A 72,089-nucleotide genomic window follows, 5' to 3' on the forward strand; every position below is an offset into this window, starting at 1 on the left:
CGGCCATGTAAAAAGTGGGGATGATCGCCCAAAAAGTAGGGCATGTATATAAAGTTCAAAAGTGAATGAGAAGATCATTCTTGTGTGTGGCCAAAGCTTCTTCTTCTTCTTCTCTTGTTTCTTGCCTTCTTGCTTGTGCTTGAGTGAGGGATTGAGGGAGTGTGAGGGAGTGAGTGTGGCAGTGTGGAAACGGCCCCAGTAGTTGTAGGCAAGGGCAAGTCCCTGTTGCACCCCCTGCATTCCTCCTTTGTGCCAGTACCAACTGACACCACAACCACAACCACTCCGTAACCCACGCCCTCTCTAGACACGGCACAATTGATGAACATGATGTAGCTACTTGTCAGTAAAGTGGCTGAAATTATACCAGAAGCCGGAGCAAAAAGGCCTACTGCCGCGCAAATGCCAAGTCTAGGCAAGATCCAAAATGACAGAAGCTAGAGGCATCAACCACTATAGCCCCTACTCCCGTGCCATCTAGTGCCAACTATGACGCTTATGTGGCTGAGCTTCTAGCACAATTGGACAAGGCAAAAGAAGAAAAGAAGATAGCCTTGGTGGAGTTAGAGAAAGAAAAGGAAACTTCGGCAGCCTTAAGGCTGGAAGTTTCAAAGCAAGGAGCCGACCGAAGAAGGGAAGTGAAAACTCTACAAGATCAGCTGGAAGCAAAGGCCAAGGAAGCCCAGGACAAGGAGAGCCGTCTAAGACAAAGGCTGGAAGATAAAGAGCAAAACCTGGTGGTAGAACATCGAAGCTTGAAATTACTAGCATAGCAGTATGCTAACTTGCAACAGAGAACTGCTGAACTGGAAAGGTACATACAGATAGAAGCTTAGGAGGGCAAGCCAAGTGAGCAACAAGAAGATGCCATAGCTTTCTGGCTATGGTATGAACTTGAAGGACAAGATAGATTGGAGAGGGAAATAGAGTTCCTAGAATAGGAAAGGCCTGGAGTTCTCACAACAGAAGCACAAAGGCTGCAAAATGAGGCACAACGATTGCAAGATGCATTGGAGATTACCAAGGGAGACATAGAGGCCCTCATGGCCATAGCCTTCACCCAAAGAAGATTGCACTTTGCAGAGATCCAAAGTCACGCGCAGCTTGTGCAAGAAAAGTCAGAGCTATTTGCTGAGGCAGAAAAAAGATTCAACATTGCAAATCAGGCAAAAGAAATTGTTGAAGAACAACTAGCTCGAAAATCTAGGGAAAGGAACCAACTCTGGTTCTTAACAAATGAGCAGCAGCAGGTTGTGACAACCTTGGCAAGTGAGCTAGAGGAAGAAAGAAGATGGACAAGAGAGCCAGTGAGTGGGAAAGAAACAATTTTGAAAGAGTTAGGGATTTAACACAAACGCTTGGCAATGGCTTGCGGAGTCCAGGGCAGAAGCTACTAATGTATGTGCTAACACACAAAGGCAAGCCTTCCTTAGCATAGTACTACATGTCACCTAGGCGGAGGGCAATGATTCAGTGGGGAAGGTAAGAAGGAAGCTAGAACTGTCCACTCGAGCCCTAAAGTATGGCCTTCAAGAACGGGAGCTTACAGGCACAGGAATCACAAAAGAGCAGCAATTTCACTACCCACGCCGTGCCGGTCTCTCCACCGTTGAGCTTAAGGAACTTGGGTTTGAAGAGCATGAGCAGCCACCACCACCACCACAAGCGGTTCCATCAGTTGTCGAGCAGAATGTCGAAGAGGGTCCGGAGTTTGAGTAGGATGCTGAAGAAGAGCAACAAAGAATGCCCAGTCCACCTCTACCAAATGACCTCCCACTTGAAGAGCCCGAAGATGCCCATATGCTCGAGCGCATTGTGGCAGCCAGAAGAAGAAGACAAGAACTAGCAAAGGAAGCCCAACATAGAGCACGATCACTACAATTCCCTAAAGAGCCTGTGCCACTACGGGGGGATCCCCATCCTATCGATTGGCCTCATGAATTGGTCATATGGCATCAACAGGAGTTCCAGACGAGGCCGTTTGAACTTTCATTTGCTTATCCACTCTCTCTGGACCGTGCTTTGCCTCTAGGTATTCTAGCCAAGATCAAGGATCTGGCTAATGATCTTGCAAATAGGTGGATAGAGGAAAGAAGCCTCATAATAACTAGATGGAGGCAAGAGCCTGAAGACTACTAGCAAGACAAGGTAAACACGGTTCCCAAAACCGTCCAAGGCCACGAGGCACAGCCAAAGTGGCAGAGGAGGATTTGGGATACCAATTTCAATGCCTGGACCACCTTCTGGAGCTCGTTCCCTGAAGAATGCAATGACCCCATCTACATGCCCTAACCCCGTAGGGATGGAGTTGACTATGATCGAAATATTCATGGGGATTTTGACTTTCCTAATATATATAATGTTAATTCCTGGAGCCCCTAGGAATGCCTAGTCTTTAGGTTAGAGGATCTCATCCCATCTATCAACAGCTTCCTCGCGGATTTTTCTTCTTGCCCAAATCTAGCCTTCTTAACTACTTGTAATTATCTTAGGCTTATCAAGTTCCTACTAATGCAGAGACCCACAGCCAAGGAAGCCCACCTCCCTCCACTCTTTTTTGACATCAACCTAGGAATAGATAGTAGAGCCATGACTAGACTAATGATGAGGGCAATGTTGCTTCCCTCCTTTTGCCTAGAAATCTTAGAGGATATGATTGATACCCACTTCACGAGGTGCGATCATCATTTCTTGTCATCTACACCTCTGAAGGCCCGGGCCGGTATTAAAGAATATCTACAAAGTCATGCATTCATATCCCAAAGCTTGCGACCGCCTCGTAATCCAGCTGAAGGTGATAGGCATTAGCCAGGACATCTTCCTTGTATGCAATTCTTCAAAAAAAAAGAGAAGAAAAAGAGAAAGAGAAAAGAAAAAAGCATGAGGGCTCACTTCACTCACTACACCTAGGGTTTACACCTAGCCCCGCCCCCACTTCACGCTTAGGGCACATCAAGGGCAGGACTTCCAGACGTGTCACCCTAAGTTTTGCACTGCACCTCCAACAACACATGAACTAGGTCCTCAAGTGTGGGACATTACCAAGGGCTTACCCAAGGTTAGACCCATCTCCCAGTTCCACTACACATGCACTTACACCACACCATGAGATAGACACACCCCTTAGGGAGTGCACAACTTTCTCTTGCAAGCTATGATCGTGACTCAGTGAATGGCTACCCAGCTAAAGAAGATCATCCACAACATCCACTAATGACCAGGAATTTTTCCCTGAGTCGGCCAAGACACCACTACAGTAGCTTCAGGAGCTTTTGCATACTTCGATGGTTGGATGGACCAACATGCTTGATGTAGCTGACCATCTGCCTATTGATGGTGGCTACCATGACTAAACCAAATCAAGCAAAAGGAAAACTTAGTCATGGACCCACCATTGGCATAGATTTTGGAACCTCATATTCTCCAAATGTATGTTCAAACCCCTAGACATGTGGATGTCTTATTGATTAAGTGCTTTCGGATCAGCATGGGATGCACGGCTACATGGTTCTCAACAGTCAGCTGGCAATGAACAGGATTAGAGATGCCCATGCAAAACCTTTATCAGTTGTTGCAGAATGGGAGCTACAACTGTGTGAGAAATGCTGAGCATTTTCATGAAGTCTAAAGCATGCCGGAATCTCTCCCGGTCATCGTTAATGAAACTCCATCACCTCTCATTCACAACAACACCTTTTGATTGTGGTCATCTACCCACCAGTTTCACTTAGCAACAACCCCAACTACCCCACTACTCCCCACCACAGCGCCATGGCACTCAGCTAGGAGGGGGATAATGTTTACCGCAACACAGAGGAGTGGAAAAATGGAGCAAAGGAGTGAGAAAATGGAAAAAGGAGATAACCAAAAGGGCACAGAATAAAGGAAGGAAAAGGCACCCCGGATGGAAGTCAGACCCTGAAAAATTTGAATGACGACCTCTCCAAAAGGCCTCAATGTCGCCTCGAGAAAAGGAAAGACTAAAAACGCACCATTAATTGTGAAAGCACTCCCAAATCCTTGTAAAAGAGTGCCATGCTCACTCCTGTACAAATTGTATGCACTAGTTGGGAATGGGATAAGTTAGAATGGTGGGAAATAGGGGGCCTAGGCTAATGGGGTCAATGGCCGGCCATGTAAAAAGTGGGGATGACCGCCCAAAAAGTAGGGCATGTATATAAAGTTCAAAAGTGAATGAGAAGATCATTCTTGTGTGTGGCCAAAGCTTCTTCTTCTTCTTCTCTTGTTTCTTGCCTTCTTGCTTGTGCTTGAGTGAGGGATTGAGGGAGTGTGAGGGAGTGAGTGTGTGAGAGTGAGGGATCGTGGAGAAGAAGCTCCCCATCTTCTCTCTTCATCTTCTCTTCTTCTCTTCTCTTCTCTTTTCTCGCGCGGCTATGCAGGATGGAGCTTGACGGAGAGGGCTTGAGGTTTCTTGCTTGCCGCAAGGATCGTGGAGCTATCGGAGTGCAAGAGAGAGGAGGGAACTCGATCGAGCATCAAGGTAAGCTCACTATACCCGTAAGGTAGGCATTGCACGTCGGCTATGTGAGAGGTATCCATGGCCGCTCGGCTTGAAACGCTTGATCAATAAGCGGTCCGTAGGTCTCGGGGTAGAGCTTCGTAGCTCCCCTTCACTCTCTCTCTCATCTCCTTTCCCTCTTCTCTCTCTCTGTGTCTCTTTCTTAGTTGGTTAGTTAGTTAGTAGGTTGGTTAGTTTAGTTAGTATTATGTTAGTTGGTCAGGTAGTTACGGAGAGAAATCTTCATATTCTCTCTCTTTTTCTTTTTTCTTTTTCTTCTTCTTTCTCTCTCTCTCTCTCTCTCCCTCCTTCTCCTTCTCTCTCTATCTCCTTCTCTCTTCTTCTTCTTCTCTTTGTCTCTGTCTCTCTCTCTCATCTCCTTCTCCCTCTTCTCTCGCCTCTCCTTCTTCTTTGTCTTCTTCTTCTTCATCCCCGTGCTCTCTTTCTCTCTCTCTATGTCTCTTCCTTGGTTAGTTAGTTAGTAGGTTGCTTTTTCTCGCTTCTTTTTGTTCTTCTTCTTTTTTCTCCCTCTCCCCTCTCCTTCTTCCTCCTGTGTCTCTCATTCTTCTTCTTCTTTGTCATTTTTTTCTTCATCCCCCTATTCTCTCTCAAGGTCTCTCTTTCTTAGTTTAGTTAATTTAGTTGGTAGGTTACTTTAGTTTAGGGTTAGTTGGTTAGTTTAGTTATTTACTTTATTATTGTCTATTAATAATTGGTTATTTAGTTTGGTGGAGAGAGAGAGAGAGAGAGTAGGTTGGTTGTGTTGGTTATGTTAGTTAGGTAGTGCCATGGTTGGTTGGTTAGGTGTAGAGAGAGGGAGAGGGAGAAGCAGAGAAAGAGGGTTAGTTGAACTTTGGCAGTATTAGATATGGGAGTTTTTGCTGTTCTTAAATTTTGAGAATATTTTATATATCCCTCAAGGCTAATGCGTGCTTTTTGCCCAATATGGAGGCTTCTACAGCAAACAAGAATATGTATGTAGAAGATATTATACAATGCACTCCTAGAGTGAAAATGAATGTATGCAAAATAAAGGAGGTCACAAGGAAGAAGGGAGTTTGTCATGCACTTAAATAGGTTGGAGGGCATGATAGTTCCATTGGTTCCTTGAGGTTTATTCATCGCTTGGATGGGATTGAAAAGCAAGTGAAGACACTATTTCAACGTTAAAAAGCTTCGATTTCTATTTCTGAGAACATTGCTGACCGTCTACAGAGGATTGAGAGAATGTTGGAAGAGAAATATGAAGGGCACCTTACTAATGGAGTAACGATACAGGGCGAGTTAGAAGAGATTAGGGGTTATATCGATGACATTTATGAACATATACAAAAAAATTGGCAGCCGCGTGCTGGATCTTTGGATGATCAAGAAGAGAAGTTGAAAGATCTTCTTAATAGTGTAGATCGTATAGAGGATGGAGTATGTGAGTTGATTGCTCACAAGAACAAGAGCTTGGCTGCACTAGAGAACATCGCTCTTGATGTGCAACTTACTTCTTTGAAAGTTTATCTTAATAGATTTTTAGCAATGCTAACATAGATGAACCGCTGTGCGGGCTCATCTTCTGGTGCCCTGGAGAACATTGCCCTTGATATGCACTAGAGAACGTTGCTTCTTTGAAGAGTGGTTCACAATAGGTTTTTGGCAATGTTAACCAATGCTTCTTTTCCATGGATTGCTTGGTATATTTAATCCCTGCAAGACTTCTTAAATGAATTGTTTGATGAAAATCTCCATTTTGAAACATGTTGTTTGTGTCTTGCAAATTATAAAACTACTTTTATATCATTTTAATAGTCCCTCTTCCTCTCTGTTTCTCTATGTTCCTCTCTCGATTACTAAACAATTTTGCCAATGTACTTTTGTAACTTAGATTGGATTAGATACATAGAATGATTGAAGCTTTGATATGTTGGGACGTTTTGTATAGTTTGGTTTTGCAATTAGGGTACATATGCCTCCCTCCCTCTCTCTCTCTCTCTCTCTCTCTCTCTCTCTCTCTCTCTCTCTCTCTCTCATATTTAGGTGGCTTATGTGTGGCTCCCTCACTATGTCTCACTCTCTCTCTCATTCTTCTCTCACACGCATACAAATACACTCTCTCATCTCATTCTTCTTTGTGTCTTTTATCCTCCTCTTCTTTGTGATGTTGGGACACTTTGTATAGTTTGGTTTCAGCAATCAGGGTACATATGCTTCTCTCTCTTAGTGGGTTGGTACATATGCCTCTCTCTCTTCATTATTGTGAGTTTGTAAGTTATTGTAATCCATCTCAAAATATAGTCCTATGGGATTGGCACCAATAAGTATTTCGAGACTGGGGACACCTTTCTATATAGGGCCTATTCTTTTCTCTCAAGATTGTCCAGATGTACATGAATGAAAATCCATTGGCAAGGCCTTTAGGCAATGCATGGTTGGTACTTGAGTGCCATGTGTGCAAGATAGCACTCATGTGTAGCGTACATATATTCTTTCATGCATTTAGGGTTTGTGGTTGCGAATGTGTCTATCACTTATGTCTTGAAGTTTGATGTGCGAATAGCTTTGAGATTTATTTGTTGTGCAACTCTTATGTTCTCTTTAAAGTTTGGTGTAGCCATAGAACAAAGCGAAGCCATGGGAGATATTCCCAACGTAGTGCTTTCGACTCCCTTGAATGTAGTGGATTTAGTTGAATTAAACAAAATGACAAAGACATCATCTCTTTGACCTTGCCAGCTTGAAGCCATTCGCATGGGTATAGAAGATAGTTTCTTTAATTGTGATTGCATCAAAGTGCTACTACATATATTTTTGGAGATGATTGCTTATATGTTTCATTGCAGTCAACTATGGGCTCTAATAGAATGAATGTGCAAAAAATGAAAGATGTGGCAAGGGGACAAGAGACACGTGTTGCTAAATGTACAAGAGCTACAAATATTCAAAGAAACACAAGGGCTACTTCAGGTGCTTTGAACTTTAAAAAACTTGAGGCCAAGATGAATGAGTTGATGGAAATGCATACGAGTTTATGTGTGCGTGTTGATCGTGCACTTGCCATGCACTCAATGGAGTTACATGAATAAGCTAAAGGTCTGTATGGTGTTGTGTGTGAGACAAAGTACACACAGGGTGTTCTCCAACAAGTGTCGCAACTGATCTGGGTAGTGAAGTAAGGGCACTTTCAACAATTATTTCTGAGACAAGTAGATTAATGAATCTATTGGTGAATGATATGTGGGCTTCGGTCTGGGGGCTTGGAGATGACCATGAACCTATGATCTACCAGAGGGGTTGTCAATTTCCGTTCTTGCATTTTCAAATGAATGTTAGTAGGTTTAATGCTTTGCTGCAACAATTGATCAATCAGATGAACAGTCGCATCTAAGGAGAAAGAATTTCTTAGGCTGGAACTTATAGGTTCAGATTGTCTTGCATATTTTAAAGTGCATGGGCTAGCACTTTTTATGATAATATATGCTTCCTTTTTGTAAAGCCTACGTGGAATGTGCTAAGATGTGTAACACTTTTGATATAACAAAGCGTATTTGAGTAAAATGTATTGAGTGTGTATAACGTGATGTCTCTTTCTTGAGATTTACATGGAGCATCTTTGATAGTTCAATGATGGTTAGTATATTTACAGTCAATGTATTGCGTACATCGAATGTATGCAATACATTTAGTTTTGAAATCAAACCATGCCTTTGATAAAGTGTGTTGATAACCGTTTCTGTGGTTGCATGTTTACTTTATTTTGTTAGTTAATTGAAATGGATCAATTATGCATGTGTTTATATCTAAATTCTCTATCTCAGCAACAAGGCTCTCTCTCTCTCTCTCTCTCTCTCTCTCTCTCTCTCTCTCTCTCTCTCTCTCTCTCTCTCTCTCTCATGGGCGGGCGCAACATCTTTGTAGACAGATACATTGACAGGGTTGTAGGCATTAACTCAAATACGGTGGATGTGGTTTTGTGTCTTGATATTTAATATTAATATTTAAATATTAAATGTGCCTATATGTTGATAACAGGTTTTGTGGCCATCTGATCAATATGGGGTGTTCGCAACAAGCAAATGGTGGGGGCAAACGATAACGGGCCAATGCAGATTGTTAGTGCCTCTATTGGCAAGAGGATAGTTTTATCGTCATCATTCATGGGTGGGCCAAGGCACATGTATCAATTATATCAAGATGCCATGGCTATAGTGCGATGCAATGGAAAACCTGACCTTTTTATAACAATGACATGCAATCCAAAGTGGTTGGAGATAACTAATGCTTTATTTCCAGGGCAAAGTGCTTATGACCGTCTGGATTTGATTGCTCGCATGTTTCATAAAAAGCATGCTGATTTAATGTACACGTTGTTGTGGAAGGATCTCTTTGGAAAGGTTGCAGGCTATGTTACTGTGATTGAATTCCAAAAGAGGGGGCTACCACATTATCATACTTTGCTAATTTTAGAGCCATCTTTCAAACCTTCTGAAGCATGTCACTATGATAGACTGGTTTGTGCTGAGTTGCCCGATAGAATGAAGTTTCCAGCCTTATTTGAGACAATTTCAAAGTGCAACATTCATGGCCCTTGCAGAGGATTGAACCCCAAGAGTCCCTGTATGGATAAGGGTAGATGTACTAAAGATTACCCGCGAAAATTAGAGGACATGACAACGGTTGATAGTTTTGGCTATCCCATTTATCGCGCAGACGAGATGATGGAAACTCTGTGATCATAAATGGTAATGTTATTGATCATCAATGGATTATTCCATATAATTCATTCTTGAGTAAGGAATACAATGCACACATAAATGTGGAGGTGTGCTCCACAATTGCGGTTGTTAAGTATTTGTATAAGTATGTGTACAAGGGGCATGACCGCGCAACCATCAAATTTTATGTTGGGGTTGATTCAGTCTGGAATGGTGGCAATGTTCACGAGGTGGACGGGATACAAAGTTATTTGGATGCAAGATATGTTTCTACCTCCGAGGCATGTTGGCAGATCTATGACTATGCATTACACAATGAAGAGCCTGATATACAACATTTGTAGGTACACTTACCTAGTGAGAACTATGTGGTGTTTCAAGATACATATAGTATACTAGATGTTGTGCAGAATGAAGACCTCCAAAAAACTACTCTTACTGAATGGTTTATGTGCAACCGCATTCATCCAAAGGCTAGGACTATTTGCTATCAGGACTTTTCAGTGTATTGGGTGTGGAACGACATAAGATGTGGACTAGGAGCAAGTATGGGAATACATGTGGTTGGATGTATTTTGTGGCCCTACCTGTGGTGAGCTCTACTATTTGCGAATGCTTTTAATAGAGTGTCGGGGATGTACTTCTTTTGAAGATTTGCGTAATGTTGATAATGTGATCTATGATACTTTTAGGGATGCTTGCATTGCAAGAAGGGGCATGTTGGAGAGTGATGATGAATATGTTGTGTGCTTAGAAGAAGCTGCCTCTGTGCAAACTGATGCTCAACTCCGTACTTTGTTTGTTGCAATTTTGGTATTTTGTGAGCCAGCTCGGCTTGGCCATCTATGGGAAAGATTTTTTGGTGCCAATGGTAGAGGATATCATGTATAGATTGCAACTATAGCATGTGCACGCCTCTCTTGGTGTTTTCCAGCATGAGGCATCTAAATTGGCTTTGTTACATCTGCAAGACCTTTTGCATCATGTAGGATGAAGACTTTCCGATTTTGATGGGTTGCCTGAACCTCATCAACCAAAACTCACAACTGCATATGCTAATCCTCTTTTGCAAGATGAATATGCATACAACATATCAGAACAACATAGGGTTTCTAAATCCATGGAGGGAATGTTGAACAAGGGACAAAGAATTGCCTTTAGTGCAGTTATGGATGCTGTTGACATTGATACTGGGGATATATTCTTTTTGGATGGTCCTGGTGGGTCTAGGAAGACTTTCCTATATAAATGTTTACTTGCAAAGGTGCGCAGTGCCGGTCGTATAGCGCTGGCAACAACATCATGTGGCATTATTGCCTTGCTTTTACCAGGTGGTCGTACAGCTCACTCACGGTTTAAAATCCCAGTAGAATTAAATAATCAATCCACTTGTAATATTCCTATTCAAAGTGACCTTGCTCGGTTATTGAGACAATTGAGCCTTATTTTGTGGGATAAGGCTCCTATGACCCATCGATATGCCTTTGAAGTGGTTGATAGAACTCTAAGAAATGTTATGAGTTGTGATAAGCCATTTGGTGGAAAAGTTGTTTTGTTTGGAGGGGATTTTAGGCAAGGCTTGCCAATTGTGGTGAAGGGAATACATGAGGATATTGTTAATGCTGCATTGTGTTACTCTGATTTGTGGCATTACATAAGGGTGCTAAGGCTATCTAGCAATATGCGAGTGTCAAGGAATAGGGGATGGAATGGGTATTACCGAAAGTTGTGATAAGTTGTGTGTTCCACGTAGTAAGGTATTAAAAGGGCAGTCTATCGAAACCTTGATTGATATGTCTACAATGACGTGTCCAATGTGGGTGACTACACATCATATTTTAGTGAGCGGGCTATACTTGCCTCGCGGAATACAAAGGTGGCTACTTTGAATGATCATGCATTGCAACTGATGCTAAGGGAGTTCAGGCAATATTATAGTGCAGATTCGATTACAGAGACCAACGACTCATTTTTTGTACTCTGTTGAGTATTTAAATACATTGGACCTTGGAGGTGGATTTCCTCCTCATTTATTGTTGCTGAAGATAAATGCACCTATTATTCTTCTTAGAAACCTAAACCCATGAAGGGGTATGTGTAATGGTACGCAATATGTAGAGCTTTCAATAGGAATGTGATAGATGCTCAGATAATAACAGGGGCAAATGTGGCGAACGAGTTTTTATTCCCCACATTACTTTTGTTTTGAATGCTACACAATTGCCATTTACTATGAAGCGGAGATAGTTTCCCATCCAGTTGACATTTGCTATCACAATCAACAAGTCATAAGGGCAAACTTTGTTCATTGTTGGGCTTTATCTAAAGGCACCAGTATTTACACATGGTCAGTTGTATGTTACATTTTCAAGGGTAAAATCTTCGCATGGTGTGAAAGTGCTATTAGGTGAAAAGGATGGGGATATGACCACAAACATTGTATACAAGGATGTTCTTCGAAAGGTGTAGTAATGTGCATTGCTTTCTTTGTGGAGATGTAGTTATTGACGACCATGTAGGGACATTGGTTTTGCATATATGTGAATTGCTCTCTGTGCCCTGTTTGATTGGCATATACTCTCTTGGAAGTTTTCTTTCTTTCATATTTTGCTATTTATTTAACTTTTGCATATGCCTACCCTAGAGTGGCACTATTACCCAGCTTCTGACCATCAAAAGGAGCTACAGTGCACGTTGCTCACAGTAGCTCCTAATGATATCATAAGAAGGACACTTGCAAGGGTCATTGAGCGTTTATATGATGATGTTAATATTGACATCAAGCTCCCAATTTTTATTGAAGTTGTACATTGTGGATACACGCAATGTTTTTGGGTGCATATGTACAAGGTTGACCATAAGAAGAGATTTTAGCGCTCTCATATTGATAAGATACTGAGGCATTGGTTCAAGGATTTGGGTTGTTTTGTGACGCTGCATCAACGTTTGTTAGTACCTACTGAATGGTTCACAAATGTTCGACCAGGTATTATTATTGTTGGGATGAAATGATCTTTGTTGTTCCACGCATTTATATCCTAATTTTTGTTCCAATGTAGGTGGTAAAGAGAGAGGTAGGACTATTGCATCGCCCATGCGATTATCAATGGAAACTGTGGGATCGTTCCCTGCTTTGCCTTCACATGTTTTGCTCAAGGAGGAAGATTTTGTTAATGATTCCTCAAAGAAGAGGAAGCTTTCTTTCTATTAGGCATCTTGGAGACATTGTCTTTTTTTTGTTGGCATCGACCATTTGCCTATGGTACTTGGAAAAACTCTGAAGCCTTATACTTGGCCTTTGTGGCTTCATTTTGACTAGGTCTCTTATAGAAATTCTTTTTGTGATACTTAGTCTTTGTCTCGATTATGACCCGTTTCAATGTAACATTGTTGTTCCACGTACTTATATTGTGATTTTTGTTCCAATGCAGGTGGTAAAGAGAGAGGTAGGAATATTGCATAACCCATGCGATTACCAATGGAAACTATGGGATCATTCCCTACTTCGCCTTCCCATGTTTTTCTCAACGAGGAAGATTTTGTTAATGATTACTCAAAGAAGAGGAAGCTTTCTTTCTATTAGGCATCTTGGAGACATTGACTTTTTTTGTTGGCATCGGCCATTTGCCTATGGTGCTTGGAAACACTCGCGTGCCTTATACTTGGCCTTTGTGGCTTTATTTTGACTAGGTCTCTTATAGAAATTATTTTTGTGGTACTTGGTCTTTGTCTCGATTATGACCCATTTCAGTATAACATTGTTGTTTCTAAGTATCATGCAAAGCAAGCATGTGATTGCTTACATTGATGTGGAGAGGAAAGTTTGTAAGTATGGTACATGGAAGAGATTGTTTCTATCCCTGGCATTCTGTGTTACAAATTTTATAAACTACTTTAAGTTTTAAGTTTGGTGTGTGTGAGAGAGAGAGAGACTGAGAGAGAGGGTGTTTAGAGAGAATGGGGGAGAGAGAGAGAGAGAGAACGAGAGAGAAAGAGGAGGGAGAAAGAGGAGAAATGGATTATTGAGCGAAGTTGTCGTGCGATAGCATAGCAACTTTGCATGCCGCGCGTGCGAAGCACGCACGAAACACTTGTATACAACAGTTCACAATTTGAAAATACTATGCGGAACCTTTATTATTTTTTTGACATTGGGCTATACGAATGTCAAGTTGGATTTATGATAAAGCTTAGGCTTGAGGGTCAGGCAGTCATGATGGCACTAAACCTTTGGAAAGTGAGGTGGCCTATTTTCAAATGGATTTGGGCTATGACCTAGAGATTAACAACCTTCAAAGCATTGACATGAACAAAAAATATGACTGGCCATCTCGATGCTCCAACATTGCTAGATAGAAGAATGTCTGTATTCTAAAAGTCCAACTGATTTTTGCCAGCCACAGCAGTCCCCCATACTCTCTCGCAGTATGGCATCTCTCTCTCTCTCTCTCTCTCTCTCTCTCTCTCTCTCTCTCTCTCCCCCTCTCTCTCCCCTCTCTCTCTCTCTCTCTCTGCCCCCTCTCTCTCCCCCTCTCTCTCTCTCTCTCTCTCTCTCTCTCTCTCTCTCTCTCTCTCTCTCAAACTACAATACCCTAGCCTCCCCTCCCCTTGATGCATAGCACATTCAACGTCTTCTTGTCATAATCATCTACATCTCACCATAAGACAGGTTGTCCTGCAACACAAGAGGGGACCTCTCAGCCTCTATCTCGACGTGCTCCTAGTCACCCATCACATGGTGAGGACCGTGAGGCTTATCATCCTAGAACAGGCACATCCTATCCCTTGGCCCGTAGAAGCAGGGCACACTTCACATCATAGTTCATCCATGAGTCCTCTAATCAAAGCTTAGCACACTTCACATTGTCTCAAAGTTACAATATGCCATTTTCACATCATTTGAAGCATACTTACTTGCTTATCATACCTCAAGCATTATCGTGCCACCATCCTTAAGATGTCATCCATCCACTTACATTGAGCCCTCTAGCAACATCCATCAAGTACCAAATAAGGAAGGTGCTACCACATGTTATAGAGACATTATAAACAAGTGGTTGGGGGGCCACATACTAGAGAGAGAGAGAGAGAGAGAGAGAGAGAGAGAGAGAGAGAGAGAGAGAGAGAGAGAGAGAGAGAGAGAGAGAGAGAGAGAGAGAGAGAGAGAGAGAGAGAGAGAGAGAGAGAGAGAGAGATTTCAACTTGAATGGATTTGTAAAATTTAATTATGCATACAAGTTAAACAATTTAATTATAAATGCTATCACATGCATTGAAAATTAGATTGACTCTATGAAGACTTGTTACTTATGGATTTGTCATTTGTGAAGAGTAACTCAAGGGTAGCAAGTGATTGTGATTATAGGTTGTTGACAGGTGGAGATGTTGTCATTTGCTAACGACATTGTTATGGTTGTTGAAGAAGGAAGATAAATGGAATTCTTGTTTCATGGAGGCATGCTGCTATTTTTGTAAGTGCTATTCCTTTCTACCATACTTGTATTGATGTGTTACTTCACCTTAATGACCACTTTTTGTGTTTTTTGTAGTAATTCCCTTGATGATGCCATTTTTCCACCAAAGTTCGTTACGATTATTCTCATTTAGCTTGGAAGATATCCTCTCTTTTTTAATCTCTCATTGATATGGCCTTCCCACTTGATTCCTTGTAAGGACAATTTCTTTGAAGCTTTATCATCAAGATAGTCATTGGTCCAGTCAACACATAATTGAGCATGGATCTGATGTAATCTTGTCTATGAAATTGTAAACTTTCAATGGAAATATAGTGGATACTTTTATTATGACTACACACAATGAACCATCTACTATTAAAAATTTGAGTGAGGTGAGGTACATGTGAATATTTATTTTCAATTCATTATTTGTTGATTGAAATTTATTAAATCTCAATCTATGTGATTGGTGCTTAAGTACAACTTTATAAAAATTTTATTTATAGTATTCATTTTGTGATTCCAATTTCTAAATGCTAAAAACCTTCTATGCAAGCTAATTTTTTACATTGTTAAAAGAAAAAATTTAGAACAAAATTGTAGTAAAGATTGCCAATACCTTTTTTGTTTTGATGCACAGCCATCCATGAAAGTACAATTGATGCCACCAGGGCCCATCTCTACTTCATCCTTGCAATGGGAGAAGCTACTTAATGCCTCTTCCAAGTATGAAATCATGAGCAGAGCTCATATCCCTATGGACCACATTGCCGATTTTATAGGAAGAAAATGGGAGTTCTGATGCCCCAAGAAACTTTCATGTCCAATGGACCAAAAGACAAAATGAAGGATCTTGGAAAAACCAAAGCATGATAGTTTCAAGGAACTAAAAAAGTGGGTAAATTTACTTTCATATGACATCATGTACAGACTCAAAGGATCGATCCCTCCTTCCCCATGGGTTTCTTCGACAGATCTATGAGTGGCCTCTGCCAACTCAGCAAGTTCGTTCATTCTTAGTTCTTCGGCTTCCTCCTCTGCCCTTCTTTGCCTCTCTTCTTTTGCCCTCTTTGATTCTTCTCTAATTTTTTCGAGTTCTTCCTCTTCTTTTTTCCTTCGTTCCTCCTCCACCCTTCTTGACTCTCTTTGAGCCCTCTTCATCTCGGCTCGCTCTTCTTTGCTTAGTCTTTCTTTCTTCTCCTTCTGGCTCTCTTTGAGCCCTCTTCATCTCGGATTGCTCTTCTTTGCTTAGCCTTTCTTTCTTCTCCTTCTGGCTCTTGTCGCTCTTCTTTTTCTCCCATGGTTTAGCTGCTTGAGTAGATGGTACCTCCGGCTCTCCTTTGTTGCTTATTGTCCTTTCCCTCGAGCCTTCTTCCTCGCGGTGAGGTGAGCTTTGATGCACAACTTGCTCTTCACCTACATCAGCATCCTTGATAGCCTCATGGATGATTGCCGTCAGGACATCACCATATCTGATTGTGGAGGCTTTCGAGGTAGGCTTTTTCCTTACGGATCGTTAAGTAGAAGCATGAGACTCCCCACTAGCTAGTACTGCGGGCTGGAGCCAGGAGTGTGGCTGACCTCTTGATAGTTTTTTGCACAAAACTGTTCCAATCCACCTCCTCTGGAACTCTTGTAGCAATACTCTCTGGTAATGGCACCCCGATTCTGTTCATTAAAGCATTGTATCTCTGTCTTGAGAAAAGGGCGTGGACCATTTTAGCTTGCATCTTTGTTGCGGGGTCTGGAATATTAGCCAAACTGATTCCATCCATTGTGTGCACGTCATCTTTTTTGACTCCCATCATGGTATATACATCTCTTCTTGGGTGCCTCTCCTTCTTGGACACAAGCCCTAGGGCTTTCTTGACGATAGCTGCATTAAGGGGCACTTGTACCCTTCTTTCATGGTCACTAGTCCTTATTGTGACTGTGCCACAGCTCCTATCTTCATCAAAGCTCTTTAAAAAGTCGGCGCACATGCTGTAATCTACAGCCTGTCTGACCTTTTCCACATACTTTCGGAGGTTGCATTTATCCACCAACTCCTTCACTACCGGCTCTTCCATGATGGCATCGTCTAAATTCAGGGTATGTTTGAACGTGAACTGGCTAAATCCACGTGTCTCAACACTGATCCCATACTTTGTCAGCTCCTCTTCAGTGAATGGAAGTTTACCCCTCTTTTCTTGTCCTACCATGGTAGGTGGCTATCATTACGCCATGCCAATATTAGCGTTATGAATTGACTCATCACTAACAAAAACCCAAGAAAGAATGCGTGTGAAAATTTTCCGTGATGCTTCAGAGGTATGAAACTTGGAAATAATTCAAAAGCAACATCTATTTCCTCCTTGCATTCTTTCCTATTTAAATTCAGTTGATCATTTTCATCCATCACTACACCTTGCTACATCACTTGGCTCTCACTTCGCTTTGCCCCCCCCCTTCCTTAAGTTTTAAAGGAATCCTTCCTAAGATTAGCAAGGGAAGAAGGAGGACTCACATGGACTTTGTGGGGTGAGTTACTTGGCCAACAACCAAGTATAGAGGTTAGGGTTATATTCAAGCTGGGCATGACGATCAAGTTCACATGGTCGTATGGAAGCTTGGGTGATATAGGTCAAGACATCATGAAAGATGTCCCCAGAGTTGAGGTAGCTAGCAACGTGTAGTTCCTCTTCTGTAAGGAATTGGTCAATGCAAGGGTGGGCTAACACATGGTCATCTAAGTGTATGTTGTGTGTAATAGCCAAAACCATAAACGAAAGAGGTGCCACATAAGTAGGGTCGTGTTCAATTGTTTTGGTTGCCCTTCTTTGCATTGGTCATGATGCAGCAGCCTTTTTTCTCTCATTGGAGTCGCAAGGCATACCATAGTTGTAAGAACGAAGAATCAGAGCTGGCAAGTTGCATGAGCTCCTCCAGTTCTTGTTCGCGTGCAGAGCGAGCAGGCTTGTGCTCCTTTGAGATTTCTCCATTAGCAATTAATTCGGTGTCAATTTTGGGAAATTTGATGGTCATAAATTCGTAGTCTTCCCAAGTGTATGGCAACACACGAACATCAGAAGCAAGGGGTTCATCGAGAAGTCCTAGGTCAAGCCTCTCATAGCTCCTAGCGAATGTGCTGAAGGTGTTATCTAACACCTTGATGCATGTCACTACGTCATCTCCCGAGGTCTCAGCAAGATCCTTGGCCACTGAAAGGAAAGATCTTCTTTCATACGAAGGCCTAAGACTTGCTAGTGGTGATGCTGCAATTGGGCTGGATAGTGGTGACTCCATTGATAGCGTCACAGATGGGACTTTGCACTCAGAAGCACTTTGAGATGCTACAGGGGGACTCCAATGGCATAGGAGGTGTGCTACATTCTATCTGAGCTGGCATGGGAGTGCTAAACTCCTCTGGCTTGGATAATTCTGGGGCATCTAGCTTTGGACAATAAATGAGTTGGGATTCATTAATCACAACTGGTGCTGGTCCAGCTTGCTTTGCAGCCTAGGCTCCATATGTGCAAGCCTCTCTAACTGGAGTGAGGTTGCTTAGGGTTGAGCCTCTTGAATGTCCACTCTTAGGCACCCATATCCAGGGGTTTCCCTCACATTATCCTTGTGCTCGCAAGAGATATTTGGGGATCCATCGTGGCATGGTCATGTGCCTACGTCGATAGCGTCTGAGCTCCCTTTAAGGCTGTGACTAATAGTTTTTGCATTTAGAAGCACGTTTCTACGGTTTACAAGGAGGTGGCCCTTGTCATTTTGGCACCCATATGAGCGTGGACTCCTTGGCCTTGTGAATGGCCTTGGTGGGCTTGATTCTAGCAGTTTGAGCGTGGGGTGAGATATCACAGCCCTTCTCCCTAGGCTTGGTCATAGGCGTGGTCATAGGGGTCTCTATCGGTGGCTTTGTTAAGGATCAAGATAACCCTTGCTGGAAGTAGTCACTATGCGCACATTGCCTATACCAAGATGGATGCGATCTAGGTTATAGTCCACATTGTAGTTTGTCTGCTTTTTAAAAGTGCAACCTAGTAGTGACTTATTACCAGTCCCTTTAGTGTTTGGCAACACATATAAGAAGACTGGTATACTTTCAGACTCGATAGAGACAGCCGCTTTGCATTTTCCTAAGAGTGAGTAAGTGTTACCCCTAAATGGGCTGAGTTTAGCATTTGTGGGCTGTAATTTAGATTGAATGACCAATGCGTGTCCAATGGTCATGCATCAAGATATTATAGTCAGCACCTTCGTCGATCAAGGCATCAAAAGAATACATCTGTTCTCCAGTGACCATGATTTGTAGGTAGGCGGGTGCCACTGCTTCTTCATCTTGATCTGTTAGTTCGGTAATAGTGGCCACGCAAACATTGACAGGGGCTTCAAGCATAGGTGGCTCGTGCAACGGATGGGAAGGAGGATAGTACTTTTTCATGTGACTGCCATTGAAAAAACCTATTCCTTCACCTTCGAGCGTGTCCAATTCAACATTGCCTGTTCTACTAATTGTACGTACTCGGAAAGGTCCTACTTCTTGAAATTTCATTTTATGTTTGTGACCCTTCACAGAGTATAGTAGAACGAGGTCCCCCTGATCAAAGTTGCGTTGTTTGACATGCTTGTCAAACCACATCTTTCTTCGTGCCTTCTCACAAATCAGAGAGTGGGTGGCTAAGAGAGTCTCCGTGAGATACTCTAACTCCACTAAGCGGTTGGTCCAAGCCTCTCTTCCCTCCCAACGCTCCTGGGCTACTATCCTTAAGCTAGGGACAAAGAACTCTAGAATGGCCTCCGTTCCATAAGTTAGCCTAAAGGGCGTCTGTCTTATAAGCTGTACGATAGGCCCACAAGGCCGCCATTAATTTGTTATCCTAGTCACTTTGTGATGTGGATACCACCTTCGTAAGCATATTGACTAGGATTTTATTCATAGATTCTGCTTGGCCATTTTCTTGAGGGTAGTAGGGTGAGGACCTTCTATGAATGATTAGGAAGGTCGAGAGTAGGTGGGATATGACTTCATTAATGAAGTGCGTGCCTTGATCACTTACTAGTTCAATTGGACAACCAAAACGTGAAAGGGCATGCTCCCACAAGAACTTCGCAGTGGTTCTAGCGTCGTTCTTCCTAGTGGCTCTTGCCTCTGCTCACTTTGTCATGTAATTAGTTGCCACAATGATGTAGCATGCCTGGGAGTACTGTGCCATAGGACTGATAGGTCCAATGAAGTCAATGCCCTATTTTTCGAAGGGCTATCTTGCTATTACGGGGGTCAACTCCATCTTATCCTTGCACACAAGCACCTTAGTCCTCTGGCTTTCATCATAGTGTTTTACAAATTTAGCAGCATCACGAAATAGGGTGGACCACCATAGTTGGGATTGTAGCACCTTACAGGCTATTGTATCCCCACTAAAGTGTCCTCCAACTATTTCACCATGCGTTTCTCTCAATACATTGTGCATCTCATGCTCACACACACATCTACACAACAAATTGTCTTGTCCTAGCCTATAGAGTTGGCCGATGATCAGTTGGTATCGCTGGATCTTTAAGATAAGTCTCCTTACCCTGGCTTTCTCAATAGGTCTCTCAGGTAGACAGTTCTTTAGCACTTGAACTACATCACAGGCCAAAGAGATGAGCGTATGCCTTGTCCAACAGCTTCTCCTATGGGTATGCAGGACATGTGATCAGCCATGTAGTGCTGCTTTCCCTTACGTACAACCACAGAGAAATCGAATTTCAACAAAAGAAGTAACCATCTAGCTATGCGACCTGTAGTGCACGGCTTGTTCACGAGATAAAGCAAGGCTTGATGGTCAACGAAAAAGATGAAGGGGGTGGCCAACAGATAATGCCTAAATTTCTTTACAACAAACACCATGGCTAACCCTTCCCTTTCTGTAGTGGAATAGTTCATCTCCATTTCAATGAGCTGCTTGCTGGCAAAACTCACAGGGTAATCTAGGTTATGCTCACCAGGCTAGCATAAAACAACTCCAATAGCAAACTTAGAGGCATCTATGTATACATAAAACGTTATGCTCCAGTCTGGGGCTCGTAAGATTGGTGCAGTGGTGAGAGCCTTCTTCAACTCTTCATATGCATACTGGCATTCCTCAGTCCACTCGAATATGATCAATAGCTTGTACAATGGTCTAACAATCAGTGTGTAATCTAGTACAAAGCATCGATAGTATCCCGTATGGCCTAAGAAACACTGAATGCCCTTGTAGTTAATGGGTGCTAGTAGGTCGATAATGACCCTAACTTTTGAGAAGTCAGTGGCAATGCTGTTCCTTGACACTACATGCCCTAGGATACATCCGTGCTTCACCCAAAACTAGCACTTTAAGGGGTTCAATGAGAGGTTGTATAATCGACACTGTTCAAAGACATCTCTCAACTTTTCTAAGTGTTCGGCCCAACTAGAGTGTACGCATAAGTCATCTACGAACACCTCTAGCTCACGTCTAAGCATATCCTTGAAGATGGTGCACATTAATCGTTGAAAGGTTGCAGGCGCATTCATTAGCCCAAAGGGCATAACGATGTAGATGAATACACCCCACTCTGTGGGTGAAGGCAGTCTTGTGCCTATTGTTAGGGTGCACTTGCACTTGATTATAGCCAGAGAAGCCATCAAGGAAGTTGTAGGCTTCTTTGCCTGCTACCCTCTCCAACATGTGCTCGATATATGGTAAGGGGTAGTTGTCCCTCTTCGTAGCAGCATTAAATTTCTTGTAATTCATGCATACTCCAATTTTACCATTCTTTTTCATAACGATCACTATAGGTGATAACCAATCCATGTGCTCAATCTCATATATAAATCCTGCCTTCATGAGCTTATCAATTTCTTCCTTCACTGCATGGGTGTGTTTGGGATTCATAGGGTAAGGTCGTTGCTTTGTTAGCACCGCATCTGGAACCATTAGGATATTATGGGTCACAACCCTAGGATCAACTCCTTTAAGTTCCTCCAAGGACCAGGCAAACACATCGACATACTCTTGTAGGAGAGAAACAAGTTTAGCCTCCTCATCCTTGGTCAAGTCGTCAGCAATGAACACAAGTCGAGGCTTCTCGCCTTCCCCTGCCAAGTTGACTTCCTTGACCTTGGTGGGTCTCTCAATTGGCTCACTGGTTTTCCCTTGTCTCTTTGCTTCTAGCAGAATCACCACTCTATCACCCTTCTTAAAATTTGTGAAGCATTTGGGGAGATACTGCGGCTTCTTTTTCCTCTCTGCTTCTGAGTCCTTAGTTCACTTCCTGGCCTCCTCCTTTAGCTGTCTGTGCCTTAGGTGGACTGGCAAGTCCCCTTTGGAGCGTCTGACCTTCGAGGGTTGGGGTATTTCGGAATCGCTCTCCGTACTGACTTCTGACTCCGAGTTAAACTTACATCCCTCGCTTGAGGAAGGAGTTTCGCCAGGGGTTGTAATTCAGTAGGTGTATCCGTCTTAAGCACTGAAACTACCAATGGTTGCGCCACTCTTGCCTACCCGTAATCCATGGCTCCAATGTGCTCCAACTAGGATCTATCGCACTCCATCTGCATGACTCCTCTTTCATTTCAGCCTGCCCTTTCCCTTCTAGGCCTAGAGTCTGCCTTGATCTGTTTTATCGTTCTCCCTTCACTGTCATATTCTATCGTGTATAACTCTTCTTCACTCTTGTCTCCAATAGAGCGGCAGTCCTCGTACTCCTCATCATCAGAGTCTTGCCCCTCTGACTGCTCGTCATCCCCCAGGCTTTCCTCTCCAATATCATTTTCATTAGTGACTAAATCCCAATTGTATAATAGGTTTAGATCGTGAATTTTGGTCCATTTCCACTTAGGCTTAGCCAAAATATCACTTAGGGGTTTTAGATTGGCAGCCATGTTGCCCTCCAATTTATCGGTCAAGTACTCTATGATTTCCTGAAGCTCGAGCTTGTTGGTGGGGATATGGAACGAGATCGGTTTCCCTGGGTTACGTGAGCTTCCTACCATCATGCAGAGTGGCACGATGGGCTCCCTTGCTGGCATGCTTGGGGATTTAGCAGCTTGCCTATATAGCTCTTCCTCATCTGAGAATGGTAGGTCAATGGTTGCCAAGACTGCATCCAATCCCGCTCGTCCTCAGGGCAAGGGATGTACTTGGTCAATGACCCATATGGTTTGCTTGCCTGTGCATCTCCTTTTAGCATGGTTGAGATAGCATCAAGGTCAGCTGGGGTATTCTTCCAGGTATCCATCTCAATCCTTACCACTTCCATTCTATTCCCCAAGAAGATGAGATTGTTACCCCAATCTTCAATAACTCGAGCGTTCCTCATCCAGGGTCGGCCTAGCAGTATGTCGTAGTCCACTCCCTTCATGACAATGAAGTTCACAAAAAATTGTACCCCTGCGACCTTCACTGGCCAAATCTTTAGGACGCTGAATGGTCTGACCTTCATTCCATTGGCCAATGTGACATTGAACCTAGCCGTTTCCATGGGTGGGTTTCCCCAGGCCTGTAGAACTGCTTGGCTCAAGACACTAACAGCGGCGCCTGTGTCTACGATTCCTTTTCGTGTTACATCCTCTAAGGCTAAGATAGGTAAGACTGCATGCATCTCAGTGCCTTCCCAAAAATCATTGACGTGCAGTGACCTTGGAACTAAGTATAGCGTTAGGCTTGGAATTTGCGTGACTGCATCCTGCTCTTGCAAGTCAACGGCAGTGTGCTCCTCTTTTCCCTTCACCTAGTGCTTTAATTCTTGCCATAAGGAAGGGTGATGCCAAAGCAGATCTCCTAGGCTCAAGGTTACTAGCATGGTTATTAAAGTGGTGAGGAGGTTTCTGGGTGGTTGCCTTCCTCCTTGGTCAGCACTCTTTGGCCATATGTCTTGGTTAGCTTGTTGACATGCTTCTTCCTGGTCTTGCCTCTGTGGCATCTCATGTGGTGTGGGTGCCTTTCCCAATTGAGGTCACGACAGTGAAACGGGTGTACTCACACTAGAGAGGTATTCAATTTGGTCTTCCAGTACAGGCTCTACGTCCTTAAGGTGTTCCTGGGCATCCTTGATCCACTCCTTGGCTTTGGCTATAGCCTCGAGTTGCCGTTTGGGGTGGGGGTATTCCCCTACCTTGGCACTCCCTAGTTCTGCTGTCTTAGGAGCTGAGGTCTCTGTCTTTGCATCGGTGACCTTCTTTCCTATCACTAGCATTGTAGCTTCCTCAGTCTTAAGGGTAATCTTTGCATCTGTTCTCTTTCTCCTTCTCCTTTGGCTTTTCTTTCCCAATGAGGCTGCATCCAGGTTACTTGGCCGAGGCAATGAGATGCCTACCTGTTTTGTCTGTGCTCGCATCATGACATGTAGTGGGATGGGTGTATCCTCACTGTCAAAGGTCTCCACACCCAACAACCCCAAGGGTACTGAGGGCACGTTGGCAGAACTAGTTGATGGCTTCCGTCTAGGACAGTCAGGAAATATGTATATGATTTCACACTCGGTGCATCGAAGGTCAGCTTTGTCCTTGTTTGCCTATTCCCTTTCTGGGCAGTGTGATGAAATATGGCCTGGATGATCGCACGTCCAGCATGAGATTGGATCTTGGCTTGGTCCTCCAAAGCCTCTACCTTTTCCTCTACCTAGCGCCATCACCCCGGTATTGGTCGATAGTCCATTAGGATTGGATTGCCTTCCTCATCATAGGATATGTATAGGTTCATGTAGGTCTCCTCTTCACTAGGTTCTTCCACATAATGAACAGGAGCATCACTTGGTGGATGGGTTACATAGGGCCCTGGTGGTCTCGGTATGCCTGTTGGGTTCATCTCTAGCCTCGGTCTTGCATCATTTGGTGTTGGAAGTGCCAACTGGTTTCCCCTGCCAAAGAGGTTAGGTGGCATGTTGCCTAAGTATGGAGGGTTGTATTGCTGCGCATATGGGAATCTCCTTGGCAGTCTGCAATGTAACGCGTCATGACCGAACCTACTACAGTTCGAGCACAGCCTAGATCTAGGATCTTGGCACTCGGCTGGGAGGTGCCTATCGCCACAGTGTACACACTGCACATGTGATCACACAGGTTTCCTCATTTGGTCTTGCAATTGTACAAGCTCCATTCTCACCTCAGCCAGCTCCTGGCCTTGATCAACACTCTTTCCCTTGTCCTGTATGCTAGAGTTCTCTCTCTCCTGAAATTGTTGATCGCTCTGGAGCTCTCTGACTTGTACTGTCTCGACTGGTGTTCCTCATGCTTTGCTCCCTAAGCTGATCTTCCACCCTTATTGCCTCTTCAAAGACTCTAGCTAACACATCTCGGTGTAGAGTGGAGTTACTAGCCAAAGCCTTATAGAGCTCCTCACTTCGAATTCCATTTATAAATACAGTAGACATAGCCTTCTAGATCACTCATTTGCAGGGATCCTCTTGAAGAGGCTACGCACATGAGTGACATAGTCCCTTACGTATTCCTTTTCCCTTTGACTGACATTCATCAACCAGACGATGAGATTGTCAGAGTACACTGCCTTGATAAAGAGGTCCTTAAGACGGGCAAAGTTTGTATGCTCAATTGCATCTAGACTAGTGTACCAAATTCTCTCCTTATCACCTAAGCACAGACCGAAAGCTTGAGAGCGTTGTGCAAGGTCCGTGAGACCGTTTGCTTCACAACTTATTCAAATTGCTCCACAAAGCCATATGGGTCATTGCTAGGTTCATACTTGTCTAGCTGCTTTGCTACAATAGGGATTCTAGATTGCCCCTTTGTCCCTTGTGTGACCCCTAATCCCAAGAGTAATGCAGTGGCTAAGGCTATTGCGCTCTGCTCAGCAGACGTATTGTCCATGAGCCTCTTGGCTAGAGTTCACTCAACAATAAGTCAGCCTCTGCTGCTCGTTCTCTCTCTGCATTTGGTCCTGCTTTGGCTGCACCAGCCAAGGCTAGCACACGCCGAGCCTCATACATGTCTACATCTTGTTGGAGTTTCCTAGCCTTCTGCTCGTGGTTATAGGCAATTATGCTCTCTAGTGCCTTTCTAATCGCCTTTCTTTCCTCTTCTGGGCTTGCTACCACTTCCTCTACTGGTCTACCCTAAACTACCGTCCTAGTCAACAAGTCGTACTCATTGACTAACTCCTGTACTAAGACTGGGAATTCTCCCAAGTTGAGTCTTGTCTGCCTCGTGATCCTGACATTGCTCCCATTTCCAGCTCCACAAGGTCGTTGATCAATTTGAGTAGCTTCGGCAGCGTCCGATCCTCTATGTTGTCACCTTCTGGATCTTCGTGTCCTCTTAAGGTCCTGCTGATGGGGCTCTCAGGCACCCAACTATGTTTTGGGATCTTCTCCTAATAGTGGGTTCCTTGATTTTATTATATCTCCTAATGAGTTCCTTGTTATTGAAAGCAGTTGTCAATCTTATTCACAAGTTGTGCTTCGTGCTTTCTAGTGCTCAGTGCTAAAACATGTTTTTTCTTTTCTTGTAGTGCACCTTTGGTGATAAAATCAAAAGTGAGGTGCGGATGAAGGAAATGCTCAATGCAAACTCCATTCTTCCCCTCACGTTCATAGACTGATATGGATCTAAGCGCAGGTTCTCGCTGATCTAAGGTCTTACTGAAAGTCCATGCTGCGTTCTCTATTCTGCTTTAGGGTTGGTTGGTTGGTTACTGAAAGTCAAGTCAAGTTCTAAATTCGGTCTGCTCAGTGTCTAGCTGTTTGGGGTGAATCCTCAGTTATCCTATCTGGTCTCTGGCTTCTAAGGGATAAATTGGGTTTCCAAGGGGGGTCAGAGATGTGAACAGGGTGGCCAGGACAGTCAGGTAGGTTCAAAAACCCTCTATTTTAAGTTCTGGTGAAGTGGTCCGATTCTCAGAATCAGACCGTCGATTCTGGGAATCGGACGGGCTGGTCCAATTTTGAGACTCGGACAGGCTGGTTCAATTTTGAGACTCAAACAAGGTGGTTCGATTTTGGCACTGGGTCCAACTGTTGGAATCGGATCGGACAGGGTGGTCTGATTCTGGCAGTCGGACGGTCTGACTCCAGAAATCGGGTAGTCCGATTCTGGGAATCGGACCCAGACAACTTGGTTCGACTGCGTAGATGATAGCCCGCGGGTTGCATGCGATGACTCAAGCTCAACGCCTACTCCATGGAATCATCTAGTGCCTTCTAAGTAGGTGCAAAACATTACAAGGAAATGCCAGACATACCTGGAATCACTATAGTGTTCGAATCAAACGGCACTCCAAGGATCTGTGCCCCTATTTCCCTGTTTCCAGCAGCAACAGAACCCTTTCTGTTTTCCTTCTTTTTCCTATCCTAATCTTAACCTAATGCAACAAAAATAAAAAACAGAGATGGAGATGGATGGTCCTACTCTAATATTCAACAAAAAATCAAAATACTTACTTGCTCTAAGGATTAAAACCTCCTAAATCTCCTAACTATCTCGAGCACCGGTTCGGGCTGCAAACCCTACTTCTATGCTTGATTCGATGCACGCGGCGCTCGAGGCTCGATTCCATCAGTCCCGATTCAAAATTTTTCCCATAAAAATATTTGTTGGAATATGTTGTAGATATTGGTGTGCATATGGACCGAAGGTCTTGAGGGTTAAGCCTTTGGAACCACGACTACCAACAAAAAGAAGATGTGTTGTGTCATGGAAAAGACACTATAAGATACAGGCCTCGTACCGGCGTTCAAAGTGACGAAAATGTTCATTTAAAATTTTACCCTTGTCATTGCTAGAAGCATCGGTATAAAGAACTCTACAAAATCGTCACAAAAAACCGTCACTATTTGCATCGCATTTGCAACACACATAGTGATGCAAATAGTGACGCTTTGCGACCTACATAGCAACAGCAATAGCGACAAGTGCAAAGAAGTCAATGATGCTAATAGTGACGGTTACAAAGAAAAAAAAAATGTTGTATAATATTATGCAAAGCAATTACATGTTGGGTATGCAATGGTCATCAAAATTAGCGCAAAAACTACTTGAATCCACAAGACTAATAATTCATAGAATAATTACAAGACTAGCGATGACAACTCATGACATTACATGGAACCATGGAGAGAGAGGAGAGCCAAAACAAACATGAAATTCTATCTGTAATTATCGCAAGATGTGATTTTATACAAAGGATGATAAGTACATCTAAGGAATAGTACATGGAAGATGGTTGCACAGATCACATGACCAAAAAAGAAGAGGGTGTGGTCTCCACGAATCCAAGCACGAGCTATAGATCCTCGCCATCAAAAAGCTCATCCCGATGCAAATGAGCATTGAACGGACTCTACAAAATGAAGAACCACACATCCATCCACCATAGATAATGCATATTTTAAAAAGAGTGACTATGAACAAGAGAGATGAATGACTTACTTGGTTGCCGTGGGTATACAATCTATAAATGAGTGCAATGAGACCATGTCTCTCTGCATATCGAGTCTCCAAACCTGTGGGATCGCGGTTTGTGATAGAGTGCTACAAAAAAAACATAATACAATGGTTAGAAACATGATTGTTAGTACAAGTGATATTGCAAATAAGAAAGCGAGAAGAACAAAAAAAAGCTTACAAAGTCCTCTAGATAAGTCCTATGGTTGCTATTTGCCCATTCCCTTGTAGTGAGAGCATGTGGATGTCTATGCCACTTTGTGGTATCACAATTGTATATATGGTCATGAATCACTCTAATTGATAATGTGCAATACCAACATACATATCATGCTTGAGATATTTGCCATTGCTCCTTGTGTGTATTAGATTTACCATGCCTTACATTTGCATCGTGGCTATCACATAAAAGGACTGGACTTGTGAAATGCTACTTAAGGGATTCACTCTACAACAAGTGCTTATACAACATATCCAATTGATTTGACAAGGTGTTATTGTGGGCACATTCCAAGCCATAAGAAACAAGCTTTTGACACTTCGTGATATACTACATATTGCTAAGAAGCTAGGTGTTATCTTTAAAAATTGCTTCAAATGTTGCAAAAACTGTCCACAATTGGGCCTTGGATAATCCTAGTAATACCTTATTTTATCAACCATATGGTGATGTAGACAACCTTTTGATATTGGGTATACAAACAACTTGGCAACTTCAAATGCTCAATATGGGCACAATAGCTTGCTAGCAATGGATCCAACATTTAGCACTAATAAATATAAGGTACTATATTTGTTACTCTTTTTTGGTTTAAACTTTGTTAATTTAGTTCCTCATAAGTTTTTTGAGTATATAGTTTCTCTTTGCAGTTTTATTTGTACACAATTCTTATGTTTAACTTTCACAATAGAGTGCCTGTGATGTGGACCATTACATCCCCTTCTTGTGCCACATGTATAACATCATGGCAAGCTACACTAAGAAATTGATTCTTCGACTATAATAAATCATGGGAACCAAATGCTTTTATGGTGGATGATGCTCAAGCAAAAATAATGCTATTCATTAAGGTTTTTTATACAATTCACATTTGTTATCTTTTGTTGTTTTCATTAAGTGTTAAATACTTCATTCATTGATATTTTTAGGGATGTTTTTGGTGTTCCTATTTATCTATGCATATGGCATGTAAGAATGAGTTGGCTTAAAAACCTTGTGTGTAAGGTTAATGATTTTCAAGTTTGTGCTAATATATTTAGAGCACTTGGCAACATTATGAACATGCAAGGTACACCTCATTCACATGATAATGCCAGGATAGATGAGGCTCATACTCTACTCTTAGAGTTTTTTAAGAAATACAAGGACGAAGCATCATTCATTAAGTACTTCAAGGATGCATGGTCATCTTGTATAGTAACCCTATATATAATAATATGTTTACATTACTATAATTTTTATCAAATTGAATATTTTAATATATTTTATTTATAATTTCACATATAATATATAGGAATGTGGATACATGCAACAAGAATGCGTCCTCACGCAAACCAGGAGACTAATGGTAGCATTGAGTCTTACCACTGGTTTTTGAAGAGTTGATTTCTTAGTGAGTGATGCAACTTGCATGGTCGGCGCATCGACTCATTGATTGAGAAGTTGGTGTGCTCTTGTCATGCATACTTCGATACCAAGATATGCTAAAAGATGCTAGCTTTAAGAAGAACTTTAATGTTCTAAAGGTCATGGAAAACTCCATTCAAAAAGCAAAAGAAATACTAGATTCTCATGTGAAGTTTTTTTGTTGGTGATAGAAGTCAGGCTTTTATACAGAGTTGCACAAGAGATGGCCATTGGTACCATGTTAAAAATGTTGATTGTAACTGGGAATGTTGTACTTGTGATTGGTCACAAACAGGAAATATATGTAAACATCAAACAAAGGTTCTTATGCTAACTTAAATAGAAGTGGAGACCATTGTAGGAAAGTCCATGGAGTTATATGGTGCACAATTTCATGAGAATGAAATTATGCATTCAATATATCACTATCATGGCTAATTTAGAAATTGTCCAATCAATTCCTAATATCTATGCTCTAAGTTATTTCTTATTTTGGATATAGGACAAGTACTACTCAAAGGAGATTGTGTCACATGTCGAATCAGTTAATATATGCATTGTAGAGGATATTGGTGTGATCGATATTGACCAAGTAACTACCACAGGTGAGAATGTGCTCCCTCAATGCAAGATTTGGATACCTTATACATGCAAATTCATAATAATATAGGTATTTAAGACTCATACTTTTAATTGTCCTTATCTATTGAACTAAATGCTAACATGTTCTTTAAATGAAGGGGATGATAGAAGAGTACAAGCCTATGCCCATAGACTCTTGATGCGACTACAAAAGGATATTTAACAATACAAAGTATCCCTTCCAAATATAGGTGTACATCCTTGCACTACATTCAAGTCCATTGAGGATGGGTTTAGAAATACACTAAGAAGAGCAAGACCTTTCATTGAGAGAGGTCATGCTTCAAGGAGAAGGTGTGGCCTAGTCAATGATGATCCCAAACCTTTCCCCTCTATTGAATAGAAGAAAAGAGTGAGCATGCAAGCCAAGTTAGATTCAGTTGTAGCAACTACAAGTGGAGAGAGGTCATCAGATTGTGATGAGGGCATTTTAGGAAGTGATGAAGAAGTGGAATAAAACATATCTTCATGCAAGTGCATGGATAAAACATTATGAGCTACTCTATGGGTGCACAATTCTCCTTTTGTATGGATGTTGTCAAAGTATTAAATATATGCTCTCAATAGTGCTGATCTTGTTTTTTATGCATGATACTCCATCTTCAAGCTAAAGGATATGTTTTCAATGTATTAAATGCAGGCTCTCTATGTAAAAATGTAAGGTCTTAAGGTGTAAGCATTAAGATATAGGTGTAGCTGCTACAACAACTAGAAGAACTAATGGTTCTAATTTTTGTTCGTTTTCTTTTGAGAGATCAATATGTCTTGGGTGTTCCTTAGCCATTGCTTGTAAAGATAGCCCATCTCCCCAAAGATGTGAATATTAATACATAGTTTCTTTCATAATCTCAAGAATAATAATACTCCAAGTGCATTTTTAAAAGTTGGCTAGACCTTACTAAATTTGATGTTTTCTAAACCTACTCTTGTCCCTTCACCAAAATTAATATGAGCATATATTACCTCTGAATTGGAACCCAATTGGAAAGAAAGAAAAAATTAAGATAAAGTTAGAGTTATATTTCTATGAATATTAAAATGCTCCATATGCTCTTCCCCATTATGTCATTATGGGTGTTAGTAATACCAAACAATCATCCAAAGAATTCACAAGAGCCAAATTGTGTATAGTTATCATTGTTTTAAACTCGGGTAAGTTACTCATGAATATATTCAAAATAATGTATTTTTAAAACACCATTGTTATGCATTTTTTACATATAGAAGGGCATAATATAAAAGGGTTATTTGCAGATTGAATAGAAAAGGGTTATATTTTATTCAAGAAAAATTCACAGATAAGGATATTTATTAATCGGCCTTGAACACACATGATGTAGAGGATATACATATAGTAACTTCCTCGAGGTTTTAAATAGCATCTACAACTATCCAAACTTGATGATATGTAGACTTGAAGTTAATCTTATTGAATATTATTTGCTTTTACCTTATCAAACCGTTCATGGTGATCTTGTTAATGAAATATAGTTAATTTACAGTGTAATTGACTACTTTCCTTATACACTAAGAGATAGAAAGGGAACTATGGGATCTAAATGGTCCTCTTTCTAAGAATTTATCTAGTTTCTCCTTGACCACTTCTTTAACAATTTGGTTTTTTCAATATATATATGATAATTACTATTTATGTGGTGACAATTCAGTATCCAGGATGACGAATCATGACGGCATACGCAGATCACAGGAAATAGTGGCAAATTGCAATTCGATGGGATATTACATTTCCTAATTTTGGCCAGGAGGGAGATTGACATTTTATCGCAGACAAAACGGCCGTTAAAATTTCACAAGCATAAAGGATTTTTGTAGCTTCTGCGGGATAAGCAGGCATTGCAAAAGATGGCAAACAGGGAGAATGATAATAACACTATTAGGAAGCGACATATTGGCAACTATTCATGATAATGCAATGTGGCAACAAGTCAATGACATTATGAGTGTGATGGCGACTAATGCAGGACGAAAAGTGTTTATAAACGTTTGGCCATAAATGTTTTTATTTCTTGGCCTTAATGAGCTTTTTAGAAAAGCTAAAGCTTTCAAAACCTATGCTTTTGGAAAGCAAAAAAGCATACTCATCATGATTCATGAGAGAGAAGGAGAAACTATAAAAGGAGAAGAGAATGGAGAATGAGAGGCCCTTCCCAATGTATTCATATTGTATCTTGTGAGAGAGGACCGACTAAACGTTCTGGAATGCTACTAACCCTTGTATTAGCCCTTGTACCTTTTGACAAGTGGGATATAGATTTTGTTGGCCTAATTGATCCACCTACACGATACGTTCTAATAGATATATTTTGGTATGTACTAATTATGTAACTAAATGGGTGGAAGCTAAAGCTCTTAAGACTGATCAAGGCAAGGATGTCACTCTATTTCTTTATGAGAATATTATTACTCTTTGGCTGTCTACTAGAGTTAGTTAGTGATCGTGGATCTCATTTTTTGAATAATTTAATTTCAAAATTGATGAAGCCTGGCATGATAAATGCTTGAAGCTTAAAGACTTTCAAAAGAATGATTTAGTTTTATTGTATGATAGTCGTTATTATAAATTTCCAAGGAAACTTCGTGTCCAATGGTTAGGTCCATTTCAAGTTAAAGAGGTTCATGATAATGGTTCAATGGATATTTAAGACTTAGAGGTAGTACATGAACCCTTTCACGTTAATGGTCTTTGCTTGAAACCTTTTGTGACTTAATTGGGAAGTTTGGGCCAAATGGTGGAGATAAAATCATTCGAATGCTTCCTTGCTCATTTTAGTGTTTTGTTTTGTTTTTTTATTGGGGGGACAGGGGGGGCAAGGGCAAAAGATTCTTCATGGGATCTAGGTATGGAGATTTTGTATGGATGGATGCCCTCATACCTCATCTCAATGCTAATAGATCTGATCCTATACATGCAGGACCTTACAGTATTCCTTGATTTCAAACGTACGACAGGTTTTTGTATGCTCCATGGGGTAAGATGTATTGTGGTGTATATTTTGCGACTGTCTTTTGTTTACAATATCACCCCTAGTTTAGTTGGCAATCATGTTAGAGGTCTCTTTATGTACATGCTCAATTACTGTGTTGGCAATGTTGGATGTATTTTCGACGATATGATACCACTGTCGTGCGGTTGCACTTATCAATGTCACGATTATGCCAGTGTTTTTACCCCCCTGAGCATGGTATTCATCAAGTATAGATGGATACAGAGTAGCAGGAGTTTGCCAGATATCAAGCTGATGTCTACCATCTAACTCCATCATATTTAGACCTTCAATTAGATGATAGATATCCTTATTGGAACCACATTTGTTAGTACATGGACATGATAGCAGGCTGCTCTTTGGGATGTTTACCTATGGCATCTATACCTTATGTTGATGTTGCAGTTGATGCTCCACTCCATGAGATGATGGAGAATTCTAGTGATGCACCTAATAGCAAATCTATAATCTCTTATATGCCTATATTAGAGACCATTCATGAGCACCCTATAGATAGTAGTGTGAGGATTTGTGTTTAGATCTTTTGTTTTCTTAGATTCTTTTGTATTTACTTTACCTTATTTAAAAAAAAAGACAAACTAAAAACAAAAATAATCCAAAACAAAGCAACAATCCTTTAAAAAAACAAAACAACAAGCATTGTTTATGCTTTTTCATTTTAGGTTTTAGTGCACTTTAGTTTAGTTAATATCCACGTAGTAGTTAGGTAGTTAGTTGCACACATGATTGGCATATTCCTACAGTGTTATGAGTTGACAAGGAAGTTTGGCTAGATGGCCACTTTTATCAGGGATTTTCCCTCTTTATTGCTCTAACCTGTTAATGGTTTAGTGGTTAGCGGTTGAGTTCTATGTAGATTTGATTCTTATTATAATTTGAAAGCCACTACGTGCTTATTAGCTATAATTTGGAGTTGCAATGTCACCTTTATGAATAGGTTGTTTCGTTACTTAAGCTAACAATATCTATGTTCTTTTTAAAAGAAAAGAAAAAAAAACATATTAATTGGTTGGAATGATTTAACATTTCATAATAGATAATTCATGGAAAAATACCAAACTAAAAATACCTAAACACATACAAAATTCAGTATATAAGTGAGTTACACCAGTATGGGATGGGATATTAGCACTAAGAAGTGATCAAAGAGGGTGGTATGTGTGCACGACTTAGTGAATTTCATTGTATGTGGTGATTGGCTAGGAATCTAATAGATTTTATTACTTTTTCTTTATCTCTCCTTTCAGTGATGTAGGGTAGCTAAGCAACAAGACTCTCTCTACAAAATTTTGACTAGTAGTAGCATGGATGAGATATGTTGCACTGGTGGGTATCTTTATCTATCATTTGCTCAAGAAGAGTGACTAATACTATGTGCTAGATTAGATTCCTCGAGCGAAGCTATTGAGCTGAAATGTTTAAACGTTCAATTTAGTGATGAATTCCTAGCCTTCTAGTTGTTTCCTTTATGAACAGAGACTTAAAATAAATTAAAATAAATCAAGTTTGAAAGAGTCTATCTATTTATTCTTCCAAAGAAAGAAGAAAAAGAAAAAAAATCAAACACCCTACAAACTAAAGGGTTGAAAGAAAAAAAAACCAAAAGAAAATAACCATTGCCTCTAAGGTCCTGGTAGGTTGTAGGGATTTCCTTGACGGGTGCCCTGCGTCTAATGCCTTGCATCTCTTTGGGATGGGACCTTTTGGGAAGGAGAATAAATATATATACTCTTTTGACTTCGATAAAAAATTAAAAAAACTAAATGCCAGAAAATACTAAAAAAGAACACTCAGGACAGTTGGGAGTTAGGGACCTGGTTGTTCTAGTAGAACATGGAGGGTTATAGCTAGACCCTAGGAGTCTTATTTGATATTGTAATATTAGCTTGCCTTATTGGGGTTCTTTGTTAGGCATGGACCTTATCAATGATGCTATTTCAAAAGTAATATTTCTAGTAGGAAAGTATTGTGCCATTTTCTTGTCTAGAGGGTTTATTATTGCTTAGTGGCTCTAGAACGCTTCCTAGTTGGTCTCTTACATGCCATGAATGAAACTAAGTTATGCACTTTAGTGGGGAGAGTGAGTAAGGGACCCACTAGTTTGCACATGTTTCAAACTCTTTAAATGCTATCTTTACTATGGTTGTTTACTTTATACCACAAGTACTAATTGATTTTTCTATCTTTTTAGTGTCTACTAGTCTTTTTTTGTGTGCTTTTGCGGATCTTATAGTTGTGATCACAAGGATGCTTGTGGCTTGGAAAGGGAGAGTATTTATTTTTCACATCAAAGTTATTGGCTCATTGGCTTTGAAGCTTTCCTGGATGATGCCACCGTTGAACCAATTCTTGAAGACCAAAGTAGTTCCTTTTGTGTTAGTTCGTGGGAACTCACTAAAACTAGTTAGAGAGGAATGATAACTGCTTATTTTGAGTTAATTTTACATTATTTTTCATGCAAACTATAAGACTTTGGCTCTGCATTATGTAATATTTTTCATAAGAACTTAATAAAATAAGATCGTAAAATCATATTTGATCATGCTAAGGTGGAGTTAAAAGTAGAGAGTTGGGGTATTTTAGATGGGAAATTTTAGGGAGTGAAAAAATAGTAAATGATAGAAAGTGGATGCAAGGAAAGATTTTTAGTGAAAATCATGGATATTTTAGAGACGAGAAGAAATGTGGGTATAATTTAGCATGTATACATAGAATTCAGGTCGAGAAGCTGTGGGTAGGGTCAAAAATAATTCGAGAGATGTGGAAGGGTGCCAAAAAGATCAGGTTCAAGTGGAAAAACCTTAAAATTTGAAAAGACGATTTTCAAGAAGTTAGAGGAGAATGTCATGGCAAGTGGGGTGTTGGGAAAGAAGTAAGAAAGTGAGCAAAAATTGGGTGCCATGTTGCATGAGGATGTTGATGATTATGTTGCAGCACTTGGTCTCATTTTCAACATCATATGTTATAGATCATCCCTCCTCTCATCTCCTTCCTTATCATCTCATTCTTTGAAGAGCATTCTTGGGTGTAAGGAGAGAGATTTTTCAGTAAGATTAAGGGAATAGTAGAGAAATACATAGGTGATTTGAAGATTTGAATATCATCGAATACGATTGAAGATCTTCCTTTCTCTCATTAATCGAGTATATCAAGTTCTATTAAAGATTGAATGAAAAATGCTTAGTTTGAATGATTTGGTGTTGTGAATGCATTGAATTTATGATCTTTGAGTTTCAAATGCATGAAAATGAGTTGAATTCTTGCATTGGATGGATTAAAATGATAAGAAAATGATGCAAAATAAGCTAAAACTGCATTTTGAAGTCATAATTAAGAGATATTAAGAATTCTAAGTAGTATTAATAGAAAACGAATTGAAACAAAGTAAAAAATGGTAAAATGAACCTAGGGATGAAGTTTTATCTTTTGCAAATGAATTCATTAAGAGATATAAGCATTTTAGTGATAAAAATAATACTTTTTTACCATAATTAGAGAAAATTAAGAATATTAGTAAAGGATTAAGGATGAAATATATAAAAAAAAGTTTAATTATAGCATGATGGATCTTCTCATCAATCCTTAGCTTTAATGGATATTTATAATTAGAGATATCTAATTTTTAGAATTAAAATTGCATTTTTTAGTATTTTTTCCAAGAGTGGTGAAGGACGTGATAAAGCTCCTAGCGAGGCTGGGCAAGAGATGGTTGGAGGAGAGATATAGACATCCCACAATGTGGCAATAGGAGCCTATAGATTATTGGGAGGAAAAGGCCGTGGAGGTGCCCAGGAAAGTGGAGGGGTATGAAGCACAACCTAAGTAGCACAAAAACATCTGGGACTCTAACTTAGATGCCTGGATAGCATTCTATAACACACTACCATATGAGAGGAATGGTCCTACCTACATGCCCTACCAGAGAATTGGAGTTGATTTCAACTAGGAGGTGCATGGTAGGTATGATTTCACTAAGATCTATAGTGTGAATGCCATGTCTCTAAAGAAATGCTTAATCTTCATTTGTAATTAGTGAATACTAAGAGTAAATGAGAGAATTTATTGATGACAAATGGAGTATAGGTTGAATCAATTGTAGATAGTATCCGCTTAAGAGGGTTTAAGATTTTAAGTTTAAAAATAATTATTAAAAATATTCTTATTTTTTAAATAATAATAAAGAAAAATTAATAAGTCTTGGTAATAAAGAAATTAGTGAAACGAATGAAAATAGACTATAGTTTATTTTATGTTCAAAGTTTTTTTGTTAAAATTTCGTGGCTAATGGAATCCATTTGCAAGTACTTTCTTTGTAAAATGCTATTCAGGATTGAAGTACTGATAATGTATATTAGTGGTTTTATTGAAGTATTAGTAGAGGTTAATGGTGAGTTAAAAGTTTTTAGATAAATTATTTCTTTGATTTAAATTTTAAATAAAATGGGTTTGATATGTTAGGAGTTGTAGCTCAAAATAAGGGTTAAGTAGTTGTATTTGAAAGACTGCAAGTAACTTCAAGTGTTGGTCAGCAATTTTAAGCAGCCCCAAAACAAGCTTAATTAATGAAAAACACAAATTTGGTGTACAGTTCATGCACCTTGCCATCTCCACACTAGTGTGATTCATGCGTTCCATAACACCATTCTGTTGAGCTGTATGAGGCATCGTCAATTGATTCTCCTTTCCCAATTGTAATCTAACTCAATTCCAACAAAAGACGTCTCTCCAGTGACTTTTCCAATTTCTAATGGCAAGTTGATCTTAGGATAGAGGCCATATATGCTTTCTCAATGAGAATGGATGACTCTTAATCTCTCTCTTGAGCAAGTGGAAAAGGCTAATCAATTGGATAAAAAGAGATATTAAAGAGATTAGAATTAGATGTATCTCTTAAATATCAAGGAAGAGTGCATGCAAAAAGCAAGCTTTTTTTGGCAACCTCTAGTTTTATTCCACATAGTCCACTTGGTCCTCTTTTTCTTTTGGGCATATATCAAGTACCACAGTTGCTTCTCCATTGCCACCACCACCACATTTTACTCTCCCCCTCCTCATTAGAATCACAACCAATTCTCTCTCTCTCTCTCTCTCTCTCTCTCTCTCTCTCTCTCTCTCTCTCTCTCTCTCATCATATCGTGGGGACCAACCATCAGCATCTCACTTCCCTCAATAACATTACCACCACTAGCACTGCCATTACCACCACCACCACATCTTACTCGCCCCCTCCTCATCAAAAGCCATAGCCAATTCTCTCTCTCTCTCTCTCTCTCTCTCTCTCTCTCTCTCTCTCTCTCTCTCTCTCTCTCTCTCTCTCTCTCTCTCTCTCTCTCTCTCTCTCTCTCTCTCTCTCCCCTTAACTTATTTACATCACTAGATTAAGTCCCCCTCTCCCCCTTCTTTGCATGTATTTTATAATTACATCATGATATGTTAGTACTTCGATTATGCACACCAAACCACATACACATCCACTTATACTTACACATTCCTCTCTCTCTTTCTCTTGCTCTCTCTCTTCCTCATTTGATTAGATGTACATATGGATTGAAGTTATACATTCGTTTACAAAAGACCCTTGCAAACAATTGCTTCGCAATCTCCGTGAAATATTGCTTTGTATTACTTCATTACCTGGAGCTGTTATTCCTTCAAGGAATTCTTCATTTTACACTTCAAACTTCAATAATCAAATATTTTAATATATTGATATATTTCACATTTTACTTCATGAACTTACTATAAAAATATATACTAAATCCACAAATGCATTTACAAGTTAGTGAACTACTATGTGCAATTTATTTCAAACATTAAATATCAATCTAGCTCCATTGCTAGAGGGTGAAATGGGTGTTCTCTAACAAACTCCTAAACTTCCTCAGGAAAACCTACGAGCTCAATCAAATAAGGAACCATGTATTCCAAGAGGATGGTATCCATGAGATTTTCCTCAGTTAAATAGAGAAGCATGTGTTTGAAGAGGATGATATCCATGGGATTTTTTTCAAATATAAATGGACATATAAATGAGTTAGGTAGGTTACATTATGTATTCTTTATGCTACCATCCACAAATACTATCATTGTAGGGCTAAAGCACATCCAATCAATATCATCAAAACATTTTAGAAACTATGGCTTTGCCCTAACTCCTTCCCGAAGAATAAGTTACGAGAACAAATGCACGAGTGGTATGACTTTTCTACAATTAGCCATAGTCCCTTTACAAGAAGACATAAAAGTGTAACATATTCTAAAAAATACAAGTGGAATTACTTACCAAGAATCTAGATCCTTATATCTCTTGTACCTTTTTTTCTTTGAGTATTTTTTATATAATGCATTCTCATTGGAGGGGATTTCACCTTTAGGTAGTCAAGAAAGATAGGATATGTTTGGTATACCTCCTCATCCCATTGTTGCTCAATTTGGTGATTCTTATATATGAGTTGCTCCTCCTTCAAGTCCACCTAATATCTACATTCCCTTGGCAAAGTTTACAACACCCCCTTCTCCAAATTGTCCATACATAAACTTACCATTCATGGTTCTATTACATATAGGAAACACATTGACAAGATACCATTGCAAATATACTTCTATAGAAGAATACCAAGTTATGCCTATAGAGAAGTCTCCATGCTACTAACTTGCAAACTTCTTTTGAGACTCCTATCATCATTTGGTTTGAAATTCTCTTTATCTCCTATGTGAACTAGAAGAACAAATCATTTTCCACTTGAATGTTATAGTAGTTTCCTCATTAAAAAAGGGCAAGAATGTGACTTGCTTTGAATTTTCTCCCACTAGGAAGGGGGTTGCCAATAATCCCTTCTTGAAAAAAAAACATTACTCCCCTCCATCATCTCTCCAAGGGGATGTGGAAAAAAAAAATTGTCGGACAAGGGTTGTCGGCAACCCCTTCTCGATTAAAAAAATTCACAAGTTGTCTCCATCTCTCTGAGAGAACTTATGAAATTTTTTTGGGGTTGGAAAGGGTTTCCAATAGCCCCCTATTTAATGAAAAAAAGTTAGAGAGGACTTGTAGAAACAATTTCACCGAGAAGAGGTTGCCAACCAATCAATATAAAAAAGATTCACAAGTTCCCTCAAAGAAATGGAGGAGACTTGTGAAAAAAAATTGTCTCAAGAAGGGGTTGTTGGCAATCCCCTTCTCGATAGGTTGCTAGCGACCCCCTTCTTTATAGGAAAAAAAATTATCTCCATCTCTTTCTCCTCCCCCTCTATTTATATTTCTATTTATTAATTAACTAAAAATGATTAATAGTTAAGTTATTAACAAAGCAATAAATTAAGCAGTGCATGTGTGTATGTGCCTCTCTCTCTATGTGTGTGTGTGTGTGTGTGTGTGTTCATTTGTGCATGGTCCTTATCTTCATTTCTCACCATATCTCTCTCTCTCTCTCTCTCTCTCTCTCTCTCTCTCTCTCTCTCTCTCTCTCAGGAGTCAATAGAGTCAAGAGAGAAAGAGAAAAGATGTGTGTGTATATATATATCTAATTTTTTAATGAGAGAGAAGAGGAGAGAGAAAAATTTTAAAATAAAATTTGATGAGAGATATCTAGTAGTCAATTTTTCCAAGTACTCATCGGCTCTGCTAAAGAGAATTAGGAGTGGATACTACCTTGCTCAGTTGGTTTCTGTGAAGGAATTTTACATTGCCTACCTTGGTCATCAGCAAGCTACTCACCTAAAGGGGTCTTTCTATTAGAGTGTCCCGTTTGGATTTCATTTCCTAAATACGTACACTTTTGAAAGATGAAGTTAAGAAAATTGTTGTAGCCATGGGAAAGGTGCTATATGTCCCCCCACTGCCTCTTAACCACAAAGGAGAACGAAGAGCATGTATGCTCTATGTTAGGCAAGTCAAGCCTCCTGAAGTTTTGGATTTGGTCGATAACACTATAATATTTCCCCCCTCCTCTATGTGAACTTGGGCCTAGGAGGGGGTGAACTTTAAAGAAAATTAACCTTAATCTATTGATTAAATGAAAACATGAAGGCCATTCACCGAATTGTGCCGCCGTCATTGGATTGATCGCTACCACCTTTCCCTCGAACTCATAGCCATTGAGATTAACGTGCCCACTGTGTGATTAGAAAATGACCTCGTAATCGCCACCACATCATCTCCACTCTACGATAGGACCTCATAATCATCACCTCATCATCTCCACTCTACGATAGCATCCAAGCACCATTGCCATCCTACTGCCTCATGAACTTCGTCCACTATGACAAGATGGGAATAATAAAGCCTTAAGAGCTAAGAGCTAAGGAGTAGAAGAAGGAGGAAAGAAGAATGATAGAAGAAGAAAGAGAAGAGTAGAAGGACGAAGAAAAATCATAGAAGAGAGAGAAGAAGTAGGAGGAGGAATAGAAAAACTAAGAAGGGGTATAAGGACAGGATAGAGGAGGAGTAGTAGAAGTAGAGAGAAGAAGAAGGGAGAATAAGAGGATAGAGGACAAGTAGGAGGAGTAGGGAGGAGAAGAGGGTGTGGTAGTAAAGGAAGGGAAGAGGAGAGTCATAAAGAAAAGAGAGTTAAGATTATTGGCCACCAACTCTATCACACGTAGAGCTCTCTTCCATCCGACAGAAACTCTATCTGCCCTCTCACACATGGCATCAGTGACCATTTCCTTTCATCTCTACAGGATCTTCATCTTGATCCGAGACTCCTAATTGTACTCTTCAAGATTGATGAAGCTCGGAAGACTAGTGCGTGAGAGGCCCATATCCATGATGGATGATGCTGTGGAATAGGAAGTGCGGGAGCTACAAATGGAGCCACAAGTGTGGACAATGTGCCATCTCTTGCAACACAATCCCAAGTTCTTTTTGTGGGTTAACGTTCATTCAATACAAGGATTAGGAAATAATAAAATATCTTTTAAATTTTAGACAAAAAATTTATAGTTTAGCAAATAAGAGTTGAATTTTGACAAGAAATGAACATTGGAATGAAGTAGGGAATATTAATTTAGATTATAAATTTTGAAAAGAAGGATAACTGCATGTAATTATAGTGCATTGAATAGATTCATGCCAAAAATTGAAAAAAAATCTAATTAGGAGGACAATAACTTATGTAAAATTAAGAAAGACTCAAGGGTAGCTACATGTAAGCAAAGTGCATCAAATAGATTAATATTAAATTCACAAAAGTCAATTAGGAAATCGATGACAAATTATTTAGAAAGAAATAAGGATCAAGTAATTGTCTAAAAAATATTTTAGGCATCCACAAATCATGTAGACATACGAAAATGTGAATTAAGGTAGTTAAAAGTAGTTCATTAAATTGGCTATTAAATTAATTTAATTTAGTAGAAGGTACTTTCTTTGATAGAGTAAATCATGCTCATTATTAGTTAACTTGGAATCATTGAATTGCATATGTAGCTGTTAGAAACCCAAGGGATTTGGAATAGACTCACTTTGTCCACATAACATAAAAGAATGAAGTATGAAACCTTATTCAAGAAGCAATCTAAGAACTTGTGTGATCCTCTTTCACAAAATTAGAAGCTTAAATTTCCTAGGGAAAATATTCACCTTGTCAACTTACGTAGCTTCTAAAACAAATTCACTTGAGAGGACTCCAAGGTTTTTTACTTAGCTTTTGTAAGCTAAGTCAATATCCTAGCCCATAGAAATCTTGTAAAATAGCCAAGGCTTGTAATAAGGTCAATTGACCAACCTTTAACAAAGCTTTAGACTAAGAAAGATTGTGAGAAAAGATAAAAAATAAGCTAGGAAAATTGATAGTAACCAAGGAGAAATCCAACTCAAAACACTATTTAGACTTGAGATTCAAGGAAACTCTAAGAAAATCCAAAGAAGGAGATGGACCAAGTTGGAAAGAATTGCTACTAGGTTAAATTCTACTCTTGATTGCCTTCTTATTTGTGATACCAATACTTCTTGAAAAGGATTGCTTGTGATGACAATAGTACCTTGCAAGGTTTGCTTGATGTAGTTGGGGGATTTGATTGTACAAATTAGAACCCTAATTGTACCTAATTTACAACAGGATAAAAGGAATCACGCTAGACCTCCCCCAAGGCTAGCTATGGAACCCTTCACCAAGGGGGTTGGTTTTTTTAACCGCCTCGAAGAGCTGGAACCAGCCTCGATATAGCAAGAGGGCACTTCATAGGGAACCCTTGGGTAGGAGGAGGTGAGGGTGCCAAGGGGGCTCTAGCTAATAAACCCCTTAGGCTCCTTAGAACCACCCAAACCCCTACGTGACTCAGGTTGGACTTCTGAAGGGCCTCGTTACTAGTTAGGGGGCAGAAACTTGGTAGAAATAAGAGCTTTGTATCATTCTTTTATATGAATGAAAGTTTGACACTTGTATAAGACTCTTTAATAAATTAAAAACTATATTCCAAATTGATTTTAAGAAAAATTACTAGACATGGGTTGTTCCACATATCAATAGTTTTTTAAAAAAAATAGTGCCTTCAATTTATGCATCAATATAAAAGAACACAACATAAAAGGAATATATCAAAATAAACACAAGCTCAACACCTTCTAATTATGCATCCATATACAATAATATTTTGTGGGAAGAGAAACTAGAACATGGGTCATTCATGCATGAAAAATATATATACAATCACTTGAAATGGTATGATAACATATAAAACTATATGTGTAATGAGTAGACTTGTCCTTGCTTATTTGATCGGAGTGAAGTAAAACAATGGGCTATACACAAGTGTCAACTACTAGGGCATCACAATAATCTTCAAGGAGAAGAAAAGTAATGGTTATGAGGAAAACATTACTAAAACCATGTGTGACTAGTTGGTTTGACGTATACACTATAGAATCTTTTGGACTAAGGAATGTGTAGAGATCATTGGGCACACTAATAATATGCCCTATTATGGGATAGTTACATTGCATCATCAATCAAAAAAATTCCACAAGAAATATGAGCTTGCAAAACCACTCCAAAACCAATGGAAGTTTCAATAGCTCTTGCAAGCATCATCCTTATTATTCCTTGTAAGAAGCACATGGTGGACATCATCACAAAAAATGTGGACCCTGCTATTTCAACATATAGCATAATACACATGTCATTCTATAGTTTGTAAGTTTATACAAGAAGGATCTCATGTGTTGAGCCTCTACAATACAAGTTTTGAGTATCCTTGAAGTTTCAAAAATAGCAAGGACAATTGCATATGGAATATTAGAATACAAATCAATCCTCAATGATTCTTTAGTGCATTAGAACTATACCTTGGCATCTACAACAATAAAAACTAGTTTCGACTTGATAAATCTAGCATCATTGATGTACTTGCATTCAACATGTTGCACAACCTAATTGTCGAAAAGTTCATGACAATAGCAACCCAAAGAAAAGGCTTTATAATGTTAGCAAAAATTCAATACCAAAGACTATACATTTAATAGTGAGAATACCCCATTTGCCACAATGTTACAAGCACCTACATTCTATTGAACAATGTAGTTGAGCATAGTCAGAGACATGTATTCCAAATATCCAATCAATTTGAGTTTTCATTTATCATTCTTTGTGATAATGATTGAATCATAGAAAGAACATCATTGTTTAGGCAAATGTTTACTTGCACTAGAGTCACCTTGCCTAGATATCACCTTGTAAAATGTAATGCTCATGTTCCTATTTCCACTTTGACATGGTTGATTTGATTGTATAATTTATCTCAATGGATATATCAAGATGCATAGTTTATCCTATTGTCCATATACACTATGCACAATCCTTACATTCTTGTTCTGTACTAGTTGAAACAAGCTATTATGATTGCAAATAACATGACAATAACGTGCTTGTAAAGAGACATGGATAAATACAAGTGCACAACATGAATAACTTGAATTAGGAAATTGTCATGATTATACTTTAGCACAACATTCTTGCTTCAATACCAATCTCTCCATCATGGCATAAATGAAACTTGGACAATTACAATTATAGTCCATGTTTAGGGTATGACATGCTTCTTCCTCATGTTTATTGCTATCACCCAAGTCATTAGTACACGATGGATTGAAATTCATACGTTGGAATCAATAACGTGAAACTTTAATCCAAAATTCACATTGAAGGATTGCCACATAGAATGTATACTTTTGCTTCATACCTAATTTCACATTTTCTTCAATCAGCATATCCTAGCAAAAGGTACTTGTATTGGTTGTATCAAACAATGCATCATGTATGAAGTGCAATACAAAGGCTCCTTACATGCCACGTGCCATCCTCTAGATGCATGAGATAGACATTGATTATATGACAAATAAGATTTGTGCATATATCGCAATTGATAATGAGAGGTGCAACTTAACACAAAGATCAACAAGGTTCACTTTAATTTGATAGTGGCCAATGGATCAAAGATCAAACTTTAAAAAGTCTTGAAGGACTAGTTGGATAAGATTGGAGACATATAGTTCTTGATGAAATTCATTGTCATGCAAGGTATGGACTATGACTAGGATGACCTTGGATGAGAAATGCAAGATTGATAGAGTTCTAGGATAATGGATTAATATTTTTTGGAAATTATATAGATTTAGTGTGACTAGAGTTAGAAATATAAAATACCTCCAAAGTTATCCTAGATGCCATATCTAAAATACTGAAATGACATTTATAGTGTTTAGCTAGCCATAGGCCACTAAATAAGTGCATTCCCTACCCCAAGGATGAAAGAGATTGAATGCATATATGTGTAACCACCGATTTTAAATATAGATAAGTACAAGTAGGTAAGCCAGAGAATGAGTGTCAAAAACAAGAAAGTTGTTGTGATGGCAAGCTCAACAAGTGCGGACATCGATGATGGGCTGCCTAGCTAGATGGGTCCGCACATCTATACTTAGCACGTCAATGGTCATTATGATCCTCACATGGCCATTAACTTATCACTTATTATATTTAGTATGCTGCACCTACCTAACTGGCATAGTTATAGTGCCAATCGGTTAGTATAGTCAACAGTTATACATTGTTTGACTTAGCAAGTCATTTTCATATATTGTATCTTATCTATACGTTGTGTACATTGTATTGTGTGTGAAAGAAGAAGAAGAAACCAGCAAGAAAACATATTTTCCTCCCTCTTCTTGTGTTCTTGAGTGAACTTCCTCTTATATGTATAGTGTGTGTTTGGCGCAACAGCTCAAGCAAATCCCCCCACCACGCGATTCTTGACATGGTATCAGAGTGACACAATTGAGAGAGGTTGGTTTTGAAGGCTGAAGTGAAGAAGAAGAAGCAAGGATTTGAGCAAGTAGGTAATGGGTAAGAAGCTCTCACATTCTTTCACTCTTTCTCTTGGATAGTGCATGTGCAAGCACCAAAAGCAAGACAATGCGAAAATCTCAAATTGCTATGAGATTTGGTGTGCGAGCAGAGCATTGTATATTCTAAAAATAGGTCTTTTGGGGATTTTCTTGTTGCTTTTTTGGGCATCTGAAGTTATTTCAAGCCCCATTTTAGAGCCGCAAGGTTATGGATAGCAATTTCAAGGTATACTGTAATTTCGGCCGTGTCAACCGAAAGTGGATGCATAGGTTGTAGATTTCAAATCTGTCATTTTTAAGGTTTTTGCCATGAAGCAAACATAAGTTTTATCTACAAATAGATTGCATATTATATGTACTATTGAGCAATCAATCAAAAAAGTTGCTTTGTGTATTATTGTGCACTTGTTGTGAAAGGTTGCAGAAGACTTGCTTGCTATTTTGTATCATTTTTATGATAATGGTAGAGAACAATGGAAATCATATCATTGAAAGGATGGAGGAGAACAACTATCTATCATGGAAGTTCCATGTAATGAACTTCCTTATTGGAAAGGGCCTTTATGAGTTTGTTTTAGGTGAAGAAAAGGAGCCAAAGTTGAGTAACCCTACAACTGCAAATGAATTAAAGACGTGAAAAGAATGGAATGCAAAGGAAAAATAGGTGATGTTTTGGCTATCTGCAAAATCATTGATAATACTATGATGGGACATATCAAGAATGTAGAAACTTCACATGCAACTTGGACAATTTTTGAGAACATGTTTTCAGTAAATACAAAGGCACAGAAGATTCAACTCAAGCAAGAGTTGAATACCTTGAAGAATGAAAAAATGACTATCAATGAGTATGTTTTGAAGGTAAGGAGCATTGCAGATGCTTTAACAACAATTGATGCAATGCCTAATAATGATGATTTGGTTTCATCTACTTTAGGTGGCCTTAATAATGAGAAGGCTTGGAAATCATGTCACTTCTATATATGTATGGAAGCCATTTCTGGATCTTAATGAGTTGGTCTCTCTCATGATTATTGAAGAGATCAATATGCAAGGTAACTCATCTGAAAAAAATGGTAAACATGTCCAAGCATTTTACTCAAGTTCAAGAAGAGGATATGGCAGATCCTCTTCGAGAGGTTGTGGTATGGGATATGCTGGTGATAAGTAGCAAAACAAGTTAAATCATCAATTCGATGAAATGCAAGTTTCAGGAGACCATAGAAACTTTAGAGGTAGGGGGAGCTCTAGAGGAAGAGGTGGATTGTAGAATAGAGGTTCTAAAAATTTTGCTATTGTTTGCCATTATTGTGGTAAAATAGGTCATGTTCCAACCCATTACTATACTAAGAAAGGATGATATCAGCAGTGGTAAATTGCAACAAGGAAACTATGCATCATCTTCATGACAATACAAAGACCTACTAAAGAAAGGATGATTCCAACAGTGGTAAATTGCAACAAGGAAACTATGCATCATCTTCATGACAATACGAAGACAAAAATGAGTGTTTGTTTATTATATAGCACATGATGAATGTTCTTACAAAAAAGAGGACACATGATGATATATGGTATATTGATCCAAGTACATCTAATCATATGACCAGTCATTTTGAATGGTTTGGAGAGATGCAAGACTTACAAAATCCAAGTTATGTATAGATGGGTGACGATTCATACCAACCAATTTCAAACCATTGAAAAGGTTCACTTGTTCTTGCATGATGGCTAGACAAAGAGTTTATCAGATGTATTACATATGCCATCAATCACAAATAATTTAGTGTCTATTGGCCAAATGGTAGAGCAAGGGTTGCAGTTTGATTTAAAGCAAAAGTTTTTTTTGTAGAAGACTTTAATGATAAGTACAAGTTGGTCACAAAAGGAAGCAGAGTTGGCCACATGTTCACTTTCGATGCTAAAATTCCTAGAATGAAATATGGCTAAAGGAAAAGAAGTGGTTGCAGACATTGAAATATGGCATGAACATATTGGACATGCAAATGTGAAATGGTTGAAATTAATTCAGTCTAAAGGATTGGTTACAAGGTTACCTGTGTTTAGAGTTGGAGAATTTCATAAAGTGTATGAATCGTATCAGTTTGAAAGCTAGCAAGACAACCCTTTTCGCATGACAGAGATATGAGTAAAAACATACTTGATGTTGTACATATGAATGTTTGGGAGCCTACACAAAATATATCTCTTGGTAGTAGCAAATATTTTGTTACATTCATGGATGATTGTTCAAGGAAGCTATGGGTATATTTCATGAAGGAAAAGAGTGATGTATTTGAGCACTTTAAAAGTTTCAAGGCTATGGTTGAAATAAAAATAGACTTGAAAGCTAAGTGCTTGAGATCAAATAGAGGGGGAGAGTACCTCTCTAATGAGTTTAGTGCCTTTTTGAGGTCTCATGGGATAAAAAGACAGTTTACTTGCAAGTATACCCCATAGCAAAATGGGATTGCAAAAAGAAAAAATATACATATTGCAAGAGTTGCACATGCATTGATGATTGAAAAGAATATGCCAAAATATTTTTTGTATGAAGAAGCTGTTCATATTGCTACCTATATTATGAACAGAACACCCACAGTTGTGCAGTTTATGGGATAACCCCCAAAGAATGCTTTACAGGCAAGAAGCTTGATGTATCACATTTGAAAGTGTTTGGTTGTATTGTATATGTTCATGTGCCAGATGAACTACGAAGCTTGATCCAAAGACTAAAAAATGTATTTTTAGTGGATACTCTTTAGAGTAGAAAGGGTATCGTTGTTATAACTCTATCACAGGTGAGCAAGGATGTTATTTTTTATAAAATGAGTAGTTGGTATACATCTAGTGGTGATGCATTAGATGATGATGATGATCATGATCATGATAGTTATGTATAGAAAGAAAAGCAAGAATTGCGAGGCCTTAGTGGACCAGAAATATCATTTGATACTACATCTACAGTTAGCCCTTGGTCTAGGAGACTAAGTAGTAGCCCCACATCTTCGGGTGGATCTACAAGTGTTGCAGATAAAGACAAAGAAAAAAAGATAGTGTTGAATAGTAATGATGCATCTACTAGTCATTTGGGATTTCACGAAGATTCTAGTGGTTCAGAGAGTTTGGATAATGAGCTTGGCATTCCTTTAGACAAGACACTAGGTGTACAGAGAGCACATGGTAATGTAAAGGCTCCATTAACTGATCCAATGGTACATAGGTCTAGCAAGTCGTCAAATACCCAGTTAAAAGATTTGATTTTGAAGGTTATGTAGCTCACCATTATGCTTATATGGTAAAGGTAGTTGAGGATGTTGAGCCCACTTCTTTTGAGGATGTTATTGGTCATGCTCATTGGGATACATCAATGGATGAGGAGATGGTTGCATTAGAAGCCAAAAAGACTTGGGATTTGGTACCCTTGTCTAAGGGCAAGAAAGCTATTGGCTGCAAAATTGATTTTACAAAATCAAGTATAATGTAGGTGGTTCGCTTAACAGGTATAAGGCTAGGCTCGTTGCAAAAGGATGTGCTTAAACATATGGCATAGATTATGAAGAGATCTTCAGCCCCAGTTGCTACAATGGCAACTGTTAGATGTGTGATTGCTTTGGCAGTAGCCAAAGGTTAGAATTTATAGTAAATGGATATCAAGAATCCCTTCTTGCATGGTGATTTGCAAAAAGAGGTGTATATGGAGCAACCAGTAGGTTATGAGGATTTAGAGCATCCTACATATGTGTGGTCCAGGCTAAAGAAAGCACTCTATGGGCTAAAGCAAGTACCTACAACATGGTTTAACAAGATCAGAGAGTATCTTGTCAACATTGTCTTTTATGTTTCTGATGCTAACCACTCACTTTATGTGAGAAAGGGAGATGCAAGCTTGGGCATCATAGTCTTTGTTGGGGATAAAGGCATCTGTGCCTAGACGCCTGTGTATTACTATACTAATAGTACTCGCACCATCTGCATACTACAAGTGATGAGCATCCATCACTATCACTTCATTTTTTATTCTTTCAGTGACATTTGAATAAAGGAAAGGCCATCACATATTGTGATTGTTGGAGTTCCCACATCTTGAGTCTCTCTCCCTCTTGCTCTCTTGCTCCATCTACCATAGCTCACACTTCTCTTGCTTCCTCTTGCTAGTGCTTCCACTTGAGCTTCTCCCTTCAACTCGTATTAGAGCCATGTTCTTTGTGAGCTTGAGCTCAATCCAGCATTGCTTCAGCTCTCATTCAAGTTACCTATAGCAGGGTTTCACCATTGACAGCCATAGCCCCACCTCTTGAGGTTCATATTGAGCTCTCATTGCTCTAGGACTTCTCAAGACCTATTGGTGCTATCTAAGGGAAATCTTGAGCCTATATTGAGCTTATTTCAAAGATTATTCACAAGTCAATATTCAGGGCTAGAAATACAAACATGTTTTTTCAGCTGTGGCAACTTTCAAGCACTTGTGCTTACTCAACTACTCCCTGGCACAAAGGCTTTGGCATTGTTTACCATTCCTCTCGGCATTGACCATTAATATTGAGCATTGGTTTTGAGTCATTGAGCTTCAATTATTAATTGTGCAAATAGGGTAGCAATAGGGACAGCCATATCTTCAATGTTTGGAGCTCATACATGCTTCTCGGGATGCCCATATATCTATGTTTTGTTGCCAAATACTTGGGGAATCGTATGTCATTGGTTTGAGATGCTATTTGATTGATTTGAGCACTCTTTTAGCTCAATTTTCTCATAGATATCACTACTATCATAATAGGGCTGACGCTATTTATTTGGGAAATTTCATGCTCTTGGCTTATGTGATGATCCCGGGATGCTCATTTGATGTTGGACACTTGGGGAATGTTTGGCCAATGTATTAGAATGCTTTTGGACTAATTTGAGCCCATATTCGGCTTAGTTTTATTGTCATTTTTACTACTATCATAAGTAGGGATGAAGGTTATTTTATCAATGAAAGCATATGCTTATTGCTCTTGTTGATGCTTTACGGCTACTTGGGATGATACATTGATGTCTATGGTTGATGCTACATGCTTGGCCATGCTCCTGGAATGATTTTGCGCTTCGATTGAGCTCATTCTTGCTCAATCTTGAGTATTATTTTACTATTGTACATACAATGGACATCAAGCTTTTAATAGGGATAGTCTATGCCTAATGCTCTTTCATGCTATTGGGCCATTCTATCGGATGCATTCCTGCATGACATTGAAGCTCTATGGTTGGTTATGCTATTGAATGCATTTGAGCTTTGATTTGAGCTTAGGATATTTGACATTGGTTGTTAGTTACTTCATTGGATGCTTCAGAGGTCTATGACCTTACGGGCTTGAAGTTTTTATTGGGACTTATACTCTTAGCTATGCACTTGATGTATCTTGGATGCTTGGATGCCACTCACATGAAGATTTGAGCTTTGTTTTCTTGTCTGGCATCTGACTTTTGTTCCAAATGGGCGTTGCTTACTTGACACTTGGATGTCACATTGAGCTTTGGATTTTATTTGCAGTGAGTTTGAGTATGCTATACCTCATTTCAGCATGCTATAATTGCATATTGTTGTATTATTTATGAGAGCAGTCTCCTCCATTTCATGCTATATGATCATAGTTTGTGGATAGCTCATTATTTTGTCTATACCTCTTGTTTTCAGCTTGTTTTGGTAGTGGTTTGGGGGTTGTTTGCAGGTATTACAATAGCTTTTTTGGTATGTATTGTTCCTCTTTTTCTTGCAGGATGGCTGGTCATTCAAATGATAGTGCCATCTTCAACATTGATAAGTTGGATAGCAAAAATTATGGCTATTGAAAGACCCAAATTCGAAAGGTTTAGTGCAAAAATCTTAGATTAGATAGATTAAATGTAAAAGCACTAAGCCTGAAGCTCACGATCACGATGTATGGGATGACTTAAATGAGCTTTGCAAGTTCACGATTATCATGTTCCTCAATAAGCAAGTTTATTATAATGTTGTCAGAGATGGGCAGTTTGCATGGGATCTTTGGGAGAAAATATGTAATCTCTATGATATGTAGATCCTTGCTTCTCATATGTATTGACCAAAGCAACTTATGGCTGTTCATATAAAGGAAGATACCAGTGTTTCTTAGCATTTGAGCAAGTTTCATGGTATCGTTGGCCAGCTGTCATCGCAAGGTATTGACTTTAAGGACAATCTTCCACCTTTGTTCTTGTTGGTCACATGAGAGCAAGAATGACCACCGTGGTAGAGACTCGTAGAAGTCTCATTCTAAGTCCCGTGGTGGACAGCCTCATAGTAATTTCTATGGACGTAAGTCTGATTTAACATGCCATTATAGTGGGAAAGCAAGACATATTAGGTAACGGTGCCATAAAATGCACAATGACAACCACAAGGAAAAGGGCAAAGGGAAAACGCATGACAAGTTTGATGATCATAGCATTGTCCCTACTAAGTCCAATGTTAAGATCAAAGAGATCAATGTAGTGCAGTAACCTAACTCTGATGATGATTGCATACTTGTAACTTCTTCTTTGGATGAGTCACGGCTATCTGATGCCTTGATTGGTTTTACTTAGTGTTGGTTAATAGATTCAGGGGCTTCCTTTCATGTGAGCCCTCATAGAGAGTGGTTCCACTCCTATCACAATATGATTGATCTGTCCATTTGGGGGATGACTTGGCATTGCAGATGGTTGGTATTGGTGATATTCAGCTGCATTTTGGTTCAAGTAGTATGTTTACTTTTCATAATGTTCGGCTCTCACGAAGAGTCTTATCTCTGCTGGCACACTGGATGATGACGGTTACTTTGTTTCCTTTTGGGGATTCTTCTTAGAAGATCACTCATGTGGGAACCTTATTATGGCATGTGGTGCCAAGTATCGCTTAGTTGTATCTGGATCCGTAGATCATGTTTGTCTATGGGCTACACTTCCACATGTATCTCTTTGGCATCATCACCTTGGGCACATATCCTTAAAGGGAATAAAAATGCTTAATCATATGCAATATCTTCTACCCCTTGACTATAAATGTTTTGAGTCATGTGATCATTATTTGTATGGCAAGTAGACATGTAGTATGCATAAGAATTCTGGCACTCTGCACATGGGTGAGCCTTTGGCTCTTATTCATTCTAATGTCTGTGGTTCTATGTCTTGTCAGTCATTGGGAGGTGCGAAGTACTTTGTCACATTCATTGATGATTACTCACATAAGGTTTGGGCATATCCCATAAAGTTAAAATCTGATATTTTGGCTACCTTTCAGTGTTGGCTTGCATTGGTTGAGAACTAGTCTAGGTATAGGCTAAAATTCCTATGGTCAGATAATGGGAGTGAGTATGTTTCTAAAGCGTTTGAGCAATTTTGCGATGAGAGAGGCGTTAAGTGTCAGTTGACCGCCCCATACACCCCACCCAGAATGGTATGGTTGAGTGAATGAATAGGACAATACAAGAAAGGGTCCATATTATGCTTAGGTAGGTAGGCTTACCACAATAGTTTTGGGCTGAGTTAAACATGATTCTATGACTTAGAATCTTAATTAATCTAGCTACAATTCATAACGATTAATTGTTTATGCTTGTACTAGTATGCTTTCTAGATGAAGTTATCAATTCATGTAAGTGAAAAATATGGAAGCTAATATTTTATGTAGCAAAATAATAATCTAGTAATGAATAATCTGGTTTGGTAGCATGACGACATTAGGAATTTTGTCTTTACTTGCGCTTGCATTAGCCACAACCGATGTTCTATTGTAATGACAATTATCGGCAACCTCGGGCACTCCCGTATCTCTGGAAATACCTGTTGCTTGATCGGTTGCGGTGGTTCCCATGGTCTTTCCACTTCATCTCTTTAGAGCCATTGACCACGAATCGTTCGAGAAATAGGGAAGGCGGAATAGATTCGAGATAGGAGAGCGTAAGAGAAGATGGCTTAGTCGAAGACCAAGATAGAGAAAAATTAAGCTAACTCTCTCCCTCGCACCCTCTCGGGATAACTCCTCTCTCTCTCTCTCTCTCCTTCTCGCAATCTCTTGGAGGAGTATATTCTCTCTACCTCTCTTTCACAACCTATCGGGGTCTCCTTATTCTTCTTGTGCCTCCCCATGCCTCATATTTATAGTGAATTAGATAAGAGGCTTGTGGCTGAGAAGAGGAGCTCTTTGTGGAGGGGGATCTTAGAAAAATTAGTGATTTGATACTCAGATCATAAATATGATGGTTCCATTGGCTACGAAAGGGGGGTAAAACTCCAAGACACTTGATTAGAAAGCTCTTAGTTCACTCCTTCTTTTCTCTCTTTGAAGTGATGTTTTCTGTCTATAGACTGCGATTGTTAACCCCAACATGAAGAAAGCAAAATGAAATAAAAAAGACGCAGGGCAAAGGCCAAAAAAAGGTAGCCCGACTGAAGAAAGAAGAGGAGAAAATGCCAAAAGCGCAAGGGCAACCATAAAAAGTCCAAGGCAAATGCAAAAGGGAAAAGGTGCATTTTAAAATACAAAGGCGCACCCTGAAATCTTGTAAAAGAGTGCCAAAGGAGGTGGAAATTCAGAAAGCTAAAACATAAGACAAAGACAAAGGCCAAGGCAAAGAGAAATGGAAGACAAAGGCGCACAAGGAAAAGCGCAAGTCAAAACTTTTGTAAAAGAGCGCAAGCGCATCATGGTTTAATTCAAGGAGCGTCGGGCTCTCACCCGTGCAATTTATAAATGTAGACCGGGCGGTGAAAAGGAAGCTAGGAAGATAGAAGGACAATGGGAAAAATGGCCTAGGCTACGGCCGGCCATGTAAAAAAGGGGAAAAGGGGATGACCGTCCAAAAGGGATTTAGGATTTTGTATATAAAGTTGAAAAGTGAACGAGAAGCTCATTCTTGTGTGTGGCAAAAAGTGGCTCTCTTCTTCTCCTTCTTCTTCTTCTTCTTGCTTGCTTGAGCTTGTGCTTGAGAGAGGGAGTGTGAGTTTGTGAGGGAGTGAGTGTGTGAGGGTGAGGGATCAAGAGGGTGAAGCTCACCATCTTCTCCTCTCTCCTTCATTTCTCTTCTCTTCTCTTTTCTTGCTTGCGGTGATGGAGCTTGGAGCGTGGAGCTTGAGGATGGAGCTTGCTTGAAGCTTGCACTTGGATCGTGGAGCAACCGGAGTGTGCGGGAGAGGAGGTAACTCGAACGGCATGGAGGTGAGCTCACAACATCTGTAGATATGGATGGCGTGTCGACTATGTGAGAGGTAGCTATTAGTGCTCGGCTTGGAACACTTGAAGTAATAATGGTCTGTGGGTCCTGGCGGTTGAGCGAAAGCTCCCACATTTTGGTTCCCTTGCCGAGACAAACGGATTTAAGCTTGAGCACTTGCGCACCTCATATCGAGCATCGAAGTAAGGGATTCATCTCCGAAACGGAGCTTGAGATAGGTAGGAAGTTTGGGTGTTTTTGATCTTCAAAACAAGTATGTATTTTGGGATATTTTGTTTGTTTGATGATTGGGAAACATGGAGAAATTATTTCAATTTTTTGCTTTCGATTCTTATTGCATTTAGAGTAGGTTAGGATTAGGAAATCACACCAGAGAAGGGTAGGGTTTACTGTTGCAAAACAGGGTGAAACAGGGCAAAAATCATGCAAAAAATGGTAAAAAGCTCGCTTGTGATGCCTAAGATCAGCAAGTGAGTGATTGGGGGCATCAACACCATACCCGGAATGGGGCATAAGAGCCAAGAGGCCAAGGTAGAGCTCATTTGTGACCATTTCAGTGAGAGAGAGAGAGTGTGTGCCATCACACGATTCGATCCGATGACACCATCGACGAGCCTACTGGTGTATTCAGGTATACGAATCCCTTCCCCTATCCCCCTAGATAGGATCTGGAGATTTATGCTTGCTATGATTGGATAAATAGCACAAATCGAGCAAGATCGAACTCTCACTGTCGACGTTGTGCCGCGTTCGGCCCATCCACGCAGTTGCTTCTGGGCCGAGTCCCAGAATCGGCCCTCGGCCATTTTTCATTCGGCCCACTCGGCCCAAACCTACTCGGCTCGTCCGAGTCGACCATTTGGACCATTCGGCCCTCGGCCTGTCCGAGCCATAGGATTCGGCCCTCGACCACGTGTCATATTCAGCCCTCGGCCCAAGTGTCTCAGCCCGTCTGAGTAACCTCATCCAAATTGACCACTCGGCCCATCCGAGCCAACTTGTCCGAGCCAACCTATCCGAGCGACTTCGTTCGAGTCTGCGCCTCGGCCCGTTCTAGTCTACCCTGTCTGAGTCCTGAATTCTGCTCTTTGCCCATGTACCTCGGCCCATCCGAGTGACCCACTCGGACCCTACAATTTGGACCAGGTGGGCCGAGTGAAAATTTTTATCAAATTCTCAGAAATTTGACCTGACCCGATTGGAGCTCAGCAGTGCAAACTGTCGAAAGTCCTTCTGACGCTCAGAACTTGGTTTTGGCACACGGAATAGACGAAATCGTAGGGAGCAGCCGCTTAGCAGCTTGAAGTGGGCAGCAGCGAGACCCAGAGATCTAGACACAAAACACTGAGCAGCTAAAATTTGATTGGCAAAAAACAAACGAGGCAACATATTAGAAAAACCCTGAACCCCGAAATTGACCCCAAAGGCTATGTAGAGCTAAAGGCACATCACAGACCCATCATTGGGCTAAAACTTAGAACATTAGTTCAAAATTTGGCTAAACAGTCCTCCAAACCGCGCATGGTGTTTACTGTAACGGCCCTATGGGCCAAGGGGGACTGCCCCCCCCCCCCCCCCCCCCGGACCCCCACAGAGGGGGCTTTGCCTCCTCCGCGCCTCCCCTAATTAGGTTGGAGAGAAAACATGCACTGTGACAGGTCCCCCAAATTAGACCTTAGTGTAGTAATGGCTCTACACAAATGTGGATCCTCACTGACAAAAAAGCAACCAAAATCCCATACTCGAACCGAGAGAAACAAAGACCCTAGAACCTCAATGGGTCAATCTAGCCAACAAGGGCAAGGAGGCCACACTACGAACACATATACGTGTTGCATTTGGACTACATCTAGTCAAAGCGGAAGGCAACAACATCAGGCTACGATAGCGAGAATGACTAGATATAACAGCCCTGACAATAGATGCTCCTTGAATAGCCTTGCACTAATGAGCCAAGACATCAGTGGAGAATCCACATCTGGTCATGCAGTTGGGTACTCAGGGGCATCTGTCAAAAGGCTTAAATTTACAAGCCAAGACCTGGAAGATGAAGACATAGTACCACCTGCTTATCGTAGGGTCAAACTCATAGCAAAAAGAGAGCATACTATCGATGCTCTCATTGATGAAGGAGCAGATTTTAATGTCTTGACCTATGAGGCATGGACCCTACTAGGCCAACCAGAGCTGACACTGACTAATGCAACTCTTAGCCCTTATGGGGGACCTCCACAAGCACTCATAAGGAAGTGCAATATCCTTGCAACAATTGAAACTGAAAGCTTGCCTATCCTATTTCATGTTCCCCCAAATAGTGCTAAATATGGTAAGGAAACCCTCCTGGAAAGACTCTTCAAAAGGGCGACCAAATGTGAGGCTGACTATGTAGCACAGAGGATACACCTGACACTACCGGGTGTGAGGATAGTCACAACCTTTAGCAAGGGTGACCTCATCGAACCTCGAGGGAAAGGCAAGGAAGGTGCTGATGTAGCAGTTAAGCCTACTATCGAGAGCAAGGACTTGTTGGAAGAGCTAATACAAGCACAAGTTGAACAACGAGAACCAATGAGTCAGGCCACGCTTGAAACAAGAAGGTCAAGAGACAATGCCAAGGACGGGCTTTGGACTTACAAATATCATAGAAGACCCCAAAAGGAGCCCAAGCCTTATAGACGAAGGCATCGATGGAGGGTCAGCACAACGCCATGATGGATATCCAAAGCGTTGCTACGTGCTCAAGGGTATTACGCAGGTAACCGATGGATGTGGATACCAAAATCCCCTACTAAACCATCTCTATTAGTTGAAGGCAAGATTGCATCAAAAGCAACGAAGGACAGGAGGGAATCTAAGAGAAACTCTAGGTCTCGAGGCAAAAGACCGACATGAGTGTTCAAAAGAAAGAGCCTCAGCCTAGCATGCTTACTAAGCAGATGTCATATGTAGCCATTGAGCGTACGCAAAGGCCATTAGTGCCCAAAGAGCCTTTGATTTCCCAAGAGGATAACATGCATCATAGGCACAACATTGCTCATAGCAAGGCTGATCGCTCAACAAAGCACATGGCACAATCGTCTAATAGCCTCGAGCAAATCATTCACCCAGTGCCAAGTCCACCTAAGAGTCCTAAATCTCCTACGTCCTCTTTTTCCAAATGGACACACGAAGCACAAAGCAGTCATCAATGGCGGCTTCTCACTCCCAATCTCTATCCCCATCAAAGCTTCCAGAGGTCCAAGAGGTAGGACACGACACCACCCTTAGCTCTCAACCTAAGGATATGCCTGTGCAATCCACCGTGGCTAGCTCAACTGATACTCGATCTACACAAGTGAATGCTCTAAGGGCAACAAAAGATACGACCACTTCCAATTGCCCTAAGAACTTGACACCACAATCCACCAATAGAAGCAAGTCCACTGAACTAGCTGCTAGTACTTCAAATCAAGGATCACAACAGTCACAGCCCTTAGCCGGGACAATGCCCCTTGCAGAACATCTCCTGAGTAGTTTACCTGTGGAGGAGGTGTCGCAACCAACTTCATTAACAACTCCAGCACTTCCAAAGCGCCTAAAGCCTAGGCTAGAGGAGTTAAACACATGGGAATTGACTGAAGGGCTAGACTCTCCCAAAAGGGAGACAGTTGTACCCTCACAACCTGGCGAGGCTAATCAATAGGCCACGGCTATGTCACATGAGGACACACTAGAGAAAGAAAATGCTGAGGCCCAACCAAGCACATCAACGGTTGACCTAGTCCAGGGTCCTGAGTCATTGAGAGATGCACCTTCACTGACCAAGAAAAAGAGGAGAAAACAACGAAAACAATAACAATTGTGCAGGTGGTTGTGGACCCCAAGAACATTGAGACAAAGAGCGCTGGAGAGCTAATGAATAAAGCATCGAGTCCATCCACCAATGAACCCATTGATGCCTCTCCTAATAGCGATGAAACCTCAGACACATCAATGTGCTATGAAAAATCAAAGCAGTCGTTACCATCAATGGCTGCTTGCAACGCTCAATCCACCGACAATAAAACTTGCATTGACCAATCAAGAGTGGATATAATACTGTCACAACAAGGTGACAAGCCTATACCAGTCACATCCAAGGAGAACCATGACGCAATAACGGAGCCTCAGGAGAAACATGGAAACTCTAAAAGCATAAGAAATCCTAGCATTGGCCAAACTTGCGCATCTAGGCCTGAGCCCCCAGCTACGCTAAAGCCCAGGCAAACTCCTAGAACCTTGCATGAGATAGAAACCGAGAAAGCCCTCGTTGAACATAGAAGTGTCACAGAGTGCTTAACTGAGTTGGATGCTAAGCTCAAAGTGTTCGCACGTGTCTATGTCTTGGCAGACTTGCGTGCATTCCCTAAAGAGCAGCTTGAAGAATACTTGCCATTTCCCTTATCTTGGGAAGAGCAAGAACATCTTGATGAGCACTATAACAGGCTCCTGTACGAATGCATGTGACTCATCTCTGGCAAGGACGCCGATGAACTGCGCTTAACTGTCACATTCAATGATGCGCTCTACCAACCAAATCTCTTAGAGATAGAGCAACTAAAGCGACTATCAGAGGGCCGAAGTCAATTTGAATAGCATTGGTGTGAAAACCGTGTTGCAATGGCCGAACTAGGAGCCCAGATCATGATAGTCTCAGAGGAGCGATTGGCCAAATGGCGGTCTCAAAGAGACCCAACCTATGTGGCACCAACTTCCCTTCGAGTGATGACTGCCATTCGGGGTATGGACTTAGCTGAACCTAGCCAAGAGAACTCTCTGTTTGATAAGGTTCTCACTGAGGAGGAGTTACATGTTGCCAGTAGACTCGAAAAAGGTTCCATGCTACTCGATGTTGCAAAATATCTATCGGTATTGAGTAACCTGCCACGAGTACTGGATGCGTGCGCCACGCTCCAGTACAATCCAGAGTTCTACAATTGGCTTTTATCCTCATGAAGTGACATGGATTCATGGATATGTATGTACATAAACAATGACTTTTGTGACCATGTATAGACACTATCAACACACACAAGCAATAATAGTCAAGCGCAGGGAGAAGAGTTGGGGTCAACAGGCTAAGCTCATCAGGTCCTCCTCTCACCACATATTTAGAAGTTGTGTGACAATTTCCACCTCCAGGCAGAGGGCATGCACCCCTCATGACCACCATAGGAATCCCTGGCCAACATCTTTGATGGTGTAGACAGGGTGCAGTCCCTTTCTATACACCTTTTCTCCTTTCCGATCTATCCTTTTGAGGATGAGCCCTGCTCCAATCCATGACCACCAGTCCACGTAACTCAACGTGAGCCAAAATCTGCTAATGGCTGGAGGCCAAATGAACATCATCATGGGGGCCATCCCTCTACAACAAGCATTGCATGCCTCACTCCTCCCCTTCTCGTCATATGCGCTTGATAACCCACACTATAATCCCTTACATGTGAATGGTTTTATCCTGTAGCAAGGCCTAATCCTTGGTTTGCATCTTGCAGGTCCCCCTACAAGGAAGACATGGAGCACCTAGGGCAACTGGCTTGCCAAGACACTCTCCGCTGTCGATGGGAACATGCAGCACACGCCCCTCTGTCGGTGCGCTATGTGCCTACCCTCAAAAGGTATGCAAAGAAACGAGGTCCCAAGCGACACCGCCCCAGACGTAGGCCGAAGAATCCCCAGGTCAGGGGAGTAGAAGTTCAAAGAAGCACACAAGGTGTGGCAACACCGGTTGTGCAAGCCCCCAACAAGCACTCGGGCACCAAGTGCTCAAAGGCTGAAAAGGAAGCTCGAGACAAGGAAGAATTCAATGCATTGTTCAAAAGCATCTTGGAAACGATCGCGGCCAGAGACTACACCATTCAGGTCCCGGCCGACTACCCAACCTCACAGGAGCCCCACACCAGGAGAGCCTCAGTTGCCTAACCACTCGGATTCAACCCGCCTTGTGCAAATCGAGTAGCCCCTATGATATACAAGCAGCTTAACAAGCCGTCCTGCTATAACTTTTTGTTTTTTGATGATTAAAGGGGCAAGCTCCCCACTTGTACACACTTCCTTTACCTATCGTTAATGTATGCCACGTCTTTAACAAGCAATGGAATAGACATTGCAATCAACATCATAGCATTTTGAAAAGTTATATCTTAACATGATTGCATTTGTTCGTTGTGCTTGACGCAAGCAAGCATATAATCTCATGAAGTGACAAGTGGATGCAGGATGACACACGTCTTCGTGCAAATGTGTTCAACACCCAAGTCACCGCAAGTTCACCAACCGCACAAAGGACCGCAACAAAGCCACACTGCCGAATGCGAAAAATCACCCTTGCGAGTGCCCATATCGCACGAACCAAAGCACAGTCATGGGCTAGGCTCTCGTTTTGGGTCAAGCTCTACAGTGAGCTCACGACGGTTGTTACCTCAATCGTACCAACATCACAACAACGGCTTCTCTACCAACGAGGCTAGGGCACAATCATCACTGTCATATTCAATTCCTGAGCCTTCGAAGCTTGACATTTCCCAACCCATTGAAAAGATGATAACCTCAACATATTGCAATGGTTGTACTCAAGCAAGGCAAAAAAAAAGAACAAAAAGATAAAAAGCACCCACGATCACAACACCGCACCTAGGGGTCCTCAAATTAGGTGTGTCCAGTGACCTTGGTCGGCTGGCTCCGTCCCTAGTCCCCTAGCCCCCTAACATCACCCACAATAGTTCAGGGTACATCGAGGGTAGGCCAGACCTAAGAGCTTGTCCTGCCTATGGTTAGACCTGTCACCCTAACCCATTCACACAATTCTCTCTTGCACTTTGCCTTAATACCATTGCAATAAATTGTGGTAAGCACTGCATGAATGGCCATAAACAGTACATTGTCCTCATCACACAGGCCCAGTGTCTACCCATTACCGATAGTGCAGTATCCCTATGTTCTATTCTGTTATGTCGTGTAATCACAATGCACAAGATGTCGCATACATCTTCACGTGTACTTCTTCCCACCATGGATAACTTTGCTTCATCCACACATCGTTATGAGAAACCAGCCCACGGTCTTCTACCTACGTAATATCTAAGTATGCACGAGCACTCACATGATATCTGCACCAAAGTATATACATAGTTTGGGTCCTCAAGTGCAGGACAATACTCTTAGCTGGCTTAGAGTTTGACATGTCTCCCAAACTAATTAAACTCTGTCTTGTGCACGATAAAGAAGACTTGCACTACCCCTAGGGAGAAACCACCTATGAGAGGTTTTCAATTGCAGGTATTGAAGACTCCAACAAGGGTGTCGTTCGCTCTTCATCAACACTCAACTCTGAATTCCTATCCTTATCATCCTTTAAGCTTGCCCTTGTACTCTATCAGTGCAACCCCCCCAAAGAACAGCCCTACCACCAACTCCCATTGCCCTACCATCTACCACTTAACCCACTAATGTGCCCTCAACAACCTTCCTCCCCACCACTACCAACACTTTGCCAAGGCAACCACAGACGCCCTTGCCACCCACGTCTTCGGTGCATGCTAACGCCTGCTACCTATGACGATACGTGCCATGGGACTGGCACTCGTCTAGGAGGGGGATAATGTTAACCCCAACACGAAGAAAGCAAAATGAAATAAAAAAGACGCAGGGCAAAGGCCAAAAAAAGGTAGCCCGACTGAAGAAAGAATAAGAGAAAAGGCCAAAAACGCAAGGGCAACCGTGAAAAGTCCAAGGCAAATGCAAAAGGGGAAAGGTGTATTTTAAAATACAAAGGCGCACCCTGAAATCTTGTAAAAGAGTGCGAGAGGAGGTGGAAAATCCAGAAAGCTAAAACAGAAGACAAAGACAAAGGCCAAGGCAAAGAGAAACGGAAGACAAAGGCGCAAAAGGAAAAGCGCAAGTCAAAACTTTTGTAAAAGAGCGCAAGCGCATCATGGTTTAATTCAAGAGGTGTCGGGCTCTCACCCGCAGTGCAATTTGTAAATGTAGACGGGCGGTGGAAAGGAAGCTAGGAAGATAGAAGGACAATGGGAAAAAGGGCCTAGGCTACAGCCAAGGCTACGGCCGCGGCCATGCAAAAAAGGGGAAAAGGGGATGACCTCCCAAAAGGGATTTAGGGTTTTGTATATAAAGTTGAAAAGTGAATGAGAAGCTCATTCTTGTGTGTGGCAAAAAGTGGCTCTCTTCTTCTCCTTCTTCTTCTTGTTCTTACTTGATTGAGCTTGTGCTTGAGAGAGGGAGTGTGAGTTTGTGAGGGAGTGAGTGTGTGAGGGTGAGGGATCAAGAGGGTGAAGCTCTCCATCTTCTCCTCTCTCCTTCTTTTCTCTTCTCTTCTCTTCTCTTGCTCGCGGTGATGGAGCTTGGAGCGTGGAGCTTGAGGATGGAGCTTGCTTGAAGCTTGCACTTGGATCGTGAAGCAACTAGAGTGCGCGGGAGAGGAGGTAACTCGAATGGCATGGAGGTAAGCTCACTACACCCGTAGATATGGATGGCACGTCGGCTATGTGAGAGGTAGCCATTAGTGCTCGGCTTGGAACGCTTGAAGCAATAAGCGGTCCAGGGTCTTGGCGGTTGAGCAAAAGCTCCCACAACGATCGCGACATGCGTGATTTCGCAAATCCCTCTCTTTTTTTTTCTTTTTATAAAATCTCCAAAACTTACTAAAACATCAGTTGTCTTTTCTTTTAAATGACATCTAGTTCTAGAAATCTCCATATCTTTTTATGATAATATCTAAATATCTAAAATATACTAGTTTTGCCCAAAATCAAATATCTTTAAACCATCCAAGCTATACACATTAATACTAGTGATTAATATAGCTCATAAGTCTCGTTCACGTTGTAACTTTTGTGAAGGATGGCTACAGTCCTTGTTAATCCAAGGAAAATATCAAAAGATTTGTCACTTAGGGTTTTTCGAATTTGCCTCGCAACGGAACGTTCACGGCCAACAATTTCTAAGGTCAAAGACGGTAAAACATTGTGAGAAGCCTCCCAGTTCTCTGGGACCACCCTGTCGTAGGATGCACCTGTCGAGGGTTCCGCCCACCCGCTTCTCTCAATAGCTTTAGTTTTCTAATTAGGTCCTGCCACATTTATGTGTGACACTTAAAGTCAGGTTCATTAATTAAGCCTTTTAGGGAACAGGGTTCATTCGCATAACTTACAACACAGACACAAAAACAGAGCAAGCAAAACAAGTTCAAACAAATTCCTTAGCTTATCTTCACGTTAATCTTTGTCTACTGCCCATACAGGAGAAATTATATATCCCTTCTGTGTCCAACAGAAGAAACTTGGTTCAAATCACGTGGCACCACAAATTCCATATCTTTCCAACCCAGCGGAAGATACACAGAATTCCAGGAGGGTATTCTACCCACCAAGATTCCACTCTTGTAACTAGTATTTAGGGTTCTAGGATCCCATCCTAGGTCACGAAGGGGCTCGTCAGATTCTAGGAACAATGTAGGATTTACAGCCAGAGCCCCCTCTGGCACGCACATTTCCTATTGCCTGAGACTATCCCTACTGATAGCCCATTTGTTTATGGAGCACACAATATTAGTGAGTTTGGGAATCTCCCAATTTCCATTTTTTGAATACTAAAAATGTGGCACCCGGATAACATGCCCATAAGTTTTTCAAAACCATATGATGTGACCTATCATTGAAAAGTGCTTGAAAAATAGAATCTATTGAGCTATAGAGCGCTTGATTTGGAGCTATAGTATTCAAGTTATGACAAATCCAAAGATTTGACCATGTGTCCCAAACTTATGGGAAAATCCCATATTCCCCAATATGGTGTTCCTCTCATAGCAATAACCGTGACCCCCTTGGATTAGGGTCTCGCCGCTAGCTTGGGGATAGCTTAGTGTGATCCTTCCTTTTATTCTATTTGACAATAATTTCAATCAGAGATCTAGATTCTAGCAAACACAAACAATCCTTACAAACGTATATCAAATGATGCAATGACAATTACAGCATCATGCAATTCACAGCTTCACATAGCCAAGGTAGACCTTATCCTAAGGTAATCTTACATTCTAATGAGGGTTCTCCTCCCCATAAAGAAGTGTTGAGTACATCTCTTATAACATATTAAGCAAGGCATGAATTTCCCGTTTGGGCTATCTTACCCAACATAAGCAAAATTCCTTAAAGAAATATATTGTGCCAATAACTCAAAGAGATGACTTATAGGACTCTTACATAGACAATTAGCTTCTATAACAAGCGTTAGTCAACTCTTAGCCTTGTCGCATTTGACCATAACTATATCGAATGCGCATAAAGATATATGCAAAATAACCTTTGGCCATTAATTCTAACATGATTCTATGACTTAGAATCTTAGTTAATCTACCTGCAATTCATAATGATTATTTGTTTATGCTTGTACTAGTATGCTTTCTAGATGAAGTTATCAATTCATGTAAGTGAAAAATATAGAAATTAATATTTTATGTAATTATTTTATGTAGCAAAATAATAATCTAGTAATGAATAACTTGGTTTGGTAGCATGATGACATTAGGAATTTCGTCTTTACTCGCGCTTGCATTAGCCACACTCGAGTCGATGTTCCGTTGGTAGTGACAATGCCAGTAACCTTGGGCACTCCCATATCTCTTGCAATACACGTTGCTTGATAAGTTGCGGTGGTTACCATGGTCTTTCCACTTCGTCGCTTTAGAGCCATCTACCACGAATAGTTCGAGAAGTAGGGAAGACGGAATAGATTCGAGATAGGAGAGCGTAAGAGAAGATGGCTTAGTCGAAGACCAAGATAGAGGAAAATTAAGCTAACTCTCTCCCTCGCAGCCTCTCGGGATAACTCTTATTCTCTCTCTCTCTCAAGCTCCTTCTCGCAATCTCTTGGAGGGGTATCCTTCTGTCTACCTTTCTTTGCATCCTCTCGGGGTCTCCTTATGCTTCTTGTGCCTCCCTATGCCTCATATTTATAGTGAATTAGAGAAGAGGTGTTGAGAGTGGAAAAAGACTGGATTTTTGACTGATTTTTGTTGTTTTTGAGGTCTGAATGATTGATTTTTGATGGATTTAGAGTGATGTATGATTATTAATGGGAGTATTTGAGAGGGTTTTGGATGATATTGATTATGTTTTGGAAGTTCATGATGATTCTCAGTGGAGATATGAGGTTCTATGATGTTCTGATAGGTTCTGATTGGTTCTGTAGACCTTCTGTATAGCTTCTGTTTTGTTCTGATTGTCTTCTATATGAAGCATAGATTGATGATTGATGAAGATTGAGATCTTTTGAAAGCTTATTGAATAGTTTTTGATAGTTTGGAATGGTTTGAGTATGAGTTATGAGGTTTTGATGACCTTCTGTAGACCCTTTGTAAAGTCTCTGTCTCTGCTCTGTCTCTGTACTGTAACTGTTCTGTAGCTGTTCTGGTGCTGTACTGTGACTGTTCTATAGACCTTCTGTAGGTGTTCTGTAGAATGTATGTGTGACCTTGGAAAAGTTTTCTAACCTTTGGAAAGGATGAATATAAGTTCAAAATAGCTAAAACAAGTGGAAGAAACAGTTGTTGAAGACTAAAGAGAAGACTAAGTGACAGTGACAGTAGTGAGTTGTGAAAAGACACTGTAGTGGCTCTGGTGACTCTTCATATCAGACATACCTCTTGGGAGGTACATCCACAATCTAAGAAGTATTATTGAGGGTTATTATGAGAGCATTGTAGTGAGGATATGATGTACTATTGATAGAGAGAGAGAGAGAGAGAGAGAGAGAGAGTCAGAGATAGTCAATTCTATCAAAACAGTGTAACTGTATATGAGGGATTGAGAGAAAGAATTATGAAGACATTGAAGGTGAATAATATGTGATTAATTTCCATTCAAAGATGATGTATTCCCCTTTTTTCTTTTTTATATTGATGGGTTCTATGAAGATGCTGAAGAATATGGTTGATTCCATCAAATCCGTGGGAGATATCTACTATGGTGCTGCGTGAAGAATTGTTATTTTCTTCGTTTTGATGATCAAAAGAATGAAATAAAAGCTTGTTGATGTTACAAGATGGATTTTCTCGCAAGAGAATTCCATTTTCCTTGGTGTTCCTCTTGGGGCTCCATGTTTTTGGTGCGCAGCCAGGGAAACTTGCCATCAACAAGCACTAGAAGAGGCTGAAAATGAAGGAAATGGCATTGCCAAGAAGAGAAGAATTCAATGGATGTTTGTAAAGTTCCTTCTTTCACTCAAGAGTTGGAATTTCTCATTATCAAAGCCACTTTTCACAAGAAGTTCATCCCACAATGGCGGAAACATATTACCCTCATGATGCATGCTCTATGTGGTGGACTGTTTCCTCTTCCTGTTGAAGCAGTAGAAACTTACATCTTGGTGGCAAATTGTTTGGGAACAAACTGAAGAGCAGAAACAGAGAGAATGACCATTCATGGTAGATTTGACATTCATTGAGAAGTTTCCAGACATCATCAAGTGGGAGATTGTGAAGAAGCTTCAAGAGTCTTGGTCTGTAGAGGTTCACGAAGACAAGAAAGAAAGGAGTTGGAATTTGTTCGTGGATACTCAACATCAAGAAACATGGGATGCTTGGTGCACTAATAATCTTCTGTTTGTCCATTTAGCAACCCATTGGAAGTTGGTAGACAGAGTGTTTTTCACAACATACACTGTTGAAACCCTCAGAAGCTAGCATTATTATAATGATGCAGCAACGATCCTAAGAAGAATGAGTTTTGATACTTTCAGAACAGAATATCTTCCCCTCTGTAGTGGTTTTAAAGCTGAATTCAGAGATGCTGAAAAGAAGGAAGTAGAGGAGATGTTGGCCAGAGAATCTATCAGAGAGACTGAAGCCCCCTCTGATACTATCCTGTTGAGTCCAGAACAACTGGTTGAAGCCAACCCCCTGATGAATGACACAATAAAGAGGCAAGTGTTGGAACGAGTCCACAGGTACATGAGAAGAGAGAAGGAAAAAATCAAAGCTGAGAATGAGCTCACAGCAGAAGCCTCCTTTGACGCCCTAAAAGCACTCTTTACAGAAGTCCCTATGCCAACTCAAGGTCCCCTTCCTAGTCAGATTCGTCCTGGAAATATTGATGATAGGCCAGCAAATGTAGTCCCATTGCCAGTTTTCAAGGGAGAGTACAATGAAGACCCTAATCTTCATGTAGCAGAGTTTATGGTAGCATGTGTGGCTAACAATGCCAGAACCCCTGAGCATTGGTTAGCAATATTCCCTGCAACTTTCAAGGGTGCGGCATTTCAGTGGTATGAGAGACAAGCAACATGAACTTTTGGCACATGGGACGACCTAAAGTTGGCCTTCCTTACTAAATTCAGGCGTGAAGGTTTTGAAGAGTGGATGCGAGAGGAGTTCATGAACCTAAGTCAGTCCTTTGGAGAAAGAGTAGAAGCTTATGTCTCATGAATGGAATCCATCCTGAAGAGATGGACCAACCATCATTTGGATGAAGGTATCCAAAAAGGAGTGTTTCTCAGGGGCCTACAACCAGAAGTTCGCAAGTTTGTGGAATTGAGAAGACCAGTCAATCTGCAAGCTGCAGTGGAAGGTGCAAGATTGTATGACGAAGTTGAAGCAAGGCTGTCAATGACTCCAAGAAGGGGAGTCTTACCTCCTCCTATGCCTGGAATGGTATACCCACCAAATTCAGTCCCAGGGACAGTTCCCTACCCCTATCCTCAAATGCAAACAGTGCCGCAGTATAGTGCACCTAATCTAGTGTGGTCACCGCAGACGACAGTGCCTCAAATGATGGTTCAACCACAACAATAGTGGCCTCAAACAGTCCATCCAATGGCAAATCAACAACAATGGAACCCAACCAACTGGAATCAACAACCCCAAGTCACAATAGGAGCTCTGAATCAGAGCCAGAGCAGAGGATCTTCTAGATCTACCCAACTAGTGTATGCAATAATTACAGAAGCTTCCCAAAACCCTATCACAAGCACTTCAGGAGGTGAAAATCTGAAGGACTACTTATTCAACTTAGTTTGCAAGTATCAAGAAAGAGCTTCTGGATGTGATTACAGAGTAGCTACAGACACTGAAGGTGAATACCACCAATATATCCACTCCTGCGAGAGCTGGAAGAGATGTGATGTGCTCTAATACATGGTGTGGAAAGTTTCATCAAGCAAGACATTTAGCCACTGAATGTACCCAAAAACCAACCATTCCTGAAGCCTTTTGTTCCTACTGTTTGCGAAAGAACCATACAGAGGATATTTGCTCTCTGAAAGAGATGCATGAACGAAGATAGAAGGATAAAAATGCAAGATTCAATTTTCTAGAATCCAAAATGACAACACAAGATATTGGACCAAAGCCTAGGGAGTTCGGTCCTAATTTTGGTCCAAGGAGGTTTCCCTCTCAAAGTTACAGAGGACGACAGTCTGGCGATGGTCAAAGATCAGAGGTGTAATGTTATAGGTGTGGAGAAAAGGGACATATCTCCCTAAATTGTCCAAACCCTAGACGATGAGTGGATTACAAGCCCTTATGCAGCCGATGCAAAGGAGAAGGCCACACTGCAAAGGACTGTCCCAGTCCAGCCCCTGTAAAGGCCAATGCCACTGATAGCCAACAGAAGGTACAAGAGCCTGCTTCTAATTTGGTAGAGTTGGAAGTTGCTGCTGTTATGCACACCAAGAAGAAGGAACCAATGGTTCAGAATGAAAATAATTCTCCTACTAAGACTGTGAAGTTCAACCTACTTGCAGAGGGACAGAGCAGTACAGAATAGAACAGAACAGTACAGTACAGAGCACTACAATGCCACAGAAGGCTACAGAGACAGTGCCAGAGACAGGACCAGAGGCCCAAGAGATAGATGATACAGAAGCACTTCCAGAAGTAGAAGAAGTACCGATGTTGCAATTGTTAGAAGAAAAAGGAAAGATGAAAATGGGTGTAGCCCCATTCCCCAGCCGGTTGGAGAAGCCTGTGGATCCTATTAAAGATTATGACTTGGTTAAAGACCTAGACACTTTTAAACCAAACTTAACATTCCGACAGTTGTTGATGCTGTCTCCCAGCTGTCGAAAAAGATTCAAAAGCATATTGACATGAAGCACTGGACTAAGGATCGCTCCTTCAATAGCAGCCAAGACCAGTAAGGCCCCGGAGCCTGTAAAGGAAGTAGATGTGGCTAATGCCTTGCTAGATCTTGGAACCCCAGAGATTAGTATATGGATAGAAGGATGCTTCATTTCAGATGCATTGATTGATGGAGGCTCATCAGTAAACATAATGACGGATGTCACAATGAAGGACTTAGGGTTGCAAGGAATTCAAAGTACACAGTGGCTTATCAGATTGGCAGACCAAAGTAGAGTCAAACCGTTGGGCCTCCTCCCATATGTGAAAACAACCCTTGCAGGAAGAGACTATTGGCTGACATATTTGGTGGTCAAACCAAATTCTTATGGGACTTCATACCCTTTGTTGTTGGGAAGACCTTGGCTTTTTGAAGCAAGAGCCAGGATGGACTGGTTCAAAGGAACTCTAACCCTAGACAGAGGACCCAACAAAGCGGTGTTAAAGCTATATGGATCACAAAAAGGCAATGGATCCACATCCATTGAGGTAATAACTGACTCCTCTAACGAGGTAACAGATGGTACATCAGGAGATGAAGAAGTTGTTAAACAAATATTTCCTAAGAAAACAGAGGCACAGTCCCTAATAGTGGGCACTGTAAGCCAACTGCCAAGGGAAGTAAAATCCTTGTCCATGGGTGAATACCTCCTGCCTCAACTAGAATTAACTTCTGAAATCACCTTTGACAGTGAAATAGAAGCATGGATGTATTGTTCTCCCTGTTACATGACAGTCGTAGAGACAGAGCAGAGTCAGTATAGAGACAGTACAGTTACAGAGCAGAGATAGTATAGAGGCAAAACATATACAAAGCGGCTACAGAATAGAGATAGAGCGGATACATAGACTGTTACAGAGACAGTAATAGATACAGAGCCAGAGCCAGAGGCAGAAGCAGAGTCAGAACTGGTGACAGAAGTAGAAGTGCATGCAGAGACAAAAGATCTGTTCTTCTCCTACAAAGCCTTTACAGAAGCAGAGACAGAGCCTCCAGAGGATGAGGATG

This window comes from Lygodium microphyllum, chromosome 25 (assembly GCF_053477565.2).
Source record: "Lygodium microphyllum isolate KBCC chromosome 25, Lygodium_microphyllum_v1.1.10, whole genome shotgun sequence".
Classification (NCBI taxonomy): Eukaryota; Viridiplantae; Streptophyta; class Polypodiopsida; order Schizaeales; family Lygodiaceae; genus Lygodium; species Lygodium microphyllum.